At 42.2% G+C, this 72,089-nt stretch overlaps 2 protein-coding genes across 2 annotated transcripts; one reads left to right on the top strand and one right to left on the bottom strand.

Moving 5' to 3' along the window:
- Window positions 1–18,280: 18,280 nt before the first annotated feature.
- On the top strand, window positions 18,281–35,973 carry NFKBID (NFKB inhibitor delta). The gene is made up of 12 exons (XM_075191720.1): window positions 18,281–18,372; window positions 24,191–24,267; window positions 26,181–26,217; window positions 26,591–26,793; window positions 27,352–27,575; window positions 28,002–28,107; window positions 28,763–28,909; window positions 30,813–30,870; window positions 31,580–31,731; window positions 31,965–32,081; window positions 34,995–35,159; window positions 35,834–35,973. The coding sequence occupies exons 1-12, from the start codon at window positions 18,318–18,320 to the stop codon at window positions 35,900–35,902; spliced, it is 1,410 nt and encodes a 469-aa protein (XP_075047821.1). The 5' UTR covers window positions 18,281–18,317; the 3' UTR covers window positions 35,903–35,973.
- Window positions 35,974–43,041: 7,068 nt separating this feature from the next.
- Window positions 43,042–71,358, bottom strand: NPHS1 (NPHS1 adhesion molecule, nephrin). Its single transcript, XM_075191149.1, has 30 exons — window positions 71,249–71,358; window positions 69,460–69,531; window positions 68,081–68,278; window positions 67,654–67,776; window positions 67,347–67,478; window positions 66,424–66,502; window positions 65,949–66,052; window positions 65,088–65,209; window positions 62,551–62,722; window positions 61,317–61,474; window positions 60,773–60,914; window positions 59,216–59,340; window positions 58,460–58,625; window positions 57,472–57,601; window positions 56,302–56,474; window positions 55,566–55,706; window positions 54,716–54,856; window positions 53,416–53,537; window positions 52,928–53,093; window positions 51,838–51,994; window positions 51,585–51,736; window positions 51,335–51,446; window positions 49,988–50,169; window positions 49,547–49,603; window positions 47,682–47,804; window positions 46,758–46,782; window positions 45,830–45,941; window positions 45,635–45,749; window positions 44,107–44,213; window positions 43,042–44,015 (listed from the first exon to the last, which is right to left on the bottom strand). The coding sequence occupies exons 2-30, from the start codon at window positions 69,506–69,508 to the stop codon at window positions 43,893–43,895; spliced, it is 3,708 nt and encodes a 1,235-aa protein (XP_075047250.1). The 5' UTR covers window positions 69,509–69,531; window positions 71,249–71,358; the 3' UTR covers window positions 43,042–43,892.
- Window positions 71,359–72,089: the final 731 nt, after the last annotated feature.

Here is a 72,089-nt window from a genome sequence, read left to right as displayed (position 1 = left end):
GCATGCTGGTTGGATCCCTGGGCTAGATTAACTTCCCATGCGTCACGGGGTCTATGTGTTCTCATTATATCACATTATTCATCTCCCATTATATATTTATAACATAAATCCTATTAGCTACCAACTCTTATTAATAATAAAATAATGGAAAAGCACCAATATATGAAAAAAAATCTTGCTTTCAAAATCCATCAAACAAATCAATAAAACTCTCATACTAAAATCACATTGCAAAATATGCATATAGGAGCTTTCAGCTTTCTCTTTTAGATTTGCACACTGTAGACTCCGGGGCTGCTGCTTTGCAGGTTACAACAAATGACTGATATTAAACATTGTTAATGCCTTTACCATGTCCCACCACTAGGTGTCAGCACAACCCCACACAGCAAACCGGACCCTCCAGTTCCTCTCATTGGCCACTAGAGGGACACATGTACAAGCCATATATTTCATTGTGATAATCAGTGTAAAAAAAAATAGTAATTATACTATAAAAAGAAACCTTTGTCAGCAAATCAAATTGCAGCAGGGTCTTTCCTCTCTAGCCAAAATACCTCAATACAGGACTGGCAACGTGGCAGCTTTATTATTATTATTATTACCATTTATTTATATAGTGCCACTATTTCCGCACTAATTCTTTAGCGCATATTTGCCTACTCTCCCGGAATGTCCGGGAGACTCCCGTATTTCTGGGAGACCTCCCGGGAGAGCAGGGCAACCTCCCGATTCTCGCCCCCGCCATAGATAAGGGCCCCCTGCTGTAATTGGCCAAAATTGTGACAATCATTTAGGGGCGGAGCCAAAATGATGCAATTTATCAAGCCCCGCCCCCCGCACGCCCACCTCCCCCAGGATCTCCCTGAATCCAACGAGAAAAAGTTGGCAAGTATGATTTAAGTGGGAAACCCACCTCGGTCTGACATCATCATCATCACCATTTATTTATATAGCACCACTAATTACGCAGCGCTGTACAGATAATTCGCTCACATCAGTCCCTGCCCCATTGGAGCTTACAGTCTAAATTCCCTAACACACACATAGATACACAGAGACTAGTATGTTTTTGGAGCGTGGGGGGAGGAAACCGGAGCACCCGGAGGAAACCCACGCAAGCACAGGGAGAACCTACAAACTCCTCACAGATAAGGTCATGGTTGGGAATTGAACTCATGACCACAGTGCTGTAAGACAGAAGTGCTAACCAGTACGCCACCGTGCTGCCCACGTTTTAAACACACACCCCTGCACCCACTAATCAGTCTCCCTGTATTTCTCTGACCCCTCTGACCTCGCTGAGAGAACAAAACTCCCCGATACACTGTAGAATTCTTCCACTTCCTCCTCTATAACCAGCACAGGCTTCTCCTTTATTGTCACCTTCACTGACAGAGGAATTTCTGACATAAATAATCCTCTGAAGTCAATTGTTTGAAGCTCTTATCTGTACCGTTCTTTGTAGCCGGTGATTATAATCTGATTACAATCCCCTGGAAACTTCCACTGATTTAAAATACATTTAAGGAACTCTGTTGTGCTTAATCTCTGGAATCTACAACACTAAAAAGTAGATACTTGATGACACCACCACCCACCACACAGTCCATCCACAGCCTGGTACATTAACCCAACGCGCCTACTCTCTGTCTTATACCCAGGTGCCAGGCTGGTGATTTCGGCTACATTCTGCATCGGTTTCTGTGAATCACGATATCATTGTATCCGAGATAGTTGGGGTCATCGGGGAACGACCAGGTGATGGACGGATGAATAATCCTACATTTTTTTTTATCATATAATCCTGTATTTCTGCCGAATACAGAATTTTTTTTGATTGTTAGCCTAGTAGCTCTGCACTATCCAGCATTCAGCAAGGACCAGCTGATGTGTAGAATCATCAACTGTCTGTAATTACCAAGATTAGACCTAGCCTGTATAGATTTGTCCCTGGAAGGTCTTATCCATAGAAATATCACTGCATAGTCATGGCGTAGATAACAGGACGTTATTTTAAATTCTGAAAACCCGACCCCTGCTTCTGCCAAAATCCACCCCCCCCCCCCCCCATTCCTCCATGTGGGACATGAACCATATTCTCTCTCTCCTCATTCTCCCTCTTCCCCTGTAATTTATTTGCCCTGTTCCCCTGTCATTTTTTCTCCCCCGTCCCTATAATTTATTCTCCCCCCTCCAATAATTTATTCTCCCTCTTCCCCTGTAATTCAATCTCCTTGTTCCCCTGTGATTCATTCGCTCCCTCCCTTATAATTCATTCTTCATCATCATCATCACCATTTATTTATATAGCGCCACTAATTCCGCAGCGCTGTACAGAGAACTCCCTCACATCAGTCTCTGCCCCATTGGAGCTTACAGTCTAAATCCCCTAACACACACACACACAGACACAGACACAGACCGAAAGAGACTAAGGGCAATTTAATAGCAGCCAATTAACCTACTAGTATGTTTTTGCAGTGTGGGAGGAAACCGGAGCACCCGGAGGAAACCCACGCAAACACAGGGAGGACATACAAACTCCACACAGATAAGGTCATGGTCGGGAATCAAACTCATGACCCCAGTGCTGTGAGGCAGAAGTGCTAACAACTGAGCCACCTATAATTCATTCTCTCTTTTTCCCTGTAATTCGTTCTCTCTCGTCCCTATAATTTATTATCCCTCTTCCCCTGTATATCATTCTCCTTCTCCCCTATAATTAATCCCCCCCCTCTCGTAATACAATCAGCCCAGACTGCAATTTGCTTTATCTGTAAATGAGGCAAACTGCAAAACAACACATAATTATTTTCCATTCCAGGGACAATACTCTATTAACCTTCCTTCAGTTCGTCGTTCTGTGGGATGGTCATATATTTGAGGCACTATCACATTTATTTTTAGTTTCTGTTCATTTTGTTGTAATATAAGGGTTTAGGATTTCACATTAGGTACATTCCTTCTGGAAGGATTGCTCTTATTGTATCAGATACATTTTATCCTACCTGGACACCTATCTCGGCCCCATTCATTATAAGCACCCCCCCTACACCTACAGTAGGTAATCAGCCCCCCTGTATTACTCTCACCCACCTGACCTCGCTGTGAGGACAACAGCCCCCGACACACTGTAGAATTCTTCAACTTACTGATGAATCATTGTCCTCCTCTGTTACCAGCACACGGCTTCAATCTTACTATCGCCTTTATTAATAGAGAGATTTCTTTGCATTAATAATCCTCTGAAGACAATAGTTTGTGCAGTTCTTTGTAGCAGGTGATTATAATCTGATTACAATCCTCTGGAAACTTACACTGATACAATACATTTACAGAACTCTTTTCTGCTTAATCTTTGGAATCTTCAACACTCAAAAGTATTATCATAAGTTTTATTATACTAATTCTACCTCTCCCACTTACATCCTGGTGATTTGTGTGATATTTCTGCATTGGTTACTGAGAACAGCAATATTATTATATATGGGTGAGCTAAGGTCCAAAATATCATAATAGACTAGTGGCAACGGATGAAGAACATTGTAATTGCACACAGTAAATAACTACATATGATTTGTGTTTGTCTGATATTAATGTATCACAGGGTTTTGTCACTGACTGTTTGACAGAGGTCAGTGTAGCTTATCAAAAAGACAAATTATACAGACATCCACCACACCCACTAACAGTTATTTAGTTCCCAGCTAAATCAGAGGAGGATATTTACTAACAGACATGAACGAAACTCACAACTTTGGGCCAATGCTTTAATTTGAGTTACAAATCTTTTATTATTGACTCAATTAAGAAAATTAGTTTAGAAAGATATTTAAAGTTGTTTACATTACTTTGTGCGGTGCAATTTAATATGTAATTTTTATTAATCTATATCTATTGAATTTGGTACATTTTACCTTTTTATTTTGTAGAATTTGTTGTTTTAAATAATTTTCTAAAACAATTTTGCTTTGGATTTGAATTTTAAAATTTTCATGAACTGATTCGTCAGCCCGAAAACTCTGAAATACGTGGAAACCTCAAACATTCCCAGCCCAGTGCAGGGGCAAACGCAGGATTTTTAAGGGGGGGTTTCCAAATAGTTGAATTCTGAACAAAGCAAAAATACAACTTAAAAAATAAAGCGCCACAATAAGATGTCAACATAAACTTTTTTACTGTAAATAACAAGTACAAATTAGTCACAAAATAAAATCTTATTCACATGGTACTCCACATTGAAACAAACACTGATACCGCACATCAAATTAGCATTGATAACACACATTAAAACTAGCAATGATACTCCACATTAAAACGAACACTGATACCGCACATCAAAATAGCATTGATAACACACATTAAAACTAGCAATGATACTCCACATTAAAACGAACACTGATACCGCACATCAAAATAGCATTGATAACACACATTAAAACTAGCAATGATACCGCACATTAAAACTAACATTGCTAATGTACATGAAAAAAACGAACAACAAAAACAAGCAAGAAACATTTATAACATGACACAAGTTTGGACTATATATATATATATATATATATATATACATACATACACACACACGCATACATATTTACATATATATATATATATATATATATATATATATATATATAAATATTTACATATATACACACACAAATATATATATATATATATATATATATATATATATATATATATATATATATATATATATATATATATATATATACACACATATATATATACATATGTTTATATATATTTATATAGATTTGTTATTTGGTTACAGGGTGAAATGAGATGGACTGGACACAATCAGTAAGATGTAGTTTTTTTTATTAAAAGACCAAAGACTCCATTTCTGGGCAGCCTGCAGGGTATGCAGAGCTGTGTGATTATATATAAATATTGTATTAAAGGATTAAAAAAGTAGAGGAATGCTCTACTTTTTTAATCCTATAATACAATATTTACATATAATCACACAGCTCTGCATACCCTGCAGGCTGCCCAGAAATGGAGTCTTTGGTCTTTTAATAAAACAAACGACATCAGATTGATTGTGGGGAGTACCTGCAGCTCTTTGATTATTTAATCTTTAAAATATCTATTGAAATAGCCCTACCGTGCCCCAGGGAAGCCAGCCAGTGATTCCGGGTATTCAAGGGAGGAGCTGCTGTGCTCGCGCATGCGCAGCAGCTTCTTCTAGACGAACAGGAGATATACAGCAGGCGCGGCGCTGTGACAGAAGCGTCGCGGCGGTGCTGTCAACAGAAAAATATTTGTCATGTTTAAAAACATGCTTTGGGCCCACCGATACGCGGAGGGGGGGGGGGGGTTCTGGAGACTCAGAAACCCCCCCTGCGTGCGCCCCTGCAGTGTCAGACATGTGCTTTCATTAGATTGTAATAAAACTATTAAAGCTAATTACTGATTGGTTGCGTAGGGTCTCTCCCTCTCTCTCTCTCTCTCTCTGCCTCTCTCTCTCTCTCTCCATCTTCTTTCTCTCTGTAATTGAGTTTTGCAATATATGTTTTGTTTTCTATGTAAACAACAAGAGAATGATATTTAGTCGACACATTTGACCTGAGGGCGATCGCTCCGTCTCAGCTGCAGAATAACTCAACCTGAAACCACCAGAGTAAAATGAAAGCACCAGGTGGCGATAACTCCAAAAACAGCTCCAAACCCCACAGGTGCACAGATCTACCCCCAGTGACAATACTGACCAGTTTCACAAGTCATTCAGCAACTTCACAAGATTAAATATACTTCTGGTTACAATGTATGAAAGGGTGTTTCCCTGTGTGAGATTCTCCAGTGCCGTATACGCTTGTTTGTATATTGAATTTAAAAAGAAAAGAATTCACAACTGTGTCTGATATGGTTTCTTTTGTTTCCATTCCAGATCTGTGTTCGGAAATATTCCCTGCGCCCTCGAAATATGAAGAGCTGATTTATACATTTCAGTTCTTGCAAACTGTAAAATTCTGTTTTCTTGTGTATGGGTGGGAATATATAAGAATATATAATAGGTCCACATGTAACATTTGTTATGTATTCAGCCAACAAAAGACAGTCCCTGATTTGTGGATGAAACGCGTTGGACACGGAAGAGTTTGGCATAAGCATAGGTGGCTTGGAATCTAAATTGATGCCTTTCCGTGTTTGAGGCTTGGAGATATCCCAACAAGGAGTCTCGCCAAGGAGTTGCTAATACAAGCCCCCACAGGAATTCTTAGTACGCTCTCACTAGCAAACATACACATGTGTGATACTTCTTTTATGTTCTATGTATGATTTTAGGGATGAATACAGTTTACTGCGTTAAAAAGAATGGAGAAGGGAGCTTGGCTCTGAATTTGTCAGACACGACCAAAATTTGGAAGAATAAGACACAAGAGACTGGGGAATGGAATAACACTGGTAAGAGAGAAGTGTTTTCAGATAGGAACAATTTGTAGACCACCAGGGTGTGGTGAGAAATTGGATTTAGCGTATTCAGGAGTAATGACATCCTGATCTGATTATAACATCTCCCACACATTTGGTTATGGAACCAACACACATGGAAGCAAGACGAAATTTAGTTCTGGCAAATATAGACACAGTTGGAAATGTCTCCGTCGGAGAGAACTTGGGGGTCAGTGTTGTTTAATAAACACACGGCAGTAAGGCAGAACAGCACCAGGACAAGAGGTTTTATATTTAAGAAAGGCTGACTTTAATCTCATGATAAACCATTTCTGTGCCCCGCTGACAGGGGGGGGGGGTCGACAGTTGAACTTCAGGAACAGAGGAACAAACAGAGGTTTGTAAATAAAAGCAAAAGGAAGACACAGCCGATATATTTGTCCATGGAAGTACCAGTCGTTATATATGGAATAAAGAGGTAAAGATAGACCCAATCAGATGAGACTAAATAAGTGTATAAGGCGAATATTCTCAAAGAGACTCGAGACACATTAATAGGTGCTAAAACTCAAACAGAAAGGAAAGACTCCCAGTCAGGCAAAAGGGAGACAGTTCACATTAGTGAAGCTAAAACAATGTGTAAGGCACACCACGCCACCAGTGGGCGTGACCAGCATGCATGGGGGCGTGGCTATAATATTAGACAGTGCTTGGCTGCTCTCCAACTCTTCCTATCCCCATAATATACACAGACAATGCTGCGTGCACTACTGTTAGGTGCACGCAGCTCTCCCTTTTCAAGCACAGCCGTGTGAGGTGGGGGCAGGGTCCAGCCACCTCAATTATATAGTGCCCCAGGCTTGGAGGGGGTTTCCAGGCACTAGCAACCCCCCCATCGGTTTGCCTATGTAAGGAATAATGAGGCGAAAAATGAAAGGCACATTTGTTGAAGGAGACAAAGAAATTGCAGACTGATTAAATATCTGCCATTTATCCGTATTTACTGTTAAAAATTCAAAGGGTCGTCTACACTAGAGGGAAAAACTTTCATTACTGCGCTGTAGACACAAACATATTTGAGTGTTATTTGGTTTCTCAAAATTAAAAGTACATCAGTCAGTAGGTTCAGACTTGCAGTGTCCAGACTTTGTAACCTGTCGTATTACTGGTGATTGTAGACCGGCAAGTCTCACATCAATACTTGGAACAACTTTAATCAAATAAAAGAACTATTCACTATTCAGAGTCAAATAAATGACAAGATCCAAGGCAGCTAGGATATCACATCAACCAAATTCTGGATTTTTTGTTTAATTAACTCAAGAACTTGGTCAGCTACTGGATGTAGCTTATTTACATTTTAGCAATTTGGTACATTCTGGAAGTGACGTCGCCAAAAAGACACAAATAAAATGTAAATAAATATTCAGAGAAGTGCAACAAAAAGTTATAATGAAATACTGATTGAAAGAGGGGAGGATAAAGTTGCCGGTAATGTAACGTTTGGGGCGATACAATGTCAAGCCTGAGTGTGTTCTTCTTTTTCTTTGACAAAGTCTACGGTGTCTTGTGCATTAAACCTACATAGATTTGGATGATACAATAAGCCAAATATGGATATAGGGCAGCGAAGATCTGAGTCTTATCAGGATATGAAGGAGGAGAAATCTCTGTAGCTCGGTTGAGGGGATTGGATATGGTATTTGCAGATGAGGAAATCAGTTTAAATCAGATTTCTCCTTCTGCATTCAGCATCACTAGAGTCTGCAGGGATCTCGTGTAAGGAATGTGCCAGGATTGTGGTCAGGTCGGGTAGGAGTCAAATATTTTGGCAATATTTTTATTAGAAGCAGATGACAGTGTGGGTTATATTGGGAGGAATCTTGGACAGAACCGGAGAGGTTAGAGGCTAGGATGAAGAGATCAGGGGGTAAATGTATCGAGCTGAGAGTTTTCCGGCGGGTTTGAAAAACCAATCAGATTCTAGCTTTCATTTATTTAGTGCATTCTACAAAATGATAGCTAAGATCTGATTGGTTGCTATAGGCAACATCTCCACTTTTCAAACCCGTCGGCAAACTCTCAGCTTGATACATTTACCTCCAGGTGTCTATGAAGATCTCTATGTAGGGTGTTAGGTTTAGGAAGAGATGGAGGTCTTCAAAAACATTGAAGGTCAGAGGGGGGGATGGATTTAGATGCTCACTGGTCTTGACAGAGTGATACTGAGGGTGGTGAGTGGGGGGTGATCGGGCTTTGTCCAGAAGAGATGGGAAGGGGGAGAAGTCGCAGCATTGGTGAGGTCTCAAATGGTGCTGTTAAAGTCACAGAATCCCAATTGTCCAGCAATTGGAAGGGCCAAGCGGTTAGTATATGACTGTAGCTCGGAGGGGGGGGGGGCTGGGGTAGGCGTGATAAATGTATTATTTTATTATAATGTATGTATTATATACTACGTGATGTACTGTGTTCGCTTATAGCTCGGTTGGAGAAGGATTGATGGAGCCGGGAGAAGTTATTGAGTTAGATAGGGCCGGGGATGGAGGAAATATCACCTGTAACCATCACCAGGAGAAAGAGACACAGGGGGTAGAATTAGGATAAAAATTCTCGAGCTTTTAATATCACTCTACGTTCATCCAGCTGCCTGCAATCATTAATACAAAGTAAACCATACAGCAGCTGAAAACAGCCTCAGCAAAGTGTCACTGATTACTTGTTACATTTCAATGTTTAGAAGTGCAACAATTTGTCTTGTCAGACGTTGGATTAGAAAAAATAAGAAATAAATCACAAATACAAAACAAAATGTAAAAAAAACTATTCAAAGTGTCAATAAAGATCTTAACATGTATCATTTGGAGCAGAGAAGGGAACAGGATAGAAACTTTCATATATATCCAGGGTTATAACAAGGTGCAGGAGGGAAACATTCTACAGAGGAAGAGAAGTATTAGAACACGAGGACATGTACTGACACTGGGGGGAAGAGAAGTATTAGAACACGAGGACATGTACTGACACTGGGGGGAAGAGAAGTATTAGAACACGAGGACATGTACTGACACTGGGGGGAAGAGAAGTATTAGAACACGAGGACATGTACTGACACTGGGGGGAAGAGAAGTATTAGAACACGAGGACATGCACTGACACTGGGGGGAAGAGAAGTATTAGAACACGAGGACATGTACTGACACTGAGGGGAAGAGAAGTATTAGAACACGAGGACATGTACTGACACTGGGGGGGAAGAGAAGTATTAGAACACAAGGACATGTACTGACACTGGGGGGAAGTAGGTTCAGAGACAGAAAGGGTAGTGGGTAAGTGGAATAGCCTCCCATCAGAGGTGGTAGAGGCTGATACATTAGAGCAATGTAAACATGCTTGGGATAGACATGAGGATACCCTTACACAGAACTAAGGATGAAATAGGGTTTGAGGTTACCATAGGTTTAATAATGGGCAGACTAGATGGGCCAAGTGGTTCTTATCTGCCGTCAGATTCTATGTTTCTATAAAAGCCTTAAACCTACAATCGGTGGATACATATCACCGGTACTATGTCTCCAATTACTACACGCTGTAGAATGTTGTTTACTAAACATAAGTGGGTTATAATGTCATGTGTATAATAACTACACTACTCTCAGCTTTGTGTTGTGTGCTGCCTGTCACACCTACTTCCTCTTCCGTCTGCTACCACCAATGGGAACCTCAGCTCCCCCAGCCTGCGGTGGAGAGAAGTGAGACACACACACAGGAAATTTCTGACCTCACGGGTAAAGTGTTCCAGACGTGAGTCACGCCTGGTGGCCCGCTAGGTGGAAGGATGGAAGGAGTGTGGAAGAATCACTAGACGTACAGCGTCTGATAACGTCACTGGTCTGACACAGCCCCTCGCTCTCAGGAATCCCGACTAACTCACTTTCAGTTAAAGAGTCACAAAGAAAAAAAGTATTTAAAGAGCAATTATAATTTATTTCTGCAAAACGCTAAAGCGTATAACAGCTTTGTCAATTATGCAGCACCCGATTTTGTGTATGTGTTGTCTATATCAATAAAGTTGGGTCAATTAACCCCGTACTGTAAACAAGCACAGTTAGAGGGGGCAGATATGTTTTGGGTTGAACCAGTATTCATGGGAATGTAGCGTTATCAGTTCACTAGGAACCAGTGACATCCGTGAGGTGGAGGTGTTGCTCATAGCGACCAATCAGAATCTAGCTATCATGTCCTAGAATGTACTCTATACATGATAGGTAGAATCTGATTGGTTGCTATGGGCAACACCTCCAATGTTGCTTATTTAGAAGGTTTGATAAAACCATCATATAAAGTGTACAGTATAATTGTAGCAGAATTGCCCCTGTTTTATTGTCTGCGTTTTATGTCTGCAGACCCTTCGGACAGAGTTTTGCAGATTTTCTGGCCACAATTAAAATCCATATATCAGCAAAAATGAAAATGATGTATTAAGTAACTCATGATAGTCAGGGGACGAGAACTCTGGCTTAATTTCAAGTGTGTTAAATTAAATTGTTTTCATTTGTATTTATTTGGGATATGAGAGCATATTAATGTGATTCCATTATCACTGATAGTATTATTATTATTATTATCATTTATTTGTTGGGCGCCACAAGGTTTCTGCAGCGCCGTACATAGTACAAACAGTAGACCGTACAGGGTTAAACAGTACAGAACGATGAACACAAAGTACCAATGCTTCATTAATTCCGGGACAGCCATAAGGAGTAAGGACAGAGCAGAAGAACAGGTATGGAGACACGGGGGAAGATGGGCCCTGCTCATAAGAGCTTACATCCTAAGGGAGGGTGGACAAATCAGACACGAGAGGGAGCTGGTGAAGCCAGGGGAGTGAGGGAATAGCGAGCAGAGTAGATGAGGGGTTAAGTGGATGGTTGATAAGCTTTGAGGAACAGGTGAGTTTTAAGTGCTCGTTTGAAGGAGCACAGATTGGGAGCGAGACGGATGGAACGAGGGAGGTCGTAGTCTGTAGGACAAACCAAGGAGGGGTGGAGGGTTTCCTAGTGCCTGGAAACCCCCCTCCAAGCCTGGGGCACTGAATATTTGAGGTTGCTGGACCCTGCCCCCGCTTCACACAGCTCTGCTTGAGAAGGGAGAGCTGCGTGCACCTAACAGTAGTGCACGCAGAATTGCCCATGTATATTATAGGGATAGGAAGAGTTGGAGAGCAGCCAAGCACTGTCTAATATTATAGCAACGCCCCCATGCATGCTGGCCACGCCCATTGGTGGCGTGGTGTGGAAACCCCCCTCTACAAATCCTGCGTTTGCCCCTGCTAAGTTACATCTAACCATTTATTTCAGCTACAAAAATGGTAACGCCTTTAAATATAGGCAATGCCCATATTTTGAAGCTCATTATAATATACAGTCCTTTGTGACACACAATTTATTTGCTCTGAGAAGATAATCAGCCAAAAAATTGTAGGTATCCCTCATCCCATCTATTCATCATCCATAACGCACTTGCAGCATTATTGACGCACAAATCTATATGTGTCTCTGTAAAGCAAAACAGGGACTTCAACACCTTGAGCCTCATTCATTAAGGAAATGAAAGCAAAAAAAAAAAAGTAACTTTTCACCTTGCAAAACCATGTTGCATTGGAGGGGGAGGTAAACTTAAAAGGTGGGGACAGATTTATAGTTGGGGTAGGGCAAGTATTTGTGTGCTACATGAACAATCAGCCATAATTTATCTTATGTGCAAAATAATAAAGTAATTTGCACCCCTTGTATTGTAACATGGTTTTGTCTAGGAGAAAACATATTTTTGCCTTACTTTCCTTAATGAATCATGTGCCTTATGTAATCTCTGCGCTCATTATACACCATTAACAAGCCTGGAAATGTCCAAAATTAAACACCAAGAAGCTTTTTTATTACATTTTATTTCTACATATTTATAAACACCATTGTCTACTTTATATACAATGATCCTTTACTTTCTCCAGAATGTTTTGCTGACTGTATATGAATTATTTCTTTCAGACAGTTTTCTATTGCATTATTATAGCTTCATTGTATCTATTTGTCTAATAACCTCTGGGAATACACAGTGATTTCATATCGATTTCTAGTAACTGAATTTGTTACTTTCAAGTTAAATTGACCTTTCAAAAATCCACTGCTCGGTGAATAAGCTCTCACTTAACCCACTTCCTGATCAGAAAATGTGCCCCCCCCCCCCCTTATGACTAAGACCGTTTAGTACATTTATCTGGAATAACGTTATTTATTTTATTTTATTTTTCATTTACCAAACTAAATGTTATATTGTTTTCCTTGGGAAATACAGAGCTACAGTAACATAACAGAGTAGTAACATGTAAATCAGGGTTTGCAATAAGCCACTTAGCACATACGACTGTAGAGAAATTAAATTATTATTGCAAATTGAAAGAACAGAAACGGCAAACGCAATCCTCATTGTTTTACTAATACTGATATAAATTGGGGCAATTAAACTAGTACTTCTGCCAACAGAAGATGATTTTTATCTATTTTAACTAGAGATGTTCACTCACCCCCTGTTCTGGTTTTGGTTTTGGTTTTGATCTGTATTTTTTTGAAAAATTGCAAAAAAAATGCTAAAATCACATAATTTTGCTCTTTTTTGTTCCTACATTATAATTAACTTCAATAACACTAATTGCAAGTCATTTGCAGTCAATTTTGACCACCTCACAGATCACAATATTATTTTCATACACTTTTGGACAAATACTGCAGCGACCTGGCTGGATGGTAAGCGACAGAGCAATGACACAAACACACAGCAGTTCCTAGCACATCTAGGACACATTGTCACACATCAATGTCAGTAAACAAAAGTGGTGCAATTAGCAATGGAGCAATGGAGTTCTCCTCTTTGTGTGTTACCTATATAACACTGTACATTATGGGACTGCAGATTTAGAAGCAATGGCACAATGGAGCTCTCCTGAATGTCACTGTAGTCTTTGAAGAACACTGCTACCCCTCCTCTTTCTATTCTACCTATGAAGCTGCTCAACTGCTCTACAGACTATGCTACCCCTTCTGTGTCCCTCTGTGAAATGGTGCTGGATCGCCATAGAATCCAAAACTCGCGAGATCCGAGATCCAACGACGTAACAATGACGTTTTGCCTCGTTTTTAATTCCGAAAGTGCGCAAAAGTACAGAGGCGGCTCAGCTCGGTACTCGGATCTGCTGAGTTCGGGTGTGTTCGGTTTTCGGGGAACCGAGCCTGAGCATCTCTAGATTTAACTACCTTAAGCATGTGGTAGAGGAACCAGAAAGAAGGGGCCGTGGGATGATGGACTTACAGAACAGATATTATATCTAAGTACAGGTGAGGGGGCATTTAGGAAATAGTGATCACAACATGGTAACATTTTATTGGAGTTTCAATTAAAAAAATATTGTAAGGGAGCAAAAAAAAACCTGTGAATTTCAGAAGGGTCAGGTTTGTTTTTAAGTCATCAAGTGATTAAACATATTTTTAAAGATATGTCCACATTAATGAACAAGTGTTATTATATACACTGTACAATTACATACAATGCACATTAATGCTCAGATAGGTAATTTTCCGACATAGGTGCATTTTATTAGTACTTATAACATACGCTCTGCTTTAAACAGAACTTTGGACCCACATTCGCTACTTGCTGTGCATGGCTGGGTGAGCTGGTAACGTGACTCATCAGGTTTTCTGGGTGATACATATATTTTGCACTGGGGAAATTCTGACGTATCACTCGTATCTGAAAAGAGGGCTCTGTGTCATGTTGTTTTCTATTGATACATATTATTGGAAAACACATCATTAATGTCTTCACTGTCTGTATTCTTTCTAGGGGTTTTTTATAAATAATGTGTTGTTTTACAAATTTAAATATTTAGGATTGCCACAGAACATTATTTATCTTGGTATAAGTCACTTTGAACCCAGAGGTGGTTTGCATCATTTTAGTCATGCGTTAATTTATTCTGGTACAATTGTGTTTTGTTTTATTTGGGGGGATATAGTTTTTGTGTACATAGAATAACAAATATTTTATTTAGTTTTACATGTGTGTAATACAGGCAAAAATCTATTTTTCCAATATCCCTGCCATTATTATTTACGAAATTATAGTATCTTGAAGATGTTACCCTAAATTGAATTAGCTAATAATCCTTAATATACGTTCTATCCAATATACGCACTGTATTCAGTACAGGGTACAGATTTTCTTTAAACATTTAAAATGTATCTGTTTTTTAATTATTTTTATACATTTACATATCTTGCTTTGTTTTCATTTTTAAGTGTTAAACAGGGGAGACCTTACAGAAAAGTAAATCTCCCCAAAAGCCAGCACTAATTAGACTCATTAGATCCAGTTTATATATCTCTTTTGTCAAACACAAGTGTGTGTGTGTGTGTGTGTGTGTGTGTGTGTGTATGTGTATTCTTGCACGCATAGGGCTTGATTCATTAAGGAACCTTAATGCCGACACAATGCCATAATTTGTGCAAAATTGTTCTGCACCAGTGAACAACCTACAATTTCATGGGTGGAACAGGGAGAGGAATTGGCGTATGCACGTAGTCAGTGTACAGTGAGGACGTGCCAAGCTCCAGCGCACCCAGCAGCGTCCGATTCAAGCTTTGGACATCTCTAAGGTACATCTTTTCAGTCGTATCACTGGCACCAGCTACAGGTCAGGTGTAAGTGCTGATTACTAGTGAGGACGGCTGTGTATACAGCTATAACATGTGTTTGAAATCAGGAGCAACTGTAGAAATACATTTTATGTACAGTAGACATTAATTACATCCTGATAGGGTTAAAAAAAATAACACTTTTACATGTTTTATCATTAATGCCTAAATTCTTATTAAGAAGTGACAATGATTGAATACTTTTTTTTTTTTTGCAATCTTTGGGACTTTATATTCCACATAAGTATTGGACAAATCCTGCGGTGTCTGTCAAAGCAGAACTGACCTAGACCCTTATTCAACAAGAGATGTTCCTTGCGATCCCTGTTGAATGAGGACGTGCGTTTGCCCAAATTAAGTGCGTTTCAAGAAGAAAGCCAATTACGTTTGTTTTGGGTGCCTTAATGAATCAGGCCCCGAATCTATGAAAAAAACACTTGGAAATCAATATAAGGTTTTATAGAGAAAAAATAACGAAGGGTCCTGTGTGTTATTAAGCCCTTTGCGGCAGTTTACAAGCGTTATATCCGAGCGCCCATGGGAAAGATTTAATTATTATCCTCTTCGATGTCATCGAGGTCATCCCTGACCCATTTGATATATTTGTCTGTCCCTAACACGTGCTTCCTGACCGAACTAACCGGCCCTCAATTAATTAATTGACGTTAGAAACTCTTTTTTTAAACCACTAATTAATTGGGGCCCCGGTTGGTGCAATCAGACAGCCAATGCTGAGCTCTGCAGCAGTCTCTCCTGGCTGATGTCTGTCACATGTCTCTAGTGTATCACTTGTTGTGTCTCAATCAGAGAACGACAACCAGCTGTAGACTTACACCTGCGGGGAATAAACAATCTAACTAAAGCACAACACAGGAAATGTATCTAAACAGAACAGAACACACCATGAAAACATTTAAAAGGAAATAAATCAATCGCTATCATTGTATTTATACGCAACATAGTAACAAATTGGCGCCTTACGAATCTACAATAATAATAATAATAATAATGACATATGAAGCAGTTGACTGGTAAGCCTCAGTACTTTTTAAGTCTCTACATAGCGTTTTCTCACCGGCCACGAAGAACGCTCGAATCCCAACGCGACCTTATCTGTGTGGGGTTTGTATATTCTCCCCGTGCTTGCGTGGGTTTCCTCCGGGTGCTCCAGTTTCCTCTCACGCAGTTCAAAAATATACTGGTAGGTTAATTGGCTGTTGACGAATGTAACCCTAGTGTCTGTGTGTGCGGTAGGAAATTTAGATTGTAAGCTCCAATGGTGCAGGGACCGGTTTGAGTGACTCTACAGGATAGCCGCTGAGAGTACCCAAGATGGCTGCCTCACCCTCTTCACCAATGTAAAAATTCAGTCCTGTTGGGAGAAAGGTGTTATCTAAATAGTGAATTATTATTATTGTTATTGTTATTATTGTTATTAATATTATAATTCAAACACAAAATATGTTGTCAGCTTGCTATTTGTTTTTGTTTGCTACTATTGAATATAGAGACTAGTAAATTGAAGTTTTTAATACACACTACTGAAAATTTCTCCCAATGAGATATCGTTAACAATTTTACCAACGACCGGGGAAAAAAAAGTCCAGATCAGCAGCCGATTCCTGTGTACACACTGTACACGTTTTACAAGATTTACCTTCAGATCTGTGATCTTCATCTGTCATAACCGTCACCTGAAAAGATGCTGACTCTGCACACTCCATAGAGATCTATGGACACTGCTGGTGCTGAGTGCTTACACACTGCAGAATCGGGACGTCATCGTTCCATCATTGAACGAGATTTTGGGTTCAAAATTAAATCAAACAATACAATGTGCTTTGAAATGATAATCATTCATCGTTGGAGTATACAAACTAATGTGATATTGGGCCAAACGGTCATTTATCGTGTGATTGGCCAAATAATTGTCTGAAAACCCTGTAGTGTGTACCTAGTCTTATACTGAGCTTATACAGAGGGACGACCCCCCCTAACCTCACGTCCCCTCTGTGCGCCCTGTAATGACCAAGTCCTCTTTTGCTAACTCAGTTTGACCAACCCTGGACTGTGCTGTCAGGCAGAGGTTTGGTCTTCAAGGAAATAATCTAAAGTCTGGTAATGCTGGTTGCTATAGTGACAGCTGTCAGAATATACTGGGAACGTTTGTGGAGAAGGTGAGAGACCGACCAATACTATCTCAGAAGTCCAGCCAAACTTCACCTCTATATCTACAGCTAAGAATTCCTGTCTGTGCATCCAAATAACTCCCCATGAAGTCTTTTAGTGAAGCTGGAGCAATATTAATATATATATATATATATATATATTTATATTTGTGATGAAAGATGACAACAACGACAAAGTAATCTTATATTGTTATCCTCGTAATCTATGTTTTACTGAACATATCCCTCAAAGTGCCACTAACCGTAACATACAAGTTACTTTAAATAAAATAACTACTAATAACAATTACAATGATATACGTAGACATATCAGGAGCTGGTCAGAACTGGAGAGATTTGAGAGGAAGTTTTGATCGTGGGGGGAAGGAGTTTGTCCTGTGCACACCACATTTCTTGTCTGTAAGTTTTGATGGACATCTCATGAAGCTTTCTGCAGTCTACAGCGATTAATAACAGCGAGTAGTATGAGACATAAAAAGGTTAATGGAATCCACTCTTTCGTGCGTCTTTGAAATCATTGGTTCCTGGTGAATTGATCATATCAATTGTCATTAATATTAGAATAATATTAGATTTGCCACACAGTTTGTATTTAGGGTTAGTGGCCCTTTAATGCACATTAAGTGAACAGTCAGCAAATAGCTACAATCTTATGGTGCGATTGCATTTGTGATGCTGTCTCTGATTGTTACAGATTGTTCCACTTAATAATTTTATTTTTAGTTTAAGTTTTCCATTTGTTCCTTGGTTACTTTCCCTTGTATGTTGCCCTGTCTCTACAACTCCCTTATCGTCTCATCTCCGCAGTCTCCTTTCACACTCTTTCCTCTTAGGGGCCGGGCTTAGCAAGTTCCTCTTTATTAGAGGAAGATCATGCAACTCTTAGTAATGTAACACTCACACAACAGACACAGGAGGGAGCTGAGCTAGTGACAGAAGGCTGGACCCCTACATGCAGGACTCCCAGGGTGGGGAGGCTATGAGCTCCCCCCCTTCTTCTTCTAGAGGTAAGACCAGCATCAGCCAGTGCAACATTGTATCTAACAATGGGTGATACAATGTGGAACAATGTAACAAGCGTCTTTGTTTCAATAACTTTATTCAGTACTAGTAAGAAGAAAACAGCAACACAATTAGTTTACTATGTACAACTTTTGACAGTATTTTTATTTGCTTCTATTTATTTTATTGTTTTGTGTCATTATTTACCCAGTTTGTTTTCTGTTAGTGCAGTTTTAGTGTGAATACAACAACACGTTTATGGCAGGAAAGTTCATTTATGGAAATGAACCAATCTGTTGGTGCCAGATTTAAACAACATGAGGGGAGGCATGCTGGGAGATGAAAGCTGGAAAGACTACTGGTACTAGCCAGGCATGATTGGACCTGTAGTTCCACAACAAATTGGGTGACATAGATTATGTACGCTTCATTCTTTGAAAGGTAGCACTTGTGAGATGTATACATATTACTGGGCTGAATAACATTTGTGTTAGGTTTAGTTATATCCAGATGCCTACAGTACAGTGGTCTCACTACATAAGGAGTATTATAGAACAGTTTGTCAGCAGTTAAATATTAATAATATAGTGTTCAGTGTTAATGGCAAACTATAGGAATAATTCAAGTAGAGTAAATTTGATAATAATTTCGCAAAAGCGGTGATGGATTTCTGATGCTGAAATAAGATAGTGTATACAAATGATTGACGTGTGATCATTAACCAATACCACAACAGCTGTATTAAATGATACCATCCCATAGTATACTATTATTAACCTCTGGCTGCCCAGATGTTGAAGAACTACAAGAGCCAGCAGGCTCTTTAGGGTGGTCTCTCTAGCTGGAGATTGATAAAATAATAAGATTTCAAGAAGGAATGGATGTATATTTATTGCAATTCTGTAATATATACAATTCAAACTCAAGCGGCTGTAGCTATGGTAGAGTCTAGTGCTACGGTGCAGTTAAAGGGGGTTTCTTCTTTTAAATGACTATTTACCAAATAGGAGATGGGGGTATAACTACTGCTAGCGGGTCAGCATATCCCAGCCGACCCACCTGTCATCTCTTAATGCTGTTATGGTCATTGACACCTATAGCTCATTATAATGTTCTATATTATTGTAGTATATATAGAAAAGCTCATATTATAGCGTGTTTTATACGATTATAATTAGAGGTTATAGGGGAACTCTGTCTGAACCTGGAGACTGGTAATAAAGTATACGTGACTAATATCTTAGTTTAAAATATTCTGCTCCAGAAAGGGGGGCGGAGATAAGAAAGCGAAGCGGAGGACCCCTTTAACATTGACTGCTGGATGAAAACGTTCCCGTCAGCTAAATATATTGTCAATTCTAAAGCGGCGTAAATTCCTATGAGTAATTGCAGTCGGCAATGATTTGATTAACAAATGTCGTACTTACGACTCAGAGTAGCCAACTACAATGTGTCAAATTGTGGTGGTGGTAGTATATAGAGGAAATATATAGATATAGTGATAGATGTTACATTACTGAATTTGATATATATATATATACTATCTAGATTTGAATTAGACAGATATATGTGATATAAAAACATACATCTGGAATGGATAGAAATAGAATAAGTGTATATTACATAGGTTATAGATATTAAATATATAGATATTAGATGTGAGATAGATATGAATTAAATAGATAAGAGGTGGGTGAATATTCGATGTATAAGATATGGATAGGTGTGAAGTAGATATTTGATATGAGATAGACATTAGATATGAAAGAGATATGAAATAAATAGATAAGAGATGGTTAGATGTGAGATGAGCAGAAGATAGATGAAGTATTAGGTGATTGGTTGGATGGACAAACTCACTGATGAACTAATGGACTCAGCTCTCACCATGCAGAAAGTGCATGTTCCAGTATTTAATTGCGTGCAGCAATGTTGCCCATGTGTCTCACTGCTTGGGAGGGGGGGGGGGAGCACTGAGTCACACAGCAGAATCTCTAATATGGATTTCCCAAAACATTGAGTCACCGGCCGGGGATTCCTCTCCACGCTTCAGTGACAGATACTCCTCCCTCCCTCACAACATAGTGACACAATGAGGGACAGGAAGAGATGAGGTCACATCACGGAACCCACAGACACAATGTATCAGTAGAGGGATATATCCGATTTATTACACCTGTCAATCATTAGGGGTCATGTGATATTAACTCGGCACAAAACCGCTCATATAATAAGCTGACTTATGTGTCTGTATAACACAGTGTTCTATAGTATTTGTGTGCGAGTTGTACAAGTAAACAGAAAGATATTTGTTGGTGGCTCCCCCAAGTTCATTTAATAATCCCCAGATGAAAATGGTCTATACATAAAATCTAATAATAATAATAATAATAATAATAATATTAAATGTAATGTTTGCTCCGTGACTGTTAGAATTTAGGTGTTAGAAGACCAAGGGGATTAGAGTTAATTTTAGAGGTTACCAATGAGGTATGAAAGACTGTAGGGAGTGGGCTGTTACCTCAGATGGGGGTTTACAGGGCTGCTGGTGGTCTCATGGGGCTGAATTAGGTGGGTCCAAGGGTCCCTTAACATATTATTATGCTGCCCCAATGTAACACCAGTTTTACCCCAAAATAATACCAGACTAACTTCTTGGTACTGCTGTAGAAAATGATCCCACGGAACCCGCTTCCAAGCAATGTAGGGAGGGGGGGTGAGGTTGACCCCCGACTAATAAGATAACATTGTCTCGTGACCTCACAGCAATGACCCCACTTCTACCTGTGCAGATATTTCCAGTCTACATTACCAGCAAGACAAACTGGTCTCACTGTGACCTGTTCCCATTGCTGGCCCTGGGGGCCCCTCACACCCACCACTGAACGTGAGGGGGTCCTTCTGCCCCAGGGGGTAATCTGGCCCCAGTGGGTAATTGGCCCCGTTGTGACACGTCCTCCCCAGTGCAAAATATATTATACTGATACATGTTATAGAACTTTTACTAAACTAAAAGCTGCTTCATCTGTAAACTTTCCACTATACTGTTTGAATCATGTTAAAACAAAAACTAAAACCCCAATTTTTCTGACAGGTAGAGTCTGCGTTCACACCTCCACATGATCATTACTTTGTGGTTACCCCTTGTCTGAGTCATTCACCTATACAGCGTCAGTGTGTAATTGTAGTAATCACAGGGAAGGTCAGACAGTCAGATAGAGCCGCGGACTTTACATTGTGTGACACAGAAATCCTGCAGAACTGCCGTGTAAATCACACGGGGAATGATGTCATTTATTGTAAACGGTGGTTAATTGTCTGACTTGCTGAGGACAAAATGAGCGTTTCTTCAATTGATAATAAAGCGCTATAGAGAGTAAAACCCTTCTGACCAAGATCTCTATCGTGCCTGGGGGAGATTGATCGAACCTTCTAAAAATGAAAAGTGGAAGCGTTGCCCATAGCAACCAACTAGATACCAAGTATCACTTCTCTAGGACATTCTATGTGTGTTCCATACATTAGAGTATGTTTTATTCTTAGAACACACAGGAATGTAACTGAACTCCACACAGTAGTTTCTGATTTATTTGTGTTACTGTATATATAACAGACAATAACGTTGCTATTATGATTAATTTTATTTATTTTTTCTGCATAATCATATTTTAAAGCTACAACAACACACAAAACACTTCTAATTGATGCTCTGACCCTGATACGGTGTCATTATTAAATGCAGATATTAAGAACTAAATATATAATTTTATTAAAAAAATCATTATATGTAAAACAATGGAAAAAAAAGTAAAGTGCCCTACTTGAATTACTAAGTAATTAATGCACAATTCTAGAATTCCATTTAAAAATAAATAAATAAATATATTTTAATATTGGAATATTTATATTTTGTGCTAGACTGGATATTATCAACGACTTGAAGTGACATGTTGTAGTGCTGTGATTTTGATGGTCTGAGAAATATTTTATGACCTCATAGCTGTGCATTAATTACTTACAGCAATACAAGATAAACACCTTTATTCATCCGCTTCGTTAGTGCCATTCTTATCTTTTATATATTGTGTTTTATTTGTAATAGCATTCTATAGATCTTACAGCAAGCCAATTCATAATATCATTTATATCTGACAAGATAGTGACATTGTATCAGTGTGAAAACAATAATTAGTGTCCTGTGTATTGGTAGTTTTCCTATATAAGGAGTTTGCTTCTTCTTATAACAGCGTTTGAATGATAGAGCACTGACAGAGGATATTATTTTTATCTTTGTCCTTTTTGGTGCAGCATATTAAATTTGACTCTAACCTATCTACTTGTGAGCTGGAGATTGCAAATGAATATATGAATTCAGTGTAAAAAGATAGTATAGCTCAATGCTGCAGAGAACTGAGCATTTTAAACTTATTTTCAATAATAAGTGGGGGTGGGGGGGGCACAGTTGCTTACTTCTCTGACCTCTCCTTTGGGAGATGTGGATACGAGGTAGGAAAAGAAGAAGTGGATGGGGCTTAATGATGCGATTTGTGAACAAACTGGAGGGGTTGTAGCACCTTCAAGCCACGCCCATCACAGTAGAACAAAGGGGCGTGAGGACACAATTGCCTCTGGCCACTCTGTGCGTACTGAGGTGGGAGGGGCTTGATGACAAGATTCCCATCAAGTCCCGCCCACCTTGTGTCATGTGATTGCTCTCTGGGAGAATTGCCTTCTCTCTCGGGGGTCTCTTAAATTGGGAGTCTGTCAGACATTTCGGGAGAGTAGACAACTACGGCCAAGTAGGAATATCAATATCAATATAGCATTATCAATTAGAGGACAGGAATTTCTAGCAATTAAAATGTCTAGGACATCCCCATTAATGTCTCAAAACCCTCAACAGTATTGTAGATTGTTCTGTATATCGGGTCCTATGTGTTTCATAAAATGTCATTAAATATTTGCTAAAAATAAAATATAATTTCAGTTGCTTCATTAATTCTATAAGCAGCTGGGAACCTTCTGTATAAAGTTATCAGCATGTGGGGGGCTTCCAAGGATTGGGCATAGAACGCAGCGCTAGGTGTAATCTGAGTGACCATTATAAATCTGTCGCTACGTTTTTCTTATTCGTAGACATTTCCAGCTGATCCCTCGCTCCGCGGCTGTACTGAGCCCTCGCTCCGCAGCTGTACTGATCCCTGGCTCCGCAGCTGTACTGATCCCTGGCTCCGCAGCTGTACTGAGCGCTCGCTCCGCGGCTGTACTGATCCCTCGCTCCGCAGCTGTACTTAGCGCTCGCTCCGCAGCTGTACTGATCCCTCGCTCTGCAGCTGTACTGATCCATCGCTCTGCAGCTGTACTGATCCCTCGCTCCGCAGCTGTACTGAGCGCTCGCTCCGCAGCTGTACTGATCCCTCGCTCTGCAGCTGTACTGATCCCTCGCTCTGCAGCTGTACTGATCTCTCGCTCGGCAGCTGTACTGAGCGCTCGCTCTGCAGCTGTACTGATCCCTCGCTCTGCAGCTGTACTGAGCGCTCGCTCCGCAGCTGTACTGAGCGCTCGCTCCGCAGCTGTACTGAGCGCTCGCTCCGCAGCTGTACTGATCCCTCGCTCTGCAGCTGTACTGATCCCTCGCTCTGCAGCTGTACTGATCCCTCGCTCTGCAGCTGTACTGATCCCTCGCTCTGCAGCTGTACTGAGCGCTCGCTCTGCAGCTGTACTGAGTGCTCGCTCTGCAGCTGTACTGAGTGCTCGCTCCGCGGCCCCCAGTTAGGTTATATGCTGTATTCATGGTGTGTTGTCTCTTTGTCTCTGTCTCAGATTGCCGACCATACTGTTCCCCTCCGCAGACGGTGAAGAAACTGCTGGAGAGGAAGCGACAACACAACTCCAGCCAGGTGAGTGCGGGGTCCCAGGATTATCCCACTGTCTGCAGGCCCGGCGCTCCCATTAGGCAAGGTTAGGCACTTGCCTAGGGCGCCGGGCTCTGGAGGGCGCCTGGAGGGCGCCACAGAAAACTAAAAGACTTTAAAACTGTGCGGTGACCACTGACCATACCTGTCACGGCCGCCGCACAGCATTCAGATGCACGGGGAGGGGGGAAGAAGCTATTTTGTCACCACCGCCGCCTCTCTGCTCCGTCTCCTCCCCTCCACTTACTAGTGTCAGTGAGTGGAGGGGAGGAGACGGAGCAGAGAGGCGGCGGTGGTGAGACAAGGTAAGGAGAGGAGGGAGGAGGGAGGAGGGCGGCGATTTTTTAAAAATGCCTAGGGCGCCGTGGACCCTAGCACCGGCCCTGACTGTCTGACTAAGTACCGTCAGTCTCTTACGCGGCTCACAATGGCCAAGGAGCGGTGTAAATACTGTTTGGCAGCGCCGTGCGGCTCGGTTTAGAGAAGTGCAATGTATTTAGTAATGTAGTTAATAAAAGTTGCAGCAGGACATGTATAAGAAGATAAATGAAAGTTATCTGAAGGTGGAAAAATCTACTTTTTACCATGTATTATATTGTATACACTTATATTGCCCTATAAGTTTACACACAAGCTGTTCTATAATATCATACAAAAGATGACTTTCTGCAAACGCTGCATCTGACAGACATAACGAGACAGTCCGAGAGACACACCGAGACAGTCCGAGAGACACACCGAGACAGTCCGAGAGACTCACTGACACAGTCCGACAGATATACTGAGACAGTCCGACAGATATTCTGAGACAGTCTGAAAGACACACTGAGACAGTCCGAGAGACACACTGAGACAGTCCGACAGATATACTGAGACAGTCCGACAGATATACTGAGACAGTCTGAAAGACACACTGAGACAGTCCGAGAGACACACTAAGACAGTCTGACAGATATCCTGAGACAGTCTGAGAGACATAGTGAGACAGTCCGAGAGACTCACTGAGACAGTCCGACAGATATACTGAGATAGTCTGAGAGATATAGTGAGACAGTATGAGAGACACACTGAGACAGTCCGAGAGACTCACTGAGACAGTCTGACAGATATCCTGAGACAGTCTGAGAGACATAGTGAGACAGTATGAGAGACACACTGAGACAGTCCGAGAGACTCACTGAGACAGTCTGACAGATATCCTGAGACAGTCTGAGAGACATAGTGAGACAGTCCGAGGGACACACTGAGACAGTCCGAGAGACACACTGAGACAGTCTGAAAGACACACTGAGACAGTCCGAGGGACACACTGAGACAGTCCGAGGGACACACTGAGACAGTCTGAAAGGCACACTGAGACAGTCCGAGGGACACACTGAGACAGTCCGAGGGACACACTGAGACAGTCCGAGGGACACACTGAGACAGTCTGAAAGACACACTGAGACAGTCCGAGGGACACACTGAGACAGTCCGAGAGACACACTGAGACAGTCCGAGGGACACACTGAGACAGTCCGAGGGACACACTGAGACAGTCCGAGGGACACACTGAGACAGCAGGTGCACATATCCCAGTACTGTGGTGGCCCCGGGCTCCAGGATATATCTGTATAATATAATACACCACTGGTTGCTGCCTTATATCTATATCTTCTTCCAATATATAAACATCTCCTTTGTAAAGCCTGGGGGGCTGCAGGTGTGTGTGGGGGGGTTACAGAGTCTGTCCTGGACGCTGAGCTATGATTCAGCCCCTTCAATGTTACCCGGCCCCTCTGTAGTTAGTGAGAAAAAATAACGCTAATAATTCAGTAAACGCCCATGTAATATACCTTGTCTGCCGCAAACCAATGCTCACATAGTATGATATAATGTCTATTATTACTGTCTTCTAGATTACTGCATCTCTGGTGGAATATAAACAAGATTCAGGTATGTCTGAGCGTCAGTTCTCTGTCTCCCTCTGAACGCTCTCTCTCTCTCTCTCTCTCTCTTTCCTCATGTCTCTTTCTCTCTCTTGGTTTCAATCTCCCTCTCTCCCTCTCTCCCTCTCTCCCTCTCTCCCTCTCTCCCTCTCTCTCTCTCTCTCTCTCTCTCTCTCATCAACATAGTTCAAACACATCCTCCAGCCCTGTACAATCGGTGTATTCCAGCTTAAGTTTGTTACCTCTAATGTTATAGACAACTTGGTTATATAGGAAACCACAGACATAGAGGTGTACAATTATGGTTTACCGATATTCTATCAGTCTAATAGTCTCTTGTATACAGTAATCCTCATTACGTTCCTTCACCTCCCATGTAGGTGCTGTCACTACTGCTCCATTTGTCCACCACAGTCCCAACCAACGAGAAGATGATTCCCTGGTGTTCCAAAGACCAAACCCACACTATGCCTACCCTACGCTGACGGACCTATATGCTTCCAGGCCTGGTCCCGTCTACAGCCATGAGGGAAGATACGAGACCGGGAGCAGTGAATCTCAAACCCTGGAAACGGACATGGGGGTGAGATGGTCAAACATGAAACAGGAATGGTTTATGTACAGCCGATGAAGGTCGAGTGACTACTCTGGAGAGCCCAGTGTGGAGCCTTAGCCTTATTTTAGAGAGGAAATCACAAAGGTCATGAAGGGCACATCAAGGTTAAGGCCCAACCTGAGGTTTGTTGGTGAAGGTCACCACAGATGGACTCTATTGACCCATGTGTGTGGTCATCTTCTGGCTGCACTAGAAGGCCCCAATGATTTTGGTAGACATCCTTCTCCTCTACCCGAGTGCCGAATGGTCTCCAACTTGGCCTCTTAAGTGTGTGGTCAAAATAGCACCAGGAAACATGATCGGTCCATGTGGGGTCACCTTAAGACAAGTGTTTAGACAACAGACAAGTGTTTAGACTATGCTCTAGTAGCAAATTGAAGCATCGCCACATACATGTTATATGTCCTCAACATAAAATGTCACTTTCTGCACTAAAGGATCTATTAACGTGACCTGTTGCTTATTTAAGAATATTTTAACACTATATACAAATAATAGATACAATCATATATTTTTCTTTATAAGGCTGTGTCTGCCTCACCATCATCCTACTTGCCCACTTTTACCCATGACTCATCCTGGATGGGGCACAGCTCAGCACCATGTTTGGCCCCTGCTACGGACTCCTTTCTGAGGATGCCGGGCTCTGTGATCGCAGATATGATGCCGATGGACTTGGCGGAAGCCAGAGGTCAGATCCAGAACCTGAGCCCAGAACAGCTGCTGCACCGCGACGAAGATGGAGACACGTGAGTGGTTAGGAGACTATGGAAAAATTTTATGGTCCAGAACTAGTTTGTGTCTGTGTTGTGTTCTATTTATATATATATATAATCATTCCCAGTACTCTAGGCTGCGGTGTAATTACTATACAGACAAACTAGGCAGGTGCCTAAGGCAGTGCTATTATCGGGGCATCGTAGAAATGGTTTAACATAACTTATTTTCTTTTCTGTTCCTTACTATTTACCAGTCACCTGTTTATTCCAGTACATATCATGGAAGAGGGGGTGTTGGATGGGGGTGTTTCATGTGATTTGTAGAATCACGAAATTAGACAGAACAATAAAGATTTTCTGACATGTTTTATGATATTTCTTCATAAAGTTAACTCTTTAAGTATGAATTGATCACATCAATTTCCAAGTATCGGTGAACTCACTTCTCACCTACAGGATCCTCCACCTTTATGCTGCGAGGGGACTGCGGTGCCAGACGTACGCCGTGGCGGAGCGCTACCTGCAATACGGTCAGCTGGACGCCAAGGAACACAATGGGAAGGTACGGCCCTCGCCATGTATATTAATGACTTAATGATGTCAAACCTGCGACTAGGGGCCTGATTCATTAGTGATCTTATCTGCCATTTTTTGCTTATCTTAAGCAAATCCACTTTGTGCATGCTCAGAAAAGGGAGATAAGAAGCAAAACCCACTACGTAAGTAAAGAACTTCTTAAGTTAAGATGAAAATCCATCTTAACTTCACTCTTATCTCCCCGTTTCTTCTTAAAATAAGCATCTTAACTTTTGCATAAAATAAGATCACTAATGAATCAGGCCCTAGATCTGCAGATACGATTGTATGCAGGAGGGCGTGTGTAAGACAGTAAAATAAAGTCACCAGACGGAGGGAAAATAAAAGCAGGGATCATTTATGTAATTTGTTGCAAATACATTTATCATGAAATGTATTCATAGTCATTTGAAAAAATTCTTTCTCTGTCATAGAGAGCAATATCACCACTGCCCCCCTTAGATCATCCTGCAGTGTGATTCCATATCACGCTCTGTAATGTTACATAATGCTCAGTTCAAAGTGGCAGGAGGGCGCTGTCTGCGACAGGTCACTTTGAACAAACTTTATTCACCTGCTCATATCTCAACTCCTGCATCTGCATCCGAGTACTCTCCTCGTCTTTCTGCCCCCCTCCGTAGTCTCCTCTCCTCGTGGCCGTAGCAGCCAATCAGCCTGAGATTGTCTATGACCTCATCACACTGGGAGCAGACGCCAACGCTTCGGACTGCAAAGGGCAGACGGCCCTGCATGTCGCTGGGACCTACGGGTTGTCTGATGTGCTCAGGGTAAGTTTAAAGGCCAACCAGATATAGGATTCAGGCTCCGGTAAGCTTCCAATCACAATGCAGTCCCCAAAATTAAGGCCTCCTAATTAGAAAACAGTCCTTGCATCCAAGTGTTTATTTTAAGCATGTAACATCTTTATCACCATTTATTTATATAGCGCCACAAATTCCGCAGCGCTGTACAGAGAACTCACTCACATCAGTTCCTGCCCCATTGGAGCTTACAGTCTAAATTCCCTAACACACACACACACACACACACACACAGAGTCAGACAGACCAGGGTCAATTTGTTAGCAGCCAATTAACTTACCAGTATGTTTTTGGAGTGTGGGAGGAAACCGGAGCACCCGGAGGAAACCCACGCAGACACGGGGAGAACACACAAACTCCTCACAGATACGGTCATGGTCGGAAATTGAACTCATGACCCCAGTGCTGTAAGGCAGAAGTGCTAACCACTACGCCACCATACTGCCCGTAACATGTGTTGCTAAAGTGTACTAAACACACCATGGTACTAATAGTCAGAAAAACAAGTTAGTGGGCCTGCACACAGACACTATGACAAGCATGCACTTTGCCATCATCATTCAGAAACGTTAAGGCTCAGTAAAATACAGGGTGAGTCAAAAGTCGCAGTACACCCTTTTATTTCAAAAGCTCTACAGGAATTGGGCCGATAGGCCAATTTCAAGATGGCGCCCATGTTTGGTACATACCGTAAAAGATAGACCACGTCACCCATACCTTACTGGAGTATTCAGGTTTCCCAATTCCTATATACATTTTTGAAATAAAAGGGTGTACTGCGACTTTTGACTCACCCTGTACAATGGAGATCTATGTGCACGCTCATTAAGTTTATAGTGCACGATGCTGCTGGGAATCTTTATGAATTGGCTGCTAAATATCTGTTGAGACTAGCATTGCTTCTCAATGTCTGTGTATACTAACCCAAAGACCTCCATTTCTATGCCAATCCCACTCTTTGGATACCTGATTATATTACTAGTAACTTTTTGTGTCAACTTATGGGTGAGCTGAATTTGTGACTACCCATAATCCATCTATCTGGTCATCCTCTGAAAGCATATATATTTTTATTTAAAATAAGAAACTAAGGAGCCATTTGTTAATTAAACTCAGTGAGACAGGGTAGGTATGACGGTCTATCAGAAAGTCTCCTAGCTTAGAGAAATCTCTAGTCTTCTATACCCGGCATATGACAGACACAACACCTTCTTGCTTGAATAAATAGGGCTTTTGTTGTTCACATCACCAATAGCACAGCACTGGCTAGACACAGACCTCCTGCCTAGTCACCGGCCAACTAACTGGCATTGGTCGCGCTGCACAAATGAACAATACAGGTTTAAATCTAATAAATCCCTCCCTTTAGTCTAATAACCTCATTATACCCTGTCCTCCATCTGTATATGTTCAACCTAGGAGTCTCACTCTGCAAGCATTTAACTCTGTACCTGCAGACTCCTCGGGACCTCACCTGTCCCTATGCAGGAGAGGTGTGGGAAAAAACCCTCTTTGTCACAAAATATTATCAAGAAGCTCTCATATGTTACCAGTGCAGGATGCCATTGCATACTTCCCTAAAGAAAACATTGGGACAAAATAAGCCTCGTCTCCAAACTGCCCCCGATCAGACCAAACACTCCAATTCTCCACCCAATCATGTCCAGTTTTTGACTAAGAGCCACCAGCTTCAGTGCAAGCCCCTTTCAAGGTCCACGAATCATGACTGTCCTGACGAAATTGTCTCTTGGGGGGGGAGTATGCCATTGTAATAAGCTGTACAAAGACCTGTAACACACTGTCCTCTTCTTCAGATATGGCAATAGTAGGGACTGATATATCCCCCTAACACTTCATGTTGTGATTACAGGTGTTCCTGGCACTTCAGCACCAGAGGAACATTGATGTGGAAGCCAGGAACTATGAAGGTGAGAGAATCGCATTCACTGCTGAGTTTGGTTTAGTAATAGGGCATAAAACTGCTTAGTGTAACCGGCGAGCGAGCACACATCGCCCTCTACAGCCTGTGCTGACATGGATCTCATCGCCTTATTTGTATGCCGCTAGTGGTCTGTAATCCATTTATACAGAATAGAAGTCTTGTTAGCATTCTTTTTTGTTGTTCTCTAAAAATAGTATTATAACAACGGTGGTGTGATAAATAGCGCAAAATACATTTATATTGATACATTTTAGTACACTTTTATTTGTAGTAAATCTACCTGGTGGGTTACATTATAAATAGGGATAGTATAAAGAGGGATCTCTGTGTATATATACACTTAGTGACCACACATGTACACCCGCTCATCGTTTGAAATATCTACTCGGCCAATCATGTGGCAGCAACTCACTGCATAGAAGCATGCATACATGGTCAAGAGGTTCAGTTGTTGTTCAGACCAAACACCAGAATGGAGAAGAAATGTGATCTAAGTGACTTTGACTGTGGAATGATTGTTGGTTTCGAAGGAACAGAAACCCCCAAAGGGTGGGTGGGAAATTGGGTACACGATGGATTTACAGAATGAGCTGTATAAGAGAAGTTATCCTCCTATATCAGCTTGTGTCACTAGCCAAGGTTACAGAGATACTCACCATAGACTGGAGTAACCTTGTTTGTTTGCTGTCTTCCAGGTCTGTCCCCTCTACACTGTGCCGTCATCTCGCAGAATAGCGCTTACAAGAACAAGGAAAACCAGAGCTCAACAAATGCCCAGCAGCGTGAGAGAGACAGCCTAACATGTGTCCATCTTCTTCTCCAAATGGGGGCCAGCTGTGTCAGTCAGGTACCGGATGTAAACCCCCTTCCCCAATGAATATACTGATTTACTATCATATTGATGATTCAACTGGTCCCTGCAATATTAAGGGCATTTCCTGAGTTATTTAGAGGGTTATTTATTACCGAGAGGTAATCCACATGAATGAGCCTACAGTGAGATTCTCTGAGCCTTAAATGGTTAATAAAAGAGCTGTTATAGAGATGGAACCGTTAACCGTTATTGGTTTTCCCAAACAGGAGATCAAGAGCAATAAGACCGTTCTCCATCTGGCAGTGCAGGCCGGGAACATCCCTCTGGTCAAATACTTCCTAGAAATATCTCACGCTGACCACCCCGGACTCATCAACATGAAGGTGAAAGATGTAGATGTTTTATTTACTCAGGGCTGTCGGTAGAACGGTTTTCTGGTTTAGGAATGTAATGATTTCTGTCGTATGGTGACGTCTCTCTGCCTCCCCTAGTCTCTGTCACTGTGTATCCATTACACCTGACGGTATCCTCATTGTCTCCGTCCCACCTGACGGTATCCTCATTGTCTCCATCACACCTGACGGTATCCTCATTGTCTCCGTCCCACCTGATGGTATCTTCATTGTCTCCGTCCCACCTGACGGTATCTTCATTGTCTCCGTCCCACCTGACGGTATCCTCATTGTCTCCGTCCCACCTGACGGTATCCTCATTGTCTCCGTCCCACCTGATGGTATCTTCATTGTCTCCGTCCCACCTGATGGTATCTTCATTGTCTCCGTCCCACCTGACGGTATCCTCATTGTCTCCGTCCCACCTGATGGTATCTTCATTGTCTCCGTCCCACCTGATGGTATCTTCATTGTCTCCGTCCCACCTGACGGTATCCTCATTGTCTCCGTCCCACCTGACGGTATCCTCATTGTCTCCGTCCACCTGACGGGATCCTCATTGTCTCTGTCCCACCTGACAATATCCTTATTGTCTCCGTCCCACCTGACGGTATCCTCATTGTCTCCATCCCACCTGACGGTATCCTCATTGTCTCCGTCCCACCTGACGGTATCCTCATTGTCTCCGTCCCACCTGATGGTATCTTCATTGTCTCCGTCCCACCTGATGGTATCTTCATTGTCTCCGTCCCACCTGACGGTATCCTCATTGTCTCCGTCCCACCTGATGGTATCTTCATTGTCTCCGTCCCACCTGATGGTATCTTCATTGTCTCCGTCCCACCTGACGGTATCTTCATTGTCTCCGTCCCACCTGACGGTATCCTCATTGTCTCCGTCCCACCTGACGGTATCCTCATTGTCTCCGTCCCACCTGACGGTATCTTCATTGTCTCCGTCCCACCTGACGGTATCCTCATTGTCTCCGTCCCACCTGATGGTGTCTTCATTGTCTCCGTCCCACCTGACGGTATCTTCATTGTCTCCGTCCCACCTGACGGTATCCTCATTGTCTCCGTCCCACCTGACGGTATCCTCATTGTCTCCGTCCCACCTGATGGTATCTTCATTGTCTCCGTCCCACCTGACGGTATCCTCATTGTCTCCGTCCCACCTGACGGTATCCTCATTGTCTCCGTCCACCTGACGGGATCCTCATTGTCTCCGTCCCACCTGACGGTATCCTCATTGTCTCCGTCCCACCTGACGGTATCCTCATTGTCTCCGTCCAACCTGATGGTATCCTCATTGTCTCCGTCCCACCTGACGGTATCCTCATTGTCTCCTTCCCACCTGACGGGATCCTCATTGTCTCCGTCCTACCTGACGGTATCCTCATTGTCTATGTCCCACCTGATAGTTATCTCATTGTCTCCGTCCACCTGACGGTATCCTCATTGTCTCCGTCCCACCTGACGGTATCCTCATTGTCTCCGTCCACCTGACGGTATCCTCATTGTCTCCGTCCCACCTGATAGTTATCTCATTGTCTCCGTCCACCTGACGGTATCCTCATTATCTCCGTCCCACCTGACGGTATCCTCATTGTCTCCGTCCACCTGACGGTATCCTCATTGTCTCCGTCCCACCTGACGGTATCCTCATTGTCTCCGTCCCACCTGACGGTATCTTCATTGTCTCCGTCCCACCTGACGGTATCCTCATTGTCTCCGTCCCACCTGATGGTGTCTTCATTGTCTCCGTCCCACCTGACGGTATCTTCATTGTCTCCGTCCCACCTGACGGTATCCTCATTGTCTCCGTCCCACCTGACGGTATCCTCATTGTCTCCGTCCCACCTGATGGTATCTTCATTGTCTCCGTCCCACCTGACGGTATCCTCATTGTCTCCGTCCCACCTGACGGTATCCTCATTGTCTCCGTCCACCTGACGGGATCCTCATTGTCTCCGTCCCACCTGACGGTATCCTCATTGTCTCCGTCCCACCTGACGGTATCCTCATTGTCTCCGTCCAACCTGATGGTATCCTCATTGTCTCCGTCCCACCTGACGGTATCCTCATTGTCTCCTTCCCACCTGACGGGATCCTCATTGTCTCCGTCCTACCTGACGGTATCCTCATTGTCTATGTCCCACCTGATAGTTATCTCATTGTCTCCGTCCACCTGACGGTATCCTCATTGTCTCCGTCCCACCTGACGGTATCCTCATTGTCTCCGTCCACCTGACGGTATCCTCATTGTCTCCGTCCCACCTGATAGTTATCTCATTGTCTCCGTCCACCTGACGGTATCCTCATTATCTCCGTCCCACCTGACGGTATCCTCATTGTCTCCGTCCACCTGACGGTATCCTCATTGTCTCTGTCCTACCTGACTGTATCCTCATTGTCTCCGTCCCACCGGACGCTATCCTCATTGTCTCCGTCCCACCTGATAGTTATCTCATTGTCTCTGTCCCACCTGACTGTATCCTCATTGTCTCCGTCCCACCTGACGGTATCCTCATTGTCTCCGTCTCACCTGACGGTATCCTCATTGTCTCCGTCCCACCTGACGGTATCCTCATTGTCTCCGTCCCGCCTGACGGTATATTTATTTTCTCTGTCCCACCTGACAATATCCTTATTGTCTCTGTCCCACCTGACGGTATCCTCATTGTCTCCGTCCCACCTGACGGTATCCTCATTGTCTCCATCCCACCTGACGGTATCCTCATTGTCTCCGTCCCACCTGACTGTATCCTCATTGTCTCCGTCCCACCTGACTGTATCCTCATTGTCTCCGTCCCACCTGATGGTATCCTCATTGTCTCCATCCCACCTGGTAATATCCCCATGGTCTCCATCTTACCTGACAGTAATGTCCTTCTCTCTCCGGCAGGCTCATGGTAATACAGCTTTGCACATGGCAGCTGCTTTACCTCCTAATTACTCTACAGAGTACCTGATCCAGCTCCTGCTCTTTTATGGGAGTGATCCAAGCACCCGCAATCTAGAGAATGAGCAGCCGGCCCACCTGGTGCCTCCTGGGGAGCTCTCCGAGCAGGTAGGTACCTGTAACTTTCTGCCCATCCATGGAAGGTTTCCTACACATTCAGATACCTGCAGCCGTACTGAAATAGTGAGAATTAAAGCAAATGGAAGCGTATTGATTAGTGTAGCCTCTGTTTCCAATGCCTACCTATAAATTAAACATTTGGGGACATTTATAAAATTGTGTAGTTGAAAAGTCTGACCTGGCAAAGGACAAGAACCGTTTTTCCCGGTTTTGGGGATTTACTCTCAGTTTTAAAGGTATGGCCCTATATCGGGCACCATAATTGCTAGTGGATATTTTTGGCAATGTACTTTTACAAATAGTCTTAGTAAGGTTCCACATAGAGGAAGTTCCTGGTTGGTTCTTCTCAGATATAAGTACATAATACTCATGTAGTCACTTGACCAATGATAACGCACTTCAACAACTCTTAGGTATAGATACACTTAAGTAGGTGTCTGAAAAACTCAGCTGTGAGAATGGCTAGATAAATCTCGTAAGGGGTGGAGCTTTATCAAAAAGTGGTCATGTCTGGTTGGAAAGTGGGCGTGTCTAAGCATATTGGGGTGGAGATTGAGCACATGGGGGCAGGGCTTATTTTAAAAGCTTACACTGCTGTGTATGATTTTTTGCTGTTGGTACGTTAATCTAATCCTCAGATTGCTCTGCGCTTTCCTCCTCAGATTAAACTGTTGTTGAAAAGGAGACGTGTGATGTCCTCAACCCGCAGCCAATCAGCAACTTCCTTGTAGGAAGTGAACAGACCAGGACTTTTTATTTGTTAAGCCCCAGAGTCAAAATCCTTCCGCTGTTGGAAGAACAACATATCTCCAGCGGAGACTTTACACAGTACTTTTTAAAAGTCACTTTTTAGGAAGCTACATGCAAGCGACACGTAGGAGGTCTCAAAATATTGTTTTATTCCTCCTTCATTATAATAACCATACACACTATATACATTCTGGTTTCTGTGAAACTGTTAACCCCTCCACTGCTTAAGAAAAATAAGCAATAATGTTGGGGTGGAAATTGTGCCACAAAACTAATATTTCATAGTTAAATCCGCAAACACTCGTTTCTTTGATGCGGACTCATCACATGATCTTACGAAATAGCCAATCAGAACTTATTATAGATCCAATTGCTTGAATGAGGCATTCATTAGAAACCTGTAGTAGCTATTTGATATTTAGCTAGTTAGATGGTTTTTTGCAAGTCTCAAAACTGAAAAATTCCCAATTGTACCCAGACCATCCTATTGCCAGTTCTGGGGTTTCAGGAAACTTAAATAATTACCAATTCCCCCATCTGAGGATACAAAAGGTCATTTGTAAAAGTGCAAATCGGATGGGTTATTGAGCACATAGCCCGTTCCTGGATGCACATCCTGGTTTTTAGAACCACCCCTAGAAAAAAAATTAATTGGAACATAATTTGGCGAGATTGCGGATTCACCCTGAAATTACATTTCGCTCTACAAACTTTAGATTTTCTCAGGAAATGCTGCTCATTTTTCTCCCATTTTGGATTAACCATGAGACTGTGGGACTATTTTTAACACTTTTTAATGTGCAAAGATTTTTTTAAAATTATTATTACGTTCGAGAAAACGGCATCGCTGCTCTGCACTTTTACAAATGACCTTTTACCGCCCCTGTATAACGCAGTAAGAACTCCTCAAGTGATTCAAACATGTCAGAAAATTGGTGAAAACAGCGTATTGCAAATTAATATTTCCAATCCTCACATTGGTATCTCCCACAAAAAAAAAAAAGAAAAAAGGATTTAGTATTTCGGTTGTGACTTTTCACAAACTTTTAAACATCCTTAAAGAAATAGTTTTCTCCACTAAAGATAAAATAACGCAAAGTTCTGTTGTATTGCAAAATGGTGTAATATAACTCCTGCGCGGTATTTCGAAGGCGAATTCTGGTTCGCCAATCAGAATGTCAGTGGGTGCCCTGATGAGCTATTAAATTTGTCCCACTAATTATTGATTTATCATTACTATTGTAATGACCAGTGGGGAGAAATATTGAGTAGATGGGAGGGAAAATGTCATTAATGAATTAATTGTCATTCTCCCGTCTGTTATTATCGAATGGTGATGGTTTTTGTTTTCTAAGGAACAAGCACCAATCTTAATCATTTCTGTGAAATGAATTATTATGGACCATATTGGTCTACGACGTGATCCAACGTCTGCTGTTTGAATCCAACCTACAGTTCATGATCAGTGTTTTAACTTCCACTCCCTACACCATAGCTCCCCCTACAGGTGGAGTAGAGAAGTTCAACTCTCACTGAACGTCCACAATCATTTTTTTTACACCCAAACGGTATTTATTATTGTATTAAGCAACAGAAAACTGGGCGAGGAACGTGTGTACTTTGTTCAAATTTATGTTGCCGTGTATCAACTAATTTTCATATGCTAAAATGTATTAATTTGGGATATTCCCAGGGGTGCAAGTAGAAATTTTTTGTTATCACACCAACCTATAGATTAGAACGTGACCAAATCTCTATTGCAGTTTTTTCACTCAATGTGCAAAAATTAATCGAAAGGTAACGGTTTCTTGATTACGTACACCTTAGAATTTAAAAATTAACTCTATTCCTCCGAATAATTTCTTATAGGAACATCCCTGCATTGCATCGCAAGTGTATACCAGGTATATCGTCCAATTTATGTTTAATATAGAAAGGACCGACGGGGTCTTTTGTACTATTGAGTTGCAAAGTTTGGGCAAGAAGCCCGTACAGATGAAAGACTCCAGCAATAAGGATTATTTAATATACTAAGTGCAGAAACGGGCTGCAAACCAATCAGATTTGTTTTATTTAGAAGCCTCTACTAGAAAAATTAATGAATCTGATTGGTTGCTATCATCAGGATATTTGCATACATTACACTGTGTTGGTTTAGAACAATGAGCATCAAAACCTAATAGATTCAATGAGATAATTGGAGAAAAAAATAAATCATATTTTTATAACTATTTAAAACGCTATTTAAATTTTCACACATTTTATTCCACAGTTTATTTATTGTTTCGATGTGTTTTAATTTATCATTGTATCACTATGAATGTAATAGGAATATCTCCTGTTTTGGAATATCTGGTTTATGCTAATTTAACACAAATAAGCTGTTAAGAAGAATTCAAAGAACAAGTAAAGTTGTTTTTAGAAATAAATTTTTTTTGTCTGATTGTTCTCTTCTTAATTTATGTATATATATATATATATATATATATATATATATATATATATATATATATATATACAAGTTAACCCGTGCATGATACTCATGCATTTTAGTCAAATCAAGCTACTTAAGGTGTTAAAAAGGTTCTTGTCATGCATTTGGGCCATAGCCCAGGCCTCCTCAGGGGAAGAGCGTTACTCCCCGACGCAAGCGCCCTTTTTTAACGTGGTTTTGTCCACATGTCACCACCTCATCATTCTTCTCCATCACCTCATCCTTCACCTTAATCGCCACATCTATCCAGATGTCTATCCAGACACAGGGATCTCTCTCAGCGGTCCTGAGTATCACACTCCTCTCACTCTGTCACCCCCGGCAACCACCAACCACTCCCCACTGTCACCCCCGGCAACCACCAACCACTCCCCACTGTCACCCCCGGCAACCACCAACCACTCCCCACTGTCACCCCCGGCAACCACCAACCACTCCCAACTGTCACTTCTCCTTCAAGAAATATATATATATTTTTTAAATCTTTATAAACACTTTTAACAATTAACAAATTAAATTAACAAATTAAAAATATCTTAGTATACCAAATTTCAGCCCTTTCTGAGGTTTTTTTCCACACACACACACACTAAGAATTTAGTAAGTCAGTGTATAACTCCGCCCAGCAGGTGGCGCAGCAGCTTGGTTTTATTTTTTCCACACACACACACACAGACAGACTAACACACGCCACTAAGCATTTATATTATAGATATATATAAAAACATTGTAGAATTTGGTATAGAATTGTATATTTCCTATGACAATGTCGCCACCTGCTGGCCACGATGATAATTGCTGGCTGAATGTTTCTGTATCAATCTTTTATAGTTAAGTATAGTCTAATATTGGTAGACAATTTATGATTAATAAATAAATCCAAAAAAACCTACATTTTAGGAGACAAAGGAAACTATAATCTTAATTTAATTTCATTTAAACTAGAGATGAGCGCACTCGGATTTCCTGAATCCGAGCCCACCCGAACGTTGCCGATCCGAGTCGGATCCAAGACAGATCCTGGTATTGGCGCCAAACGAAAACTTGAAACCGAGGCTCGGCGTCATAATCCCGCTGTCGGATCTCGCGATACTCGGAACCTATAAATTCCCCGCTAGTCGCCGCCATCTTCATTCGGGCATTGATCAGGGTAGAGGGAGGGTGTGTTAGGTGGTCCTCTGTCCTGGTAGATCTCGTGCTGTGCTGTTTAGTTCTGTGCTGTGCTGTTTAGTTCTGTGCTGTGCTGTTTAGTTCTGTGCTGTGCTGTGCTGTGCTGTGCTGTGCTGTGCTGTGCTGTGCTGTGCTGTGCTGTGCTGTGCTGTGCTGTGTTCTGCAGTATCAGTCCAGTGGTGCTGTGTGCTGTGCTCTGTCAATTTTGAGTTCAGTGGTGCAGCTGGGTCCTGTGCTGTGTCCTGTTCAGTCCAGTGGTCCTGTGTCCCGTGCTCTGTGCTTCTAAGGGCATAGTTCTTATTTCCCCATTATTCCCAAGTGTTTCAAAAATTAAAAAAAAGTTATAAAAAAAAATACAAAAAAATAATTAAAAAAAAAATTAATTACAACAAAATTTGCAAAACCAATCCTGCAGTATAAGCCCATTGGTACTGCAATATTACCAAGTTCACTGATTCAGCAGTATAAGTCCAGTGGTACTGCTATTACAAAGTTCACTGATTCAGCAGTATAAGTCCAGTGGTACTGTTATTACAAAGTTCACTGATTCAGCAGTGTATAAGTCCAGTGGTACTGCTATTACAAAGTTCACTGATTCAGCAGTATAAGTCCAGTGGTACTGCTATTACAAAAGTTCACTGATTCAGCAGTATAAGTCCAGTGGTACTGATATATTACAAAGTTCACTGATTCAGCAGTATAAGTCCAGTGGTACTGTTATTACAAAGTTCACTGATTCAACAGTATAAGTCCAGTGGTACTGTTATTACAAAGTTCACTGATTCTGCAGTATAAGTCCAGTGGTACTGCTATTACAAAGTTCACTGATTCAGCAGTATAAGTCCAGTGGTACTGATATATTACAAAGTTCACTGATTCAGCAGTATAAGTCCAGTGGTACTGCTATTACAAAGTTCACTGGTTCAGCAGTATAAGTCCAGTGGTACTGCTATTACAAAGTTCACTGATTCAGCAGTATAAGTCCAGTGGTACTGATATATTACAAAGTTCACTGGTTCAGCAGTATAAGTCCAGTGGTACTCTCCTGTGCCGCATATAATTTTTAAAGGCTTTGCCGAGTGTGTGTGGCTTAGGGGTACGCTCTCTTGTGCTACATATAATGGAAAACCAAAATTTGGAGGATAAAGTAGGGAAAGATCAAGACCCACTTCCTCCTAATGCTGAAGCTGCTGCCACTAGTCATGACATAGACGATGAAATGCCATCAACGTCGTCTGGCAAGCCCGATGCCCAATCTCCTAGTACAGGGCATGTAAAATCCAAAAAGCCCAAGTTCTCAAAAAGTAGCAAAAAGAGAAACTTAAAATCATCTGAGGAAAAACGTAAAGTTGGCAATATACCATTTACAACACGTAGTGGCAAGGAACGGCTTAGGCCCTGGCCCATGTTCATGACTAGTGGTCCAGCTTCACCCAAGGATCTAAGCCCTACTCCTCCCCCCCCCCTACAAAAAATTTAAGAGAGTTATGCTGTCAGCAACAACAACAATACAGCAAAGAACTCTGCCTTCTAAACAGATGACATCACAAATCCCCAAGGCGAGTCCAAGGGTGTTGTTGGTTGTGAACCCTGACCTTCCCATCACTGTACGGGAAGAGATGACTCCATCCACCATTTGCAGCACGCCCTCTGCATATGCTGGAAGGATCACCCACAGTCCAGTTACAGATTTGGCTAATGAAGGTGTGAATGTTGTACACCGGGAGAAGGATATTGATGTAGCTGGCGCTGAGGAGGATGTTGATGATTATGATGCAGACAGATACCAAATTGCCTTTCTCAATTTCTATTTATATTCTAGATTATATAACGGCTGAATAGTTTTCTATTTTACTCCTAGTGGAGAGGGGATCTGATGCAGACAGATACCAAACTGCCTTTGTCCATTTCTTTGTATATTTGAATTTCTAGTTCTACAGTCTATGCAGGCTGCTTTTTTTATATTCAACTACAAGTGTAGGGCGGGGGGGGGGGGGCATAGATAGCCACCAAAGTAACGTGGTCCATTTAATTTCACTTTCTAGCTCCACAGTCTGTGCAGCCTGCTTTTTTATCTTCAAAGTATTTACAAGCCTTGCAATCTAAATTAACTAGAGGTAGTGACGTGGTAGAACTCCAAAAGGCAGTTTGGAAGCCCCTGTACAAACTGGCTCTATTTTACCTGAGTTGTCCCCCCTCCAGTGTGTACTCGGAAAGAGTTTTTAGTGCAGCGGGGAACCTGGTCAGTGAGCGGCGAAGGAGGTTGCTTCCTCACAACAAAAAAAATGATGTTTATAAAAATGAATAATCAATTCCTCAATGAAGTACAGCACTGCCCTCAAGATAGTACAGAGGGACCTGTGGTTGTGGAGTCCAGCGGGGACGAATTGATAATGTGTAAGGAGGAGGAAGTACACACTGTAGGGGGAGAGGAATCAGAGGTTGAGGATGAGGACGACATCTTTCCTCAGTAGAGCCTGTTTAGTTTGTACAGGGAGAGATGAATTGTTATTTTGGTGTGGGGGCCCAAACAAACCAATCATTTCAGCCACAGTTGTTTGGTAGGCCCTGTCGCTGAAATGATTGGTTTGTTAAAGTGTGCATGTCCTATTTCAACAACATAAGGGTGGGTGGGAGGGCCCAAGGACAATTCCATCTTGCAACTATTTTTTTGGCATTATGTGACCATTCAACAGTTGTTTGCGATGTTCAAAAAGTAAAAGAAAATGTCAACAAATTCAAAAGATTTAATCAAAAGTTAAATGCCCTGTCATTATTTAAAACAAGAGGTATTGACGTGCTAGAATTAGTGTAGTGTTAATATGTTATAAACACTACACTTGGAACTTGGAGGAGGTATTGTGGCCCCGGTATCAAATTTAGTACCGGGGCTACCCCACTACGCAGTCCAGATACTTGTTTGGTGGAATTCTGACCAGTTGAGGGTGTAACTATTTATTATATTGTGGCCCCGGTATCAAATATAGTACCGGGGCCACCCCAAATTATATTGTGGTGACCCACTCCTCTACGCAGTCCAGGTACATTTTTTGGTGCGATTAAGATCAGTTGATGGTTTTCTTATTATATTGTGGTGACCCACTCCTCTACGCAGTCCAGAAAGATACCTCGTTGCAACGTTTTGGACTAATAACTATATTGTGAGGTGTTCAGAATACACTGTAAATTAGTGGAAATGCTTGTTATTGAATGTTATTGAGGTTAATAATAGCGTAGGAGTAAAAATAAGCCCAAAAACTTTCAAAAAAAATCCGAATCCAAAACCTTAAATCCGAACCAAAACCTTTCGGCAGGTGTTTTGCAAAACAAATCCGAACCCAAAACATCACGAAAATCCGAATCCAAAACACAAAACACGAGACACCAAAAGTCGCCGGTGCACATCCCTAATTTAAACCCAACAGCGCATTATTAAAGACAAAATATTCTCCATACTTTAAATTTTTAAGTTTTTATTGTAAAATACGATATTACATTCTAAACGTCTGTGTTTCATAGCACGTTTTTAGCCTAGTAAAATTAAATACAAAGAATAATTTATTGGAACGCCATGTAAAAGACGTATATCTTGTCCTAGTGACATGTCCATATCGGGTCATTTGAAAAAATGTTTTACGTCGCCCTGTTTGCCAGATCCCCATCAGATCAGTATTGAATTGTCACTAAATCAGGTCAGACAATAACATCTGCGTATGGACCAAGTACATATATATATATTGACAGCATGATCACATACATGTTTGTTACCAATCATCTATTAAACAAAAAAATATGGGATGGAAAAAGTTCAAGAGATAAAAAATAAAATCTCATATATTTTTGCAACTAAGGCAATTAATTGATCCGAGTCTGTGACTTGGGATATGGAACTTTCACAGAAATATGGCAGCGTTCAGTAAGCAACTCATTCAATCATTTTCTGTGCAAACAGAGCTGTTGTTACATCCCCAGAATTGTAAAAATACTACAATCTCCTCTGTAATACAACGTATCAAACATGTTTGTCAAACTTCAGGGACTTTTTTTTAAGCTAAAACTCCTAGAACATTCCACCTCTATTATACTAAGGGACTACCGGCTGCATTTTACCACTTTAATAAAAACCCCGACACATTTTCTGGATCTAGAAAACATAAATTGAGTGACGGTCTAGTTTATGGCAATTGTTTACAATTGGGGAAAGGGAGTGTTGTTTCATTTTTGGAGTGACTGTAAGGGCTCGGAGAACCAGGATGTGAAATAGAATTTGGGCGCTGATTTAGAAGTTGGAGGAAAGTCTCTCCAGGTCACACTAAGTGTCCTCGTCCTCCGTAGGTGGTTTCGTAGGCTGCAGATGTTGAGTCCGGTTCATCGTAGACTCCCTCGGGCTCCTGCAGACCCTCCCATTGGACGTTCCCTCTCGGTCTGACCTACGGAGATAAAGAGGGAGGAGATCTGATTGGATAACGCTTTTAGATAAAAAATAATGATTCTCCGGAATGTTGAATTCACGGGACTAACCGTGATGCCGGGCTGCCATTTTGTCCGGGAGTAAGGCGGGTAAACTCCTTGGACCTCCTCGTATTCGTGGGCATCAGAGGTACCGTACCAGTCTTCATAGCCGCCCTCTGTAAGAGACATGTGACAAGTTGGATCCTTATCTTAACTTATTCATGATCGTGTGGGGGCAGCCGGTCTGTCTTTATTACATGCGGCGCTTTGTGTGTTTAAAAAGTTTTTCTATTACATGGCTTTAAATTGCATCTAGAAATTGGGACATCATGGTGGCGAAGTGGTTAGCATTGCTGCCTCACGGTGCTGGGTTTATGAGCTCAACTCCCAACCGGAGTCTTATCGGTGTGGAGGTTGTATGTTCTCCCTCTGTTTGCGTGGGCTTCCTCCGGGTGCTCCAGTTTCCCCCACACACACACTCCAAAAACATTCCCGGTAAGTTAATTGGCTCCTGACAAAAATTGACCCTTGTGTGTGTTTATTAAGGAATTTAGATTGTAAGCCTTGGAGCAGGGACTGATGTGAATTGCCACATAGCCTCCGTAGAGTGCTGGGTAATGTGATTGATGCTGTATTAAAAATAAAGATCATAGAAATTGTTTTTTTTCTGCAAAAGTGCAACTGTGGGGTAGCATTGTAACAACATTAATGTTGTCATACATGGGCTTGTCACAGGCCCCACATGCTTAATATTAAAGGGACACTAGAAAAACCCTCAAGAACGAGGTAATGACTTTCAAAGTCCCTTAATAACAGTTATTGTCTATCTAAGGACAGAAGACAATGTAAACTAGATCAGATGTCATCTGATTGGTAGAACTTCCATCAACTAGCCCAGGAGGTCTTTGGCTGTGCATCGTGATTGGTACAGACCAAATTGCACCGTCACGGACGTCCAACCAGATCTGTGCAATCAGGTTACTACCTGTGTGGTCAAATTGCTCACAGGTCCAGCAATTCTGTGGTCAAGTCAAATGAACAGACTGCAACGTGTGCCCGAGTTAAACTAAGCATAATTACCTTTATCAAGCGACTTTAAACTGTTTATAGAATATTAAGTGCGCATGAAATTAAATATTAAATATTAAATATTCAATTAATATTAATATTAATATTAAATATTAAATGTTAGTTACACTGTTTAGAGCTTTCTCAAATTCAGAAAGGGAGCTCCTAATCCCCCTTTCTACACTCTTCTATCTTATTAAGCTGGCGAAAGTATCTTTGTTCCTCTGGTAATTGACACTGGCTCCTTTAGGGTACAGCATATGAAGGCTCGGCTGGTTGGACCTACAGAGGAACTTGAGCCCCCAAATCAGTCTGACCAGGGGTCTGCTGACTGATAAGCAAAGTACCAGCTCACTAGACAAGACAGAGTTCAGGGCAGTTGTGTGTAAGGTCAGGAAGTTAGGTTGACGTTGGGATCCAGGGAACTGCAAGGAAATGTTTCTGCAGAGACCTGGAGAACCAGGGGCTGATCCGAGTCTTGTTGCACCTTGGAAAGAATACACTGAACTGGTAGTTAGATGGTACTTACCGGCCCAGCTCTGTAGCCCAGGGTCCCCCCTCTCGACACTCTCATACTGAGGAGAGAGAGAAGGTTGATAGTCCCGGGTTGGGTAGTAGTATAGTCCAGACTCAGAGATGCTGTCCTGAAGAAGCAGAAAGTATGGAACAGATGAGGCTAAACTCCACCACCGGGGTCTCCTCTTATCCCCAAAGTCCTGCTTACCTGATAAATGCTGGAGCTCAAGTCTGAGCCACTATCTATCAGCAGAGTCTTCTTCGCCTGCGCGTTGATCAGTTCTCCGTCTCCGTACTCATTGAGGGCGCCGTGAGGTGTGCTGTAAAGTTACAGAGAAAGAGCAGTAACACACGATGTTCAGTAACAGCTCTACAGATCACAGACAGAAGCTCTGTATCCCCAAAGCCTCTCTTCTTCTTAATGTCCTATCAGCATTTACTCAGTTAGTCAGTGCACATTATTATTCAGTCATTCTTGATCTTGGAATTTTTGGAGCTAGGACGCCCTTTGTCTGCTCTTAAGTAGAAGCCAAAACACTATCATTGATCTCAGACAGATTCCAAGATCACAAAGGTCAGGAGAGATCAAGTAAAAAAAAAAAAAAATCATCATCATCAATGGTAATTTTGTACCAAGACTCTACAAAGCCCTGCCCATGCCAGTACGGTCACGTGACTGGGCGGGTCCTTTCCACCTGGCCCCGCCCATGTCCATGACATCACAAAATCAATGTTATTAAATTAAACTGTATGAGTAACCGATTTGCCAAATCTGTACACAGGGGGCTCGTTGCTGAAGGGAATGTCAGGGGTTGTTATATTTTTACTGATGTATATTTTTTCTTACTATTGACAATTGCTAGATAATTTACTGATGGTTGGTAAAAATATCAGAAACACTCAAATACAGAACGGTACAGATGGTAAATCGAACAGGAAACGTGCTGTGAGTTTGTAAATCGCATCAGCCAATCAGATATCAGCTTTTATAACTTTAGCTCTAGACTGACCATAAGGCGATATGCGATTGGTCGTTACAGATTAAATCACGCTTGGGCCGTTTGCTCCGTGTTATTAAATAAACCTGTGAGTGGAAGTAACATAGAGACATAGAAATCTGTCCCCTGTCATCTCACCTGTCGTCCTTCTTCACTGCGTCTCCTGCGGGAGAGATAAAAATAGATCTAAATCTAAAGACTATTTATATATTTTAAATAATAAACTTATATCAACAAAGTAAAGGACCACTAAACATAGCATACAAGACGGCTTATAAAAAGGAGCTAAAAGTAACATTAAATGTTTGACATTAGGTTTACAGTGCAGCCGACAGCAAGCTATTGTCCTCTGTTATCAGGCATTTTCTGCAAGAATGAAGCAGACCGTAGAGTCATTTAAATTATAGACATGGGTACAAGGGCGTACATTTGGAATATGGGCGCCTTCATACATCACAGGGAATATTATTACGGATATTGTTATATGACAATACACTGTATCCATGTATCTACAAGTCTATATATTGTATGTATAAAGGATACACAACAATGACTGCGTATGTGCCTTGTATTATATAAGGGATTATCATATAAGTCAGAGGTAGGATCTGCTGGGACTTGTTATTGCACCCCAGTCGGAGAGCCAGAGGTTGCTATATATTAGCATATTTTTTTGATGCTAGATACAAACACATCAGTTATAATTTGACATATTTCCTTATGAGCAGAAACTAAGTTACAATCAGGTCCCAGATCTCCAAACACAATAATACTGTATGTAATGACTTGGTGCACATAGCATAAAGGATCTGTAACCCGTAGCAACCAACAGGACATTTGTTTTCACTAGACAGAACCTGGATCTTAGGGTGGAGAAAGAGGGCGTGGCCTGCAGGTTGTCAGAGCAGTCAAGACGGCAGGGTTTAGTCAAGGTGGACCCAGGGTGCCACCAGATGTGTCCTGATTTCCCAATGTGGAAAATGCAGTTAATGCCAGCTTGGTTGTAATACATTTTTGACTTTTGAAACACTTTAATAAATAGTTCAGTGTTTATATAGTTACCTTCTTTGGTCCTGATTCGGTGTCTTCTCACCAGGCAGCAGACGAGCCCCGCATTACCTAAAAGGAGAAGAGCCCCTCCAGCACAAATCGCACCAAGGACGTAGGGTGTCCACACCGAGGACTCTGGGTAATGAATGACAAGGAGAACCTGTCGTTACCTTCACACCATCAGCTGGCTGTAGCCTGGTCTCCTGACATGTAATGTATGTATCTTATCTAACTCTAAGCAGCGGTATCACACATATGAATGACAGCGATAACGATAACTAATCATTGTACAGGAAGATAGGAAATAATGTATTTATATAGTCACAGTATTCTGATCCTATTAGTATACCTTCACTTATTACACAAAGTTTCACCTCTAGATCTGGTTAAACACATTCAGATTTGTAATAAAATCCTCAGTCAGACCTGTCCTCAGTAACCACATCTACGTTATTACTAATCATCAGCGTTTTATACGTCCTGAATAAGTTACAGTCACTCATGTTCTCCCTGACACTGAGCCAGTACAAGACGTGGTTGGCTTCGCCATCTGTGACATGATGACAAAGTTCAGAAATTGTGTCCTATGTCCATGTATTGATGACTATGGAGCCATTTTCATGGAGACCAAGATTTAATCAAAGACCGACAGATAAGACAACAGGACTTCAGTAATGGCGACAGAAATGTAAAATACACTTCAGTCTCTAGAGATTCATTAGCTGCTTTTCTTTAACGCATAGTGGCCTACTCTCCGGGAGATTCCTGCATTTCTGGGAGACCTCCCGGACAATCTCCCGGTTCTCGCCCCCACAATAGATAAGTAATTGGCCAAAATTGTGACAATCGTTTAGGGGGTGGGTCCAAAATGATGCAATTCATCAAGCCACGCCCCCGCACGCCCTTCTGCCCTGGGATCTCCCTGAAGCCAACGGGGAAAGGTTGCCAAGTATGGCTTACAATATCGGAGATGAGCGGGCAGGGAAGGGGCATTTTGCCGTAGTCAGTGTACATTAAGGGCGTGCCAAATTCAAGAGCGCGTAGCCACGTTCGGTACAAGCTTTGGACATCTCAATGGTCCTTATTTTTCTGCCATATCTCTTGCTCCAGCTACAGGACTAGTCTAAGTCCTGATCAGTAATGATGACATCGTATACATGCTATAACATGTGTTTGCAATCAGGAGCAACTGTAAAAATGTATTTTATGTTTAGTAGACATAAACACTATCTTAATGAATATACTTTATGGCAAAACAATTATTTTTTTTTTTTTTTAAAAAAGCAACTTTTTGTTACTGTTTTATTATTAATACCAATATTTTTAACTGGTGACATAAATTCTATATTTATTTTTCTGTGCGTTCTTTTACAAATGTATAATCCACATAGGTATTGGACGTATCCTGCGCACGTATCTTCAGATCTGCTCCTTGATGAATTCAGGAGAGCGCGCAGAGCCAATTTACGTGCGTTTTGAAAAAAAAGCAAGTTGCTCTCTGAATGTTGGCATAAATGAATAAGGCCCTATATCACCACTAGACAGGTAAAAACAGGTCCATTAGTTCTTGTCTACAGGGCATTTATGGTGTAAATTCGACAAATTATTCTATGGGGTAGATTTATCAAAACTTCTAAAAAGGAAAAGTGAATGTGTTGCCCATCGACCAATCAGATTCTATCATTTACCTAGCGCACGCTAGACAACGATAACTAGAGTCTGATTGGTCGCTGTGGGCAAAACCTCCACTTTTACATTTTAGCCGGTTTGATAAATCCACCTCTTAGTCTCAGACTATATTAACCCCTAAGGTCTTGCGGCTGGGTGGCCGACCCCTCTGATCATCCGATCGCTCCCATATTCTCTCCGTGTCTCACCTGTTATCGGGACAGCAGGCGTTGGCTCTCCAGGTTTCGACTCCACGTGGGTGCCCTCTGGAAAAACATTTCCCAAAATAAATATTATTAAAAATCACAGAAAGTTGGGTACAGTAAGAGGGTACTGAGAAGGGCCGGACTGGGGCTAAACAGGAGCCCTGGCATACAAAGCCCACCAGCCTTAACCCATGACTCCGTCATTAACTGGGCATCAGTAGTGAATCCCCACCCACAGTCTTACGCTGCTGTTGTTTTGCTGCTTCACTGTATGCCACCACTTTGAACATCCAGCTTTATTTAAATTTTAGGCCAGAGCAATGACAACAGCTTCGTTCTCACTAAGCTAAGACCTAGGCATAGATTATCGTGGTGCCTCTCACTCAGCAGGGGGTAAAAAGAAATGAAAATATTAAATATATCCTGTATATATGGTCCATTAACCTTGTGTGGTGACGGTGAGCACAGCCCCGCCGTCGGCGTAGTCGCTGTCTCCCAGTGCGTTGATGGCATTCACCGAGAAGTTATAGGCCGTACCGCCCTTCAGTCCCGTGATAGTGAACACTGTGGACTGCGGAGGGAAGACATCTACATACATGAAACTATCCGAGTCACTCCACCGGTACCTGCAAAGCAACAGTGCAGTATTACTAATTCAAATATAAAACAGAAAAAACTGTCAGCGCTCAATGATCACAGGAGCTGCCAAATTTCTTAGATATAACAGGATACACAGACCTATTGCAAATTCATAACAACAACAAAATAAGTATCCAGAAAAACAGCGCTCAAGTGTACCCTAATATCTCTTAGAAACTTGTAAAAATAATATAAATGTTCTAATCAAAAAAATGTACAAGTTGCAACTTCTCATAAACAATTGTTTCAATGCTGGATGTGCAGTAATAGTTCATTCATGAGGCAATAATAGTACTTGCTACTTCCACCCGACCATCACTTCCAAGTAAAATCGTAAGAAATGAATTCTTACCAGAAGATGTATTTTGATGAGCATGTAACGGGTTCTTTTGTCACTCTTCTCTTGAATGATCCGATATCCAGCTAGTTCATATTGCTCTCCGATCATTTTTCTCAAACATAAAAGTCTGCCGGACGTCAAGGCATCTCCTGTAGGTGAGTCCCTAAGCTAGTCACTAGCTTAGGGACTCACCTACAGGAGATGCCTTGACGTCCGGCATTTATATTATTTTTACAAGTTTCTAAGAGATATTAGGGTACACTTGAGCGCTGTTTTTCTGGATACTTATTTTGTTAGTGCAGTATTACTATTTCACCACAAGATGGCGCAGGATACCTGGGTTTTTGAAAAAGCGCAAGATACCAGGTCTGGAGAATTAGCATTTTGTCATAAATTAAAAAATACACGTACACTTGGGGGAAGGTAGTTTATTACTTTTCTTAGAACAGCTGTGGCTAAAGTTGTTACATTAAATGACTATAAACATTTCAAAATGACCAAAGAGAAATAATTATGATTTTTTTTTTCAGATTATGATGCTCAATTTTTTCTTCGTAGACATTAATATAAAACTAAAGCACCTTTTCTGGTACAAAGTTTCATAAAACACAGCTTACTGTATTCAGCTAAAAAATACCCCAAAAGCCGCTTAATATAATAATAATTATAATAATAATAATTATTATAATATAGGGGCGGATTTTAGAAGCCAAACATACAATGAGAATTCATTCTCCATCATAACTATCCAAGGTTTGGGATGATAATACTATATACTGTAATACTATATGTAGTTTACACAGGTCACTCACCTGACTCGAAACTTTTGCTCCAGTCCCCCGTCAAAACCCGGGCTCCACCCCAGGGTCACCGAATTATGCGTGAAGCTGAGGACTTTCAGACTGGAGGGAGGATCGGGGCGGCCTTGCACACAACAGCGGAGCGAAGATAAGTTAGTCATTTGTCAAGGTCCTGGTAGAGCGTTTGCTATTTATATTTCAGCTACTACCATATCAGCAGGTACATTGACGATTAGTAGGGACGACAGGGGTATAGACTTACTTGTGCTGACGAGATGGATGGAGAAACTGTCCAAGCCAAGAGCATTGGTTGCCGTACAGGTGAAGATGGCGTAGTCGTGGACCGCGCTCACATTGGCGATCACCAGCGTGCTGGTGTGAATCCACAGCTCGTGAAATATCTGCATGGAGTACCTAAGACAGACCATGGAATGGAGATAACGATGGAATATTGGTTTCCTCTAAATGTTTCTCAGAGGTTCCATCATGGACATCGCGGTGGAGAGATAAGTTACCTGGGGTTTTTAAAGTCCAACGTGACCCCGTTCTTCGCCCAGCTGAAGGCGACAGTTGGGATTCCCTCGGCTTTGCAGACAAGACCCGTTGTGCTCTTTCCGTCGCCAGGTACTGCTACCTTACTCAAGTGCACCCCCTTCAGTATTTCTGGCTTAACTGCAAGGACAGAAGATACAACAGTGTCGATAAGTCCATTTCTCACACACCTCAGGGAGTCTAAGCCAATTCTCTAAGATTCCAGCGGATGACATTTGTATCTGACCTCTTATCGGATTTGGATATTGTCACTAACTTTGTTCATCTCCCAAAAACGTTATGCTTGTCTTTGCAAACCCCAAATTGGGTCTTGATGTTCTACTGAAGAAAACTGTAATTCTTCTCCTTGCTCACCGAGCTAGAAGTGACCAAACCCACCGCGGTTTGGTTGACGGATCCATTTGTGACCTTTCTCCATTGCACGAGTTGAAGCTGAACTACTTTCGCACCCCGAAATTATTTGTGGGTTGTTAACCTACCATGAACCGGCCACTGTTTTCCGTAAGCTCGTTTACACAAACTCTCTGCCAATTTTGCTTAATTCCTACGGACAATGATGGGTTTTAAAGGATTGTCCCTATTTTTATTTTTTTTACTGACCAATGACACAGTATAATTGTTCTTATTTTGTACATGAGAAGCAGTTGTCATGATCTGGTCTTATTCTCTGGGCCTTATACATTAGAGTCTATTAACGAGGGATATATAATATACAGAAACTCTTCCTCTTTCCATTCCTCCAATCATCAATGGACGCTGTCAGTTTTAACATTAAATCTGTGTTCCTTGTCCCTTCCGACATCTAGACTGTATTCTATACCCAGTAGCCTCCTTCGTACAATACTTGTGTGTTACGTACAGCACTGTAGTACATGATAATGATAAAGGGTGTCACTCACTCACTGAGAGTACAGATGATGGTGTTGACAATCTGTTTTAAGACTTTCTAGAAATGTTGTAACATTATTAATAACTAGTAATAAGCATTATTATGACGTTGGTGGTATTGGGATACATTTTATGGGCCAGGATATGAGCCGTCTTTTCACTTACAGCGCACAATCAAACGGGCGTCGGCCTTGATGGATGGCGGGACTCCGTTATCCACGGTACACTCATAGCGCCCTGCGTCTGTCCTGTTTGTCTGATTGATAATCAGACGGCCAACGGCGCCATCAACTTGACGTTCCAACGTAGACAAATCTCTCTCCTCATCCCCCTGTTAAGACATAAGGGTCGTTTACCAACGGAAAAACAATACAATTTTAGTAGATGCACCTATTTTGACATATCCACTTTCCGATAAATGGATCTGACCCAGGAAAAGGGATGCACTTAATTTTGAGGGATTGTGAGTCCACCTAAAAAATACACACATTTGGAAGAGTAGAAAAACATGACTTCAAAGTCCAGCTTTAGGACCACCTCCTTCATTCTTAGGTTTTTAAGAACTGATATTACAAGAAAAGCAACATATCCGGCCACAGGAGAGCATAAAAATGTTACAGGGAGACACAAATGACCAGTAAAACATGTCCTACCAGCCACCTCCACTGAAACATGGTGTCAGTAGTGGGATTGGCATCTGCCGTGCACACGATTTCGGCTCTGGCCCCCAGATCCACCTCCGTGGGGTCACTAAGGCTGCGAATGGATGGAGAGTCTGTGTGGGTGGAATCAAAGAGATGCTCAGGAAAGGGTCCAAATCTCTAACATGCGAATACCTAAGTCTGTATATAAATATGTATATTATATTAACATTCTAAAGAACATTCTAATATCACCTACATATAAACAAACTGGTGTTGTATAAAGTTCTGATCAAGCTATCAGGTTGCTGACACCTGGCAGATAAATTTTACAATTTGAAACACATTATCTCAAACGTTAAAAACTGTTTTTAGTTTTTCTCTCCCTCTTATTTCCCCAACGTTCTGTAGTTCTAAAGGGCACTCTGCTCTTGTTCATAATTTTATCCAGAAACGCTGTTCCAGGGTTGAGCTCTCAATTATCCAAGCATGGACCCAAGAATTAGGGGTGGCTGTGTGTATTGGCTCAGGACTGGTTAGAGAATAGATGAACATACAGTATATTGAAAAGTTAACTTTGTTTTACGCTTCAAAAAGTGTTTTTTTATACTTTTTTATCATTCAGACCTATGCAATATGTGACTCTCTAGTGCTGTAGAACTACAGGTCTCAGCATTCTAGGAGGAGGGACGATCCCATCGGGGCTTGGATTTGCCTACTATATATTAATTTGCCTTGCATGTCATGTTTTATGAGTGTAATTACATCATTAGCGGTTAACACATGTTATTGTGTAATATCTAATATCGCTGCTCTATCTATAGTGATTGACATATGATCCCGGGTACAGTCTGTCTGCATAAACTGTACCTGCTATCAAATTGACCCTAGTCTGTCTCTCTCTCTCTGTCTGTCTGTGTGTGTATCTTGACACTAGAAACAATCATTCCTGGTGGGATTTCTAGTGTTACAAAACAATTGTATAACACATGTAGTTTGTATGTTCTCCCCGTGTTTGCGTGGGTTTCCTCCGGGTGCTCTGGTTTCCTCCTAAACTCCAAAAAATATACTGGTAGGTTAATTGGCAGCTATTAAATTGACCCTAGTGTCTCTCTCTCTGTCTGTGTGTCTGTGTGTATGTTAGGGAATTTAGACTGTAAGCTCCAATGGGGCAGGGACTGATGTGAGTGAGTTCTCTGTACAGCGCTGCGGAATTAGTGGCGCTATATAAATAAATGGTGATGATGATGATGATAGACACTCTGGCATATCTCATTCATTGTGTTCTATACGTCTGTCACTGGGGTCTTACAATGTACGTCCAGTTGCACCACTGTGCTGTTTGTCCCCTCTTTGTTTACGCAGGTTACGTTGTAGTGCCCGGAGTCAGCTCGGCTCACGTTCCAAATCTCCAGAGTGCCAGCTCCACGCAAATGATGCCTGTAAGCTCCTTCTAGATACACAACACACAAGCAGGTCACTCGACAGCAAAATATGAGCTTAAAACATGCGTCATACATTTTTTTTAAAAATTAAAAAATTATATACTCTTTAATTTTGTAAAGCATTTCACTAAAAAATATTATCACACCCTTTTTATTATTTCTCAGGTTTTTTTTTTTGTTTAATTGGGTGCAGAACATGTTGTTGGCCTCAAGATGTCACTGTTGCAATTGCTTCGGATAGATTGCATTTGGCTGTACAAGAATAAAGTGTTTTACAAAAGAGTTTCTGAACTTTTAAAAAATCGCACAACGATACCAAAGATCGTAGGTGTCAATGGGAGGGGTTAGATGGGTCTGGGACATTCCTTGCTAAGTGCAAATTAGGAACACAAGTGCACCGAGTTTTGCATCGAAGTGGAAAAGCAAGATTTCATTTTGCAAGATAGGATTCTTTAAACGATACGACGGTGCAGTTATGGAGGGGCCTCCCTACTTTTGGGAGAGCACACAAACATTTCCTCCACACAGAAAGACTTTCTGCTTCTCTATCATCTCTGAGGGTGCAAAGATCGGGTTTCCTCCTATACTTATAATGAGATGCACTTTGCATTATCCAGTTGCGAAAGCTCTATATACACTTTAAGAAAGTCTAATCGGCCTTGGTTTTTAGATTTCATCCACCTATTCATTTTTTACCTGCTTCCCCTGCACCCTCACCTCTGTTCAAGGTCTCCCCTCGTAGGGTCCAAGTGTAGTTGACCGCTGTAGGGTTGGCCCTTATGTGTACAGGAACGATAGCGGCTCCATGTTCCACGGCGTGGACAATCTTTGGTTGTTCATCCGTGAACTCTGGTGGGACTGAGATATGAATACATATAAAGAGGAAAGTGTTAAGATTTCCACAGTAAAGTCTATCACCAAATTGACCAATTTGTCCAATTTGGTTATTTTAAATCATCCTCCATTGATCTCTCACAACTGACCATTTTGAACAACCAAAATATGAATGGATTGGATCTAGTGGAAGAGGAAAACAAGTATAGAGATGACTACCTCTGTGTGCACGATCATCAGCCAGCCTAGAACCGTTGTAGTATATTTTATATTGTGTACCTATGTCTCAACAACCAGATCTGTGCAATTTACCCGTCCACATAGCAGGCCAAGCTGTCCACAGATCCGGTCATTTGGCGATCTCAAACTTTACCGAAACCCAGTATCAATTAAAGTCGTACATATGTATGCTGGATAAGATATAATATTTTGGACTCTATAGAGCCAATCATGACGAGATTTACCCAGTCAGGCGTTGGGACGTGCCCATGAATACAATCAAATGTGTTCATTTTTCATAACAGATTTTGAATGCCCCTCTCAAACAACAAAGACGTGAGCACAAGTCCACTGGCCGATCTAGCTCTACGGTTGGGTAGACACTACTGGAGATACTCACATAGAACGTCGAGCTTGTACAAGGTGTTGACTCCCTCGTTCAGGACCTTGCTGTAGGCCTCACAGGAGACTCGTTTGCCATTATCTGCTGAGGTCACTGTTAACGTGACACTGCTGGACGTGGACTTTCCACCAAATTCTGCAGACTTGGGGGATAGGTTCTTTCCCTTTAAACTGAAGACAGAGACTGCGTCAATAGTTGGCTGTTGGTACAATCACAGTCAATGATAGAGTAGACTTTACAGCTGAAGGATCGGCGGAACTAATATAACTGCGCTACAATAAAACGGCTTCACTGTGCTTCCTTGGAGAACTGCTAAACAGCAGCTCCGCAATGCGAAAGCACAGAGCGCCATTATACCTCTTAAAGCGCCGGGGGAGATTAGGTTTATGCAGCATGATGGGAGCATTGGCGGAGAAGTTGGGCAGACTGATGCCGTTCCTACTGAAGTGTGGAGTAAGCACTCAACGCAACTCATTTTGTGGGTCAGTGCAGAAACTGAGAATGAGAAATGTTGTAATGAGACAAAGTGGAAGGATCTGGCGGCCTTTGGGTCTCGTCTCATTTCACGCACAATTTCCGCATGTAATGGTGACTAATGTAAGACATGAATGAGGATCAATTGAGCAGTGTTATAGGTGGAAAACAAAAATGTGGATTTTGTTGGAAGGGGTGCTAAAGAAGTGTGAGGGTGGACTTTGACGTGACATATACACTTTTGCACCGTGCGACTCTTTGGAGTTTTGCTCCCACCCCCCACATTACTTCTTGCCGTGGCATCTCCCAAGAGTAGAGTGTACACCTTGAAGGACGAGCCACCCAGATGTCCTGCAGGAATCCGAGGCGATATTGTCCATGCTTTTCCTAAACTACCTCAGTTGTGTCCTCCACGGTGACCAGAGAAGAGTGAGGGCCCCCTAACCACCACACTCTGTGCAGTGGCGTTGGTTCCACCACTTCCTGCACCCTCCGCACCGTTGGCGCAAGCACCGTGGGGCCGATACAGGGCTACACCGCGCTTGTGCGTGATCAGAAGAGAAGACTACCGAAGGACGGACTGCATTGCCCCCCCCCCCCCCCCCTCCCTCTTACAAATTTTACTGTGGGGCCCTACGATTTTGTGTTAGGGTGATATTTAAAATCCCTGAAAATGTGCTTAAGACGACTCACATCACTCCGTCCTTCAACCAGGATATCGTTGCCTCAGGGTTACTACTGCCGCTCTTACACTCCAGGGTGACGGTACTCCCACGTTTATACTGCTTCTTCTCATTGGTGATTTTAACATCGATAGGAGGGACTAAAGAAAAAGAAAAATGCAATAAGAACAGGACCCTCCACGTTGACCTAAACTGGGCATATTATGGAACCAACCAAATAGAGCATTTAAATGGTCCAGTTAGCAAAATTGACAGACTTGGCTGCAGGACTAGGACAAGTTAGGGCCGTCTATTCGGAATACTCATTTGTGATTTCCATTTGGAAGGAAGATTCCCATTGGTATAATGCGGTAAACAATGGAAGTGGAAGTGATTGTATTTCATAACATTCTATATGGAAAGTGCAACTTCCGCACTTATTAATAATACTGTTAAGACACTTTTCTCACTTGCGCTATACATGTCACTTCATTGTATTATACTATGTACGAATAGGGTAACAACTTTCTCTTTTGCTACCAACACTGACAAGTCCAATATCTACATAACCATTTGTGCGCCTAACGTACGGCTGTCGTTGGTTTGGAATTGGACGTATCGTCAGATACCTGCGGGTCACGTGCGCTCTTTATTTTAGACAGAAGCTGTACGTGTACGTTCAGAGCGCAAAAAGTGTCAAACTCTAAATAACACCGTATAAGGTGTAACTTTGCAATGAGGACTAGAACTCGGTTCATGGGATAAATAAATTATTTATCCACAGTCACCAAGTCTCCACCACTGAGGTCTGCAGAATTAAACTTGGTGATTTTCAGATTAAATATGGAAAGACGGTTAATGGGTTTATGTCAGCCCTCTATCCGTATACCCCACAGAGGAAACATTGAGGTGAATTTGATTTAATGATGTGGCCACCTGTTCACTAACAGGGGAAGCCCTTAAATCCAGCCCTGTTGGGATGAGGTGCGTAAAAACAGAAAACCACAGGTCCCGCTCACACTCGATGTGGAGTTTCGTCATGTTGGTCAGTATTTTCTTTCCATCGTTAGTTGCGTTGCACCGGTAGACGGCCTGGTTATCACTCGGAACCGTTTCGAGAATGAGCTCTCTAGAGACGATCTTCCCCGCCGTCACCTGCCTGCCGTCCGACACTGTCTTCTTATCCTGTATAACGAAAAGATGCCCCAGGTTTTTATATAAATCATATATATGTTCCTTGGGGTTCGTAGGCTTTAGAAAATTCACCAAACTCTTTGCTAATGATCCAGCTCTTCTTCTGTAATATATTTTTTAATCAAATATTTCAGTGCATCATGCGGGATACAAGGGGAGTTTGGAGACATTCAAGACAGGATTTGTGTCTTTAGACAACAAATCGGCCATATATTACTACAAACTTGTAGCGATAATATAAGCTGGTGATAAATACCATTTATTGGAGCCATGGATGTGCTGGGAGTCTAAGTAGATGTTTTCATTTTTCAGGACATGTTAACACTATGTAAGTAGATTCTTCTTGATAATGATTCTCTACAGTAAAAGCACTTAATATATAGGGATGCTTTTTCTGGAAACTTACATGAGTTCTACAGATGTATGACGTATTATGTGTCTACTAGCACTCTTGATAACTAATATTAATGTTGCCTGAGGTCTGGTTGAGGTTATGATCTAAGCGTCAAGTGGTGGCCATATTTTCGAAGCCACGTCCTGAATGTTTTTTAAGTTTTTTGTTTGGAGAAAACCCCTCTTACTTTTAGCCAGATGAGTCGTGGGGCGGGGTGTCCACCGCTAGAGAAACAGGTGATTTTTACACGCGTTCCGGCACGAAAGCGTTGGTCCTGAGGAGGAGCCTCTATCCACATCCTCTGCGGAGGGTCTAAACAACAAGTTGTACGACTGGCATTAGGTCTCAATTACAAACATTGAATTTAGGTGCAAAATTTTCACCAAATACTTGCTTTCGATCTTTAATTTTCACAAGACACATTAAAGTTAATTTCTGATTGCTTGCTGTGGTTTAGTTAAAAAATTTCCCCTAAATCACAGTTGTCCCCTCCTTTAGATTCAGAGAACAGCTCTGTGAAGTCAATCACTCAATATGTATCATAATGCCGATTACTTCTGCCCATTTGTTCTCTGTGTGGCCCGGCTTCAGAAAGATTGTCAGCCTCTTTCTGGAGTCCGGGAGCTTACATTCCATTTCGGAATCTTCCCGGACATTACGGAAGAGTCGGCACGTACGTCCTACAAGCAATGTCCAAATAAGAGTGTTTGTCATTGTATACTGGGGCAAATGCAAGATTTGTAGAGGGGGGTTTCCACACCACGCCGCCAGTGGGCGTGACCAGCATGGATGGGGGCGTGGCTATAATATTAGACAGTGCTTGGCTGCTCTCCAACTCTTCCTATCCCCATAATATACATAGCCAATGCTGCGTGCACTACTGTTAGGTGCACACAGCTCTCCCTTTTCAAGCAGAGCTGTGTGAAGCGGGAGCAGGGTCCAGTCACCTCAATTATACAGTGCCCCAGGCTTGAAGGGGGGTTTCCAGGCACTAAGAACCCCCACCCCTCACTTTGCCTATGGTATAATACCAGGTCTTTGGGGGAGAAATCATATAACCATGGATAAAGGTCACACTATTCTTTTCAAGTTCTTACCTATCAATGAAATGATTATGAAGCCTAAAGTAGAAATTATGATACCATGTTTATTTATTGGGGGAGCATTTTGGCTACGCACATAAGACTTCCTGCCTGTTTTGAAGCGAACGAGTGTCACCTGACGCTTTATCGGTCTGTATTTAGAGGGAGGGGGGCTTGTTCTATTCCATTTACTTACTTATACTTGTTGACATAACCTTCGGGAGATGCAGAGGTCAAGTCGACAAAGTCAGAGTGGGAGGGTCAGAGTGACGCGGTTTGCGTCAATACAGCTCGCCCATGACAGCCTCATTCCCCGCCCACCTATGGGTGGGGCAAGGTGACGCGAGTCGTGTCATCCCGCCCTCGGACCGGCCCATTGCTCCCACCATCTGTGAGAATAGTCAGAGAAATCTAGCAGCTGCCGGGAATTCTGGGAGAGTCTGCACATATGAATCTATTATCATGCCTTATCTATAAAAAATATACATTTTGAAGTCCTTTATGTTCCGTCATAGTATACAGACTTTGATACACATACATACATATATAAATACATACTGTAGATATTTGTGAATGTTATACAATGTTACCATACATTTCCCACAATCACGGTTTCTCCCCAGTTTCCCCTTCTTTGTTCCTTCCCCGTTTCCGTTACTCACATTGCACGCTGAGCTGAACGAAGTGTGCCTTAGTGTACAGAAGAGCCTCATTAAACGCCTCACAGGTCAGCTGCATGCCGTTATGTTCTCGCTGGACTATTGTGGTCACGTTCGACATCGTCACCTTCCCCCCGTGGTCTGCCTAGAAAGAAAACCATTGTCATTCTAAAAGAAATTAGATATTTTTTATCATTAGACCCAACTAGCATCCAACAGAATTGATAGTATAACTGAACTGGGTTTTTTTTTTAGTTTGAAGGTCACTTTCACTGGTTTGGCTTTTCAAAAACACAGATTAGGGTGCCCTGGAGTGAGTAACTGGTGAGCTGGGAGGAGCCACTCTTTACTAAACCCATCCAGGGCTTTTGAGGTCAAATACTTGCCTGTATCTCTACCATCAAATCAATCTACAAATTGGTCTACTGAGGTGACAATTCAAGTTAATTAAGGCTCTGAGATTGTTTAGTTTAGCAATCAACAATAATCATCAATTTGAGACATGAGAAATGTTGGAGCCTTTACGAATCGCTGACAGTAATCTCACATCTGTTATGGTGACTAGGGCATTGCCCAGTTCCACGGCACCCAACCACCAGCGGATTTGCACGGGAGGATTACTGGAGGACGTGAAGCAGGAGAACGACAGAGATGTGTTTTCTGGGCAACTCGTTGAACCGAGGATGGTTACTTTGGTGGGAAGAACTAAAAGAAAAGAGAAAATAGATACATTACTATTATATACTGGTACAAACACATTCCACTGTCTGGTGCCTCTCTAAGTGGATCGTACTGTGATGTATATACCGAGAGTAGGGAACGTTCAACAAGTGCTTCATTAATATCTATATCAGACATTGGAGCTCATACATTAATTTATCAAGTGATCTGGGATGTGGGGTGAATTGCTACAAAACTATGGTAGTATGCAGCGAGCGCCTCTCAAATGATTTCTATCCAAATATTTTTTAATATGTAGTTTCGCTGTAAGTAGGCAGTCATTATTGAGCACAGTAATGACCATAATATTTTGTAACTTAAACCTATTTTACTCCTTCTTTAAGACTAATTGTGAGCTGGTTTCATGTGACTACCTGGATGCAGGTTTATACCTTGCAGTAGCCTTGATTTTTGAGGAAAAGTCTTGATTTTCGGGAACTTTGAAAAAATAGGTGGTGCTTACACAAATTAGGGGAGTGGCCTATTTTATCCCGATTTTCCATTCGGAAATACTGTCAGCTGCCTACATACAGCAGAGGCTGAAATTATGATGAATGAATTGAGATTCATAAGTATCACTGACGCATTTCGCCTGCGGTGTAAAGAGGGAACTGCACTTCATAAAAAAACTCTAATGAATACTGTTGACACAATAAAAAAAAATGACTTTAAACTTGCTTTATTTGTTAATTAAGCAAATTACAACACTCAATTACGTTTCATTTTACACAAAATCGGACATTGACAACGCCATCCCTTTAAGGGCCCGTGCAGGAGTTGCAAAACAACATTAGTTATAGCATAGAGCAAACCTTGTGCTTTCTCATTGCTTTAAGAGTGCACTAGAAGCCGTTTCATTATCATGTCTCAAAGCTTTCCTGCAGCATATTGTACTATGTACTTAATTTCCATTACCATAGAACTCTATTTTCTTATTATCTATTATCATCAAAGCGCGTTTCAACAACGTGCCTTAAGCGCTTAAAGATGGGGTCTGTGTGTACGAACCCTAAAGGTTTCTCAATGCCCAAATCTGCAAGGGCTCCGCTGAGGATACTCACAGAGAACGTTGAGGGTGATGCTCGCTCGGAGGACCACAGGAGTCACATGATTGACAGCCTCACAGTTTATCACAGCCAGGTTATATTCTGGCTTGATGGTTAAGGTCAGCTGACTCCTAGATAACCTTTTTTTGGCATCAGTCTCCCAGCGAGTGTAGACTACTTCCTCATTCTGAAGGAGAGAGACAAAGCATAAGAACAAGGAATCTTTTCTTGTTACCGACAACCTTCTACCCTACTCCCCAATTCACCTCCCGATTTCTGCTTCACCTCTTCTTAACTCTCTCGTCTCCTATTTTCCCAAATATTTCTTTCTATCTTCATTTCTTTTTCTTTTCCTCGCTTGTCTAGATTTCCCAATCTATTTTATTTTATTCACTATTGTGTTGTAATTATTCATTATTCCCCACCTCTCATTGCATAATTTTTCTAATGCCACCAGAGCCTACACCACCACAACCCTGCCTCTCATTCTCATCAACTCTGTGGACCCCAGGATCTGGGGCAAAGCCACCACAGACATAAATTTACAGGACATCAGTGGACTCCATACAGGTGACAAACGGAAAAGTAAACAATGATCCTGTCACTCAAGGCTCGATTAAAGCACACCATTGGCTCGTGTGTGGCCATCATATCAGAATGAGTCCGAATTCCAAAAGTGCCCGTAGACAGTGCGTTCCTGCTGGCCAATTAGGTCTTATTGCGTTTAATGATCTTATGTTGTCATTTTAAATGTCATTGTAACTTTTCTTTAAAGTGGATCTGTGGTGGAGGCAGACTGTCACTCACCGGACTGTGAGTGCCATTTCTCCTGTGTTCAGGAACCGTGGCCGCCCGCCATCCTGAGGGTCTGCGCATGTGCAGCCCTTATGAAACCTTCACTACCTGTTGCTTTTAATTAATTGGATGATCAGGCAACCCTCCCTATTTAAACCACCTGTGATCATTACCTAGTTGCCTGATCTTGGAGTCTCGTTTTCCATGAGCCTCTAAAGGTGTTCCTGTGTTTCCTCGTGTATTCAGCTCCAGCTGATTCCTGTCTACTACGATTGTGGTTTCCAGACCACTTGAACTCTCCTGTGTTCATCGTGTCTGCACTCAGCTGATTCCTATCTGCTACTGCTGCCGGATTCCAGTCCGCCTCAACTCTCCTGTGTTCAGCGTGTCTGCTCTCCGCTGCTTCCGTTACTACTGCCGGGTTCCAGACCGTCTCAACTCTCCTGTGTTCATCGTGTCAGCTCTCCACTGATTCCTATCTGCGACTGCTGCTGGATTCCAGACCGCCTCAACTCTCCTGTGTTCAGCGTGTCTCCCCTCCGCTGCCTCCGCTACTACTGCCGGATACCAGACAGCCTCAACTCTCCCGTGTTCATCAGGTTTCCAGTTTTACTTACTACTGCTTCCTGAGTATTGCTCCTTTGATGACCGGTTACCTTTCGTGCGCTGCACCAACCTGATTACCGCTTCCCTCCTCCAGTGATCTCTCCTCCTGCCGGCGTTCAGCCGTTCAGGTATCCCTGCACTTCTCCTTGACAGCCTGCTCTCCTGAACCGCGGTATGCATACTTTCCATTGACTTTGCTATTGTACTGCATATCCGTCTGGACTGTGTTGTGTTCATCTCCGGAGTCCTCCATCTATTGAAGCTATTGTTACTATTGACTTTGTTTCCTATTACCTGGATCTCTATAGTGACTTTGTATACTTCAAGCAGCGCTTGTCAGTTATTATTGTATTGTGGTTATCATCGTGGGATCAAGTTCCGTGTGCCGCCCGTGTATCCTCTGTATTCCATTCATCTCCTCGTGCCCCTCCTCACATATATATAGCAGTGGTACAACTTGCTGAACGCAGACCACTGACTCCTGTTTCCCATTGGCACCAGTTTCTAGTATCCTCTCACATAAGCAGTGGTACAACTTGCTGTACGCAGACCACTGACTTCCCCGTTACCTACTTGCACCTGGAACCCATTCCTTCACTATAGACAGTGGTACAACTTGCTATACGCAGACCACTGACTTTCACTACCTCCTCTCTACTCCTGGACATTCCTCCTCACTATAGCAGTGGTACAACTTGCTGTACGCAGACCACTGACTCTCCTCACGTTTACTTGTCCATCTGGTTCCTCGTGTTCATACATCTAAGTCATTACCAGTTGCTGCTAGTCATAGACTTTCCTTGAGCATTCTCTCACCATCTGCTGTTTCTCCTGTTCCGTTGTCACCCTGCTACCAGAGGACCATAGTACCAGCTATATTACTCTGGTAAGAACATCATCTGGTGATATCCTGGGCAAAGACTCCTAGTGCCCGTGACACAGACATTTTGTGGGTTGATCTGAGAAGCCTATGGATTCACTAGTAACCAGCACCTCATAAAAAAGCCAGAACCTCAAGAATATTAATCAGGTGATGTCACTGGTTCCAAGCATACCGATTGGCTGCCTAGTGGTTGATCCCACACAAAAAGGCTTCCACCATGTGGTAGGTCACAGGTCCCCTTTAGTAAGCAGTCTCCTACAAAACTCACCTTTAACCACTGCAGAGTAGCCAGAGGATTCCCGCTGGCGGATGTACAGGTCAGTTTCAAGGTTTCATCAGCTTTTACAACGGATTGTTCATAACCTTCAATAGTTGGGGTGTCAGGGGGAACTGTAGAGACATAAGAGATAAATGAGAAGAGGGACGAAGCAGTAATACACTCAACTGTCTGCACACGGTGGAGGCAGCCATTTTGTCTCTACCATATATGGATGGGTTGCATTTTCATGAACAGCGGTGGAGCTACAGGAGGTGAGGGGGTCCTGGAAATGCCAGTTTTCCCTCTTAATGGCCACTGCTTTCCCCCATGGCCCCCGCTTGCCTTCAAAAGACCACATGTGCTTTGTTCCGCACGTGCTCATGAATATTGGTAAAGACCACAAAATGGCTCCCTCTACTGTGTCTAAGCAACACTATGAATATGATTAACAGACTGTAGATCAAGAGGGAACACAAATTCTTTAATGAAATATGTTCAGCAATTGAAGAGTTTGTTTATAGTTTTTGCATACGGTTGGGTTTTTTGCGTCTCTAGTTAGTGTGTCACCTGCCGTACGAACCTAACAAGGCTGAGGCCTAGGAGAGATTGCTTCAGGAAGGGGCAGACTAATATGTTGTTTTGATTTTAACTGCGATTGACTCAGATCAGAGCACCTATGGCATTAACGCCCCAGAAAAGGACACACAGACATGAAGAAGGCGAGGTGGGTGGGGGATAGAAAAGCCCAATCAGAGCATTAGGATGCTGGCAGCCCCATAGAGAATTACAGCTCCGCTACTTCCTGCGTGTACACGTGTAGGCGGGTTTCAATGAGATGTCAATGGTGGGTACGGTATAGTATTGTCTCACACAGCACATTCATGATGAAGCTCACGGTGAGAGGTGTCTGAAGAGCCGGGTTTAGCGAGGAGCAGACGATTAGGTTTCCGTTGTCTGTACTTAGCGGGGTGACCCTGTAAGAGAAGGAAATACTCAGACGATGGACCTACTATAAAGTGCCATTGTACGGACAGATTCGGTCATTGGACCAGAGATGTCGGATCTATGTCCAATCGGCTGCAAAGTTATGTGACCAAATCAGACTTATCTGCTCTTTGGTCCAATCTCGAATCCCATGAAGGAATAGTGTGGTCTGACTATGCCAACATGGTGAATAGTAGCCAACGATGGAACTGTATTGTCACCAGTCTCAATCGGCATCTCAATATTCCAGATCAGATGTTTGCCAACATTCACCGCAATTTGCTGCCATCTTGGTCTAAATCCCTTAAGACATGTAAGAGATGGCAGGTCGACCCCCTTCCCCCAATTTGTTCACACTCACTTTGCTGTTATTTCTGTATTCTCCAGCTTGTCCGTGGATCCAGGACTATTAGTGGATTCTCCTGGGACTTCCACCCCACCTGTGTATAGAGAGGACATCCAAGTCTTACTAACTTTCTGTGGCCACACAAGTCCTCAACAGCTCCAAACCATGAGAGGTTCTTCTGATGCTTGTGAGCAAAACTCCAGGAGGTCAAAATACAACTCTTCCTCCCACAAACAATATTCACAATTCTACTTAATGCATTGCACACTTTTCTATAATATTGACCACCCCTTGTACATGCACAAGTCATCTGATATCTGATAACCCACCAATATCTCCAATATTTTCTTAAATGTATTCCTCTGCCCATTCGCCAGTAAACCGGTCCACGAAGAGCTTTGTCGTAAATTACAGCGGGCATCACCCAGCATGACCATTTCTACTAACAATTGTATAGAAATCTACGACATCATTTTCTTACTGACATAGGATTATATTATACCCAAATGTCTGCAAAAAATGAACGTAGCGACGGTGAGGTTCAGGTGGGGTAAGAAATGGGTTAACAAGCTTACAATCATTAGTTTTGCTCTTCTGTATGTAAAATAGTAATGACCAGGAGAGTGGACATTGCTACACAGCATTTATATTGGCTCAATAAATTTAATCGCCGTTGGCACCCACGATAGAAGAGTACTTGGCTCTAAGCCACCAGCTGGCGCTCCAAATCGTAACTTCTAGTTTTAATGAAGCTCTTGAGTATCTGATATTAATATTCCCCTGATAGGCTCGGAATATGATGAAGTTTTAGAAAATCGAATGCATGTGTCTCATTTTAATAAAACATCTCTTTTTTTGGAGTCTTGGGCCATAGAACCAGCTCAAGTTGCCCTCAGCCTCTTGCCCAAATGCCACCCAAACTTGGTTCTCATACTCACTCTTGGTAATGGTCAGGACAGCAGCTGGTTTGGCATTAAGGGTCCTACAGGTCACTGGATACTCCTCCCCGTAGACCCAGGTGACGGAACTGGCCGTAACATGGTCCGTAAATACAGGAGCTTCTGGGGGTACTGGTGGAAGAGAGATAAAGGGACCATATTAACTGTTGAGTGATGGTAAATCGACAAATGTAACTTAATGGAAAGAGACAGTAGAATAGTAGGATATATAAAAAGGTAACTATAGCCATAGCTGACCAAATCAATGTATAACGCCATCACAGTACGTGAGGCCCAGGGCACTTACTTAGGATAGTCAGCAGCGCTGTTCTCGATATGATCCCGAGGCTGACCTCTGACCTCCCCACCTGGCAGATGTACTCTGTATCGTCCGACAAATCGCAGCGCTCAATGCGCAGGTTGTTCTCCCCTGCGGGGTTAATAAACACAAATATCCGGTCCAAAAAAATACTAATGATGCACCAAAGTGGCTTCATGAGTCCGTGTGGATACAGAAGTAGGAGTGTAGGAAGTCAGAATATCCCCGTACACGGGCTGCATTTATTAGAATTATGGGCGATAAAAATAAAAAAAACCTTAACCCTGCAATTTACTAAAGAAATATTGGCCAGGATGGCAACAAACGCATATTAGCCAAGTTCATGTCATCACCAGCATCCTGAAATTGGCAGATTTTGCAGAATACCACATCCCCACCCTAAATTACTTCTCACCTTTCTGGGGGTCTCCAGTCATACTGTAACGGGGGAACCCTGGAATTTTCCGGTCAGGTCCCAGCAGGAGACCGTTTTTTACCCACTGTACAGTGCCTGATGCGTGTTCCACCTCGCAGACCAAGACCTGCGTAGATCCCTGCAGCGCGGTGACGTTATCTGGCTGAGCGCGGAAGGCCTGCTGTGTGGCGACAACACCTGAGAAAGAGTGAAAGTTACAACACTCACTTTGTGATTATCTCGCTCTACCCATGTTCTCGTACACATCTGCATGTGGCCTCCCTGAATTATGCTGGAATGTTATAGGTGAATGCAGCAGAATCAAGTATAGAAGTCTATTCCACACATAGAAACCATTAAACCATGCAGCACGGTGGCTCAGTGGTTAGCACTTCTGCCTTACAGCACCGGGGCCATGAGTTCAATTCCCGACCATGACCTTATCTGTGTGGAGTTTGTATGTTCTCCCCGTGTTTGCGTGGGTTTCCTCCGGGTGCTCCGGTTTCCTCCCACACTCCAGAAACATACTGGTAGGTTATTTGGCTGCTGTTAAATTGCTCTTAGTCTCTCTCGGTCTGTGTATGTTAGGGAATTTAGACTGTAAACTCCAATGGGGCAGGGACTGATGTGAGGGAGTTCTCTGTACAGCGCTGCGGAATTAGTGGCGCTATATAAATAGATGATGATGATGATTTTGTAGAATGCACTAAATAAATGACAGCTAAAGGCAACATCTCCGCTTTTCCAAACCCGCAGTTTAGTAAATATACCCCCTAGACTTTCCGGGGAAGTAGGCAATTATATGTTACCTGCCAATATGTAGGAAACGTATCTGTAAATAAAATTGCTTGGATATCCTCCCATTGGGACAAGGTTTCTGAGTACCTCATTTTCTGTACCAATAAGGATATCAAAAAAGTATTTCTGATTCTATAGACATAAAACCATATATAAGCCATCTAAGGATTGTATACATTCTTCATACACTCTATATATATAATACCATATCTTACTTCCCAACTGCTTAAAGCAATTTCCCAAGACACTATGCTGACGAACTGATGTAACACAGGTGTAACTGTCTCTGCGTACCTGGGAGCACTACAAATCCCATCATGTCATGTTTGATGGATTTGATTCTTCTATCACTGCTGGAATGTTAAATGCCGTGCCATAAATTCTAACTTATTATCCATGTATAAAGGTGGAGAGAATCTGAACAAACGGTGAGATGACAGGCAGAATGGGGGAATGATATTGTTTAGTTGGTAGAATAAAAAAAAAAGAAGGGACCTGTTCAGGGATTGCAAAAATTCAAGGGACAAATTTGGAAAACCTGTGACTATCGCTGTAGATTCGGGGCTCTCTGTCGCACATACCTCCAACGATACAGACACAGCAGCTCAGGATGGCGGTAACAGAATCCATGTCTCACAGGGAGCGGGAGGCACCTGGAAAATACACCTCAGGAGTTACGTATCCTCAGCCACGAAATAATGCACAGAGCCGTAACTTAGAGTTCTAGCGCCTGGGGCGAGAAAGGCAAATGCCGACCCCTAGCCCTCAATTTTAAATGTACCTAAAATATTCCTAAATTGTGCCCCCCCTTCAGCTTTGCGTCCTGGGTGGTCGCCCCTGTCACACAGCCCTAGTTACGGCCCTGATAATGCAGCTTAGGAGCCGGCGGGGACACACAGATATATGGATATAAAGGTGCAGTATAATTATTGCTGTTTTCCTCCAAAACACTTATGTAATCTACTGTGATGCTCTCTCTGTTTAATGGTTTAGAATATTGACCATGAATATTAAATAATATATTCTATGGCTTCATCTTAAAACATTGCATTTAATCAAAGAACGAGATATCTATCTGTAATAACCTATACGCAGGCATATTAATACAAGTGTTACAAGCTGTAACAAACGAATCTGCCAATAAAGCAGGAGGGACCTGGGGGCCCGCAGGTTAAGCCTCGGAAGGGCCAGATGTTGGCAATCACCGGCCTCTGTCTACCCCATTGATTATTAAACCCAGCTAAAGGCAGCACAAACTTTACAATACAGATGTTATTATACATTTAAGAGTCAAACAGACAATTTGGGGAGCGGTCTGTAGGATTTATCTATATAGAACTAAGCCGCAGATCAAGTGGAGGCTCAATACTAATGTAAAGAATGAGTTTAGTGACCGCAAATATCCACAATGATCAGTTACACCAATAAAAACCATTTCTTGCAGAAAACGTCATTGTGAGGTTATGTGAAATATTAAACCGTATGTAACTGCAATGAGTGTATTGATGCTATACAGATGGGCTAGTAGTTGTTATATATCAGATTGGGGGGTGTTGTCCAGATGCTGTGTTATCACATGGAATGTTATATACACAGAGCGAGATACAATGTATCACAGGAGGAGAAGGAGTGTTATCACATGGAATGTTATATGCTACAACACAGAGGGAGATACAATGTATCACAGGAGGGGAAGGAGGGTTATCACATGGAATGTTATATGCTACAACACAGAGGGAGATACAATGTATCACAGGAGGGGAAGGAGTGTTATCACATGGAATGTTATATGCTACATAACAGAGGGAGATACAATGTATCACAGGAGGGGAAGGAGTGTTATCACATGGAATGTTATATGCTACAACACAGAGGGAGATACAATGTATCACAGGAGGGGAAGGAGGGTTATCACATGGAATGTTATATGCTACAACACAGAGGGAGATACAATGTATCACAGGAGGGGAAGGAGTGTTATCACATGGAATGTTATATGCTACATAACAGAGGGAGATACAATGTATCACAGGAGGGGAAGGAGTGTTATCACATGGAATGTTATATGCTACAACACAGAGGGAGATACAATGTATCACAGGAGGGGAAGGAGTGTTGTCACATGGAATGTTATATGCTACAGCACAGAGGGAGATACAATGTATCACAGGAGGAGAAGGGTTATCAAGAGAAGAGACAGGTAGAAAGCTAGGGGAAAGGGGGTATAGGAAGATCTGGGAAAATCAGAGTGCGAGGCTATGAGGTTAAGGAGAGGGGTAGTCACACATAGGAGAGAAATATTTGGAAAGTCAAACCAGGGTAACATATAATAGTCTTAGAATTGGGTTTATGGTAAATAAAAGGACTTACCCACTCCCGTCCAGGAGGAATCTGTGTTCTTCTCTCTATTCTGTGTCGCTGGGCAGATGTTTGTCACAGTCACACTTCACAACATTAACTGCTTCATCTAACACTGTCTCTTCCCTCCCGTATCTCTCTCTCCCTCTCACCTCCACTCACAGCTGTCTCTCCTCCTTCTCTCTGAGAAACGGTGGGAGTCAGTATTACCAAGACTGACACATCATGTTTATCCTAATATCCTGTGACAGAGGCAGCTCACCCCCTACACACTACAGATAAGCACAAAACTGTTGTACGGAATATTCACCACATTCCGCAATACAGCGCGGAATTCTGCGTTCCTCGGGCGGAGTTTGAAGGATTCCGCCCGGAATCCCCTGCAATATTTTTATTCTGAATTAATTCCTTCTTCGCACCCAGCTCTATTTATAGACTGTAAATTATGCGGAATGCGCAATTGACTAATACAATGCGGACGGGCCGTTCCGCGGATTAGCAGATACGGCAACTTCGAGATTGTATCATCGGAACGTCTCACCTCTGCAAAACGTACTTCCCTACACAGTATCACAAACCAACGCTTTACAAATCACCATCCGATTTTTTTAACATGATCAAAATACAAACAGCCAGATTTACTAAGCTGCCGATTGATAAACCTCCGGGAATACCGTCAAAAAACCAGACAGATAAAAAGAGAGAGGCAAGATTGCTCAAACTGCATAAACTACACAAACTTCACAATAAAATGTCTCTTTTCACGCGTGTTAGATGCATTTCCGTCCATTCTTACTCTCTAAGCTTTATAAGTAAATCATTATTCAAGACGAGTCATTAAAATGCAAAAAAC

Source organism: Mixophyes fleayi, chromosome 11 (assembly GCF_038048845.1).
Source record: "Mixophyes fleayi isolate aMixFle1 chromosome 11, aMixFle1.hap1, whole genome shotgun sequence".
NCBI classification, from domain to species: domain Eukaryota; kingdom Metazoa; phylum Chordata; class Amphibia; order Anura; family Limnodynastidae; genus Mixophyes; species Mixophyes fleayi.
This window is presented reverse-complemented; position numbering and strand designations above follow the sequence as displayed.

What these genes read in the sequence shown, in the direction of transcription:
- NFKBID (XM_075191720.1), top strand. Translation starts at nt 18,318, where the DNA reads ATGCAGGACTCCCAGGGTGGGGAGGCTATGAGCTCCCCCCCTTCTTCT. An exon ending in GGAATATAAACAAGATTCAG is followed by an intron (nt 26,218 to 26,590) that starts GTATGTCTGAGC and finishes CCTCCCATGTAG; the next exon opens with GTGCTGTCACTACTGCTCCA. An exon ending in GGAAGCCAGGAACTATGAAG is followed by an intron (nt 30,871 to 31,579) that starts GTGAGAGAATCG and finishes GCTGTCTTCCAG; the next exon opens with GTCTGTCCCCTCTACACTGT.
- NPHS1 (XM_075191149.1), bottom strand. Translation starts at nt 69,508, where the DNA reads ATGGATTCTGTTACCGCCATCCTGAGCTGCTGTGTCTGTATCGTTGGA. An exon ending in GCTCACCGTCACCACACAAG is followed by an intron (nt 49,604 to 49,987) that starts GTTAATGGACCA and finishes ATGTTTTTCCAG; the next exon opens with AGGGCACCCACGTGGAGTCG. An exon ending in TGAGCTCCAGCATTTATCAG is followed by an intron (nt 45,750 to 45,829) that starts GTAAGCAGGACT and finishes CTGCTTCTTCAG; the next exon opens with GACAGCATCTCTGAGTCTGG.